The sequence below is a fragment of the Pelophylax lessonae genome (assembly GCF_965119305.1).
Source record: "Pelophylax lessonae genome assembly, chromosome: 5".
Taxonomy (NCBI): Eukaryota; Metazoa; Chordata; class Amphibia; order Anura; family Ranidae; genus Pelophylax; species Pelophylax lessonae.
The window spans coordinates 340,905,114-340,977,202 of NC_138772.1; the positions used below are offsets into that span (position 1 = coordinate 340,905,114).

Genomic DNA, 72,089 nt, shown 5'->3' on the forward strand with positions numbered 1-72,089 from the left:
ATTTTTTTTACCAAACATAGGTAGCAGAAAACAAATTGGCCAAAAATTTTTTAAAAAATTGGTTTTTACATCTTTTTTGGGGGGAATTTCATATAAAAAAATGTTAAAAATAGTGTTATTTTTTCAAAATAAACGCTCTTTTTTTGTTTATAGCGCAAAAAGTAAAAATCGCACAGGTGATCAAATACCACCAAAAAAAAGCTCTGTTTGTGGGGAAAAAAGGACGTAAATTTTGTTTGGGTACGGCGTCGCACGACCGCGCAATTGTCAGTTGAAGTCGCACAGCGCCGAATCGCAAAAAGTGGCCTGGACGGAAGACAGCAAAATCCTCCGGTGGTAAAGTGGTTAAACAAAAAAATGTCATTCAGCTGCAGCACTAATCTGTTTATTCTGACAGCAGCAGGGTATGCTTTCTGAATACATACGTCAGTGACTGCAGTGCTGTAGGAGGAGATTTCTCCACCACAGTTAAAAAAAGAGCGTTTACGCCCAAGCATGAGGGACCTGGGGTGGTCAGACGGTGGTTCGCCCCTATACTACAGCTTATATATATTACTCTTTTTTGGCACACATTGCAATAAAAAAAAGGATGTTGTTTTAATAAGTTAATGCTTTGTTGTTACTGTGTTTTATTGTTAATCGTTGTTTGCTTTGCAGGAACACCATTCAGCTGCAGCACTGATATGTTTATTCTGAGAGCAACAGGGTTTGCTTTCAGAATACATAAATCAGTGATCGCAGTGCTGTAGGAGGAGATTTATCCACCGCAGTTAAAAAAAGAACATATATGCTGAAGCATGGGGGCTGGGGTGAACAGTGGGAGGATCGCCCCTTATGCTTCGTGCAGGCTCCTCCCCCGTCATCACGTTGATTCCCGGAGGTTACAGGCAGTTTCTTTGATGCTTAGAAAGTCCGCACTGCTTCAAGTGCATTAAATTGTAAGTGCATTTTCATCTTTTTCGTAATAAATAATAGCCTTACAAAGCAGAGAGCACTAGATTTCTTTTTATTTCTACACCGGATGTCTTATATACCTGGAGAGATTATCTGGAGGCGGTGATAGGAAGGCGTACCAGGCGACTGTGATTATCCCAGAGTGTATTTTGACTCTCAGGAGTCTGTCTCTAAGATGAGCTGCTAATCTTACACTAGTCACCAGGAGCACTTGGAGTGAAGCATGCAGCACCCTTAAACCCGTTCACGGATGAAGACTGTTTCAGTTAATGCTGTGTCACTTTTTTCACTGTGAATTGGGACTATTATCATCATTATTATCATCACGGTTTAAGTTTTGATTTTATCACCTGGCATCAGGCTCCGTTCACATCTAGGCGTTTTGGGGCGTTTTTGGGGCGTTTTTCTGCTCTAGGATCAGCTCTCAAAACGCCCAACAAGACAAATCCTATTCATTTGAATGGCCCCTGTTCACATCTGAGCGTTTTGAAGCTGTATACAAAACGCCCAACGCTCAAAAAAGTACATGAGCTTCTTTTTGGGCAGATTACAGGCGTTTTCCATTGATCTCTATTCAATCTAAAAACGCCTGCACAAAAATCGCGGTAAAAATCGCGGTAAAATCGCGGTAAAAAACGCCGCAAAAATCGCGGTAAAATCGCGGTAAAAAACGCGCGAAAAACGCTACGCTCAGGTGTGAATGTACTCTCACAGTTTATGGATTGATTTAGATTGATTGAGATAAGATGTAATTATTTTTGTATATGGATTGATTTATTTATTTACTTGGCGCAGCAATATTATTTATTTAGTTATCACAGGTGTTTTGTGTTTGGCACTGATTGTTTGCAGCCTTGTTCACAATACTTTTATTTTCTTGTATTATTTATTTAGGGCTGGCGCTGATTATTTTTATTATATTGGTATTACACTATTATCCTTTTTTCTGTGTTTCTCATGTATTCATGAATTCCGATTGCGGGAAGCCACACATGGTGCGTCAGTGGATTGAGCATTTATCTATATATAAGCTATATAGATCCTGGTGGCCTGATGATGTGCGTTGCGCGAAACGGCCGTTGAGCTTGGATATATGCCTGAGGTCCAGCCGCCATTGTAAGTTTTTAGTGTGGCAGCACCTTACGTGTTTTTTTCACTGTATGCTCCCTATGCACTTTATGAACTTTTACTTCAAATCAAACTGCCAGTTCTCTGCATATAGTCTGGCGATCTGTTGATGTGAGTTAAGGATTTTTAATTTTGTTTACATTTGTTGTTTTATTATCTTTGGTACAACAAATACTACACTATGAGCATTTTTTTCTTGTGTTCGATGATTTATCCTGCCTGTCTGATTGAGAGTTCCCTGACGGTCTCATCTTAAAGCGGAGTTCTGGGCACAAAAACAATTTTTTTTTTTTTGTGCCCCTCCGCTAGGTAGACCTGACCTGAAAAGGAATTGGATAGTTATTTTTATTTTTTTTGTTTACTCACCTTTTTATTGAAGATCGTAAATACTCACCTCTGACTGCTTCCTCCCTCGGAGCCGCGGCTCACCCCATCACTTCCTGCGCTGCGATGATTCCTGGGAGCTAAACGTCATCGCTCCCAGGAATCAATGCGCCGCGCCGGAAGTGACGAGAGGGGCCGGTGCGGCGCATTCTGGGAGAAGAAGACGCGGAAGAAGACGCAGAAGAGGACCGCGCCGGCTTCAGCTGCCCACAAGAGAGATGGAAACGCTGTGGAAGAAATTTTCTAAGTAAGTATTTCTTCTAAAAGGTAAGTGTGAACCGGGACAGATCAGAGGCTAGCCATTGTGGAATGTGCTAGCCCTGACTGTCCCGGGGGTATGTTCATCAAAAAATGACATCTGTGCCCGGAACTCTGCTTTAAAGTGGTTGTTAAGCAACTATGTTATGTTTACACCATCCCCTCTGTTCGATTACAAACTGTATCCTAGTGCCTGTGCTTTATTTTAAAAAAAAGCTGATTTCTATCTGTTTTTACAGCGCCTATCGGTGCTCTCCTCTCTCCTGTCAGTCATCTCCAGCGGGCTGAGCCGAAACCTTCTTCTGATATTACCTGGGGAGGAAAGAGCCGGGAGTCACGTGACGGCCATGTGGCGCTGAGAAAACAGGTAGAAATCGGCTTTTTTTAATGAAGCACAGGCACTAGGATACAGATTGTTATCTAACAGAGGGAATGAAGTAAACACAACACAGTTTTTTTAGCAGCTGGGAGGGGAGCAGAGAGGTGCCAGTGAGAGCTGACAGGCAGGGAGGGGAGTGGGGGGGGGGAGATAGAGGACAGAGCAGGGCTGCAGATGACAGAGACACGTACTCTGACCATGGTGTCAAGGCTCAGCAGCCATGATACACCATGGTCAATATACTGGGGGGAGAGTAGAAACTGGCAGGATCAGCCAGGTTTTTTTAGGTGTTACAGGGGGCCAAATTACACAGCACAAGCACTGTGCTGTATAACATTTTTTTTTTTTTTTGGGGGGTAACAAATGCTTTATGATTGGGAGATCCATTATACCTGACCGTTCGACAGTGATAACCAGAGAGGAAACACACCAGTAGCTGAAGGCGTTATTGCTGTCCTATAATTTAGAGAGCAATTCGTTCTGGTGAGTTTACATTTCAGCTATATGGTGAAGGCAAGACATCATGGGTGACACCTGAAAATAATTTTGCACTTGGAAATTTTGCACTTTAATCCTTTTTTCACTTGGATTTGTTACAAAGCACACTTTTTTGTGATTTAGGACACTTCATTACTTTTGTGTATTTTAAAGTCTTTAATAGAGATTTTATTTTCATACAATTTCACATTTAATTTTGTAACACTTACAGTGCTGCAAAATATATTTTTTATGTTTGATATCTATTTACTCTTCTACTTTAGTGTAAGATCATATTTTATAATTTACCAAACAATTGGGCAATATATTGTGTTTTTGAGCAATAAAATTAAAAAAACTTTATTTTTTCCCCCAAAAAAAAATGCGTTTGGAAAATTGCTGAGCAAATATTGTGTGACAAAAAAAGAAAAAAATGCAACACCCAACATTTTATTCTGTAGGGCCTCTGCTTAAAAAATATAATGTTTTGGGGTTCAAAGTAATTTTCTAGCAAAAAAAAAAGTGTTTGAAAAGGCTTGGTCTTCAAGTGGTTGGAAGAGTGGGTGATGCGTGGCAAAGGCTTCTAATATTGAGCATAAAATGCCAGGACAGTTAAAAAAAACCCAAATTACCCCTTTTTGGAAAGTAGATACCCCAAGTTATTTTCTCAGAGTCATGTTGAGTCCATGGAATATTTGATTTTTTACCACAAGTTTCTTTTTTACACAAAGTTGTCACCTAAATGATATATTGCTCATACATACCCTGAATATATGTGGAATTACACTCCAAAATACATTCTGCTGCTTCTCCTAAGTACAGGGATACCACATGCGTGAGACTTTTTGCTCATTGCTCTTTTCACTTCCTCACTACCTATCACAGTTTCGGAGGCCCTGAGAATGTCAAGATAGCACAAAACCCCCCAAATGACCCCTTTTCGGAAAGTAGACACCCCAAGGTATTTGCAAGGAGGCATGGGGGGTATTTTGCAGATCTCATTTGTTGCTAATATTTTTATGAAAATAAAGAAAGAAAATGACATTTTTTTTTTCTTTTTTCCGTTGCCAAAACCTTGTGACAAAATTTGATCTGCAAAATACTCAACATGCCTCTTATCAAATTTCTCGGGTGCATATTTTCCAAAAAAGGGCCATTTGGGGGGGGGGGGGGGGTTGTGCTATCTTGGAATTTCAGGGCCTCCAAAACTGTGATAGGTAGTGAGGCAGTAATATGAGCCATTTACTGTATTCCCTTTAAAAGCCTAAAGGTGTGTTTTTCAGGGTCCTTTACGTGGCTAAGCTCCCAAAAAAGTCTCACACATGGAGTGTTCCCATACTCAGGAGAAGCAGCAGAATGTATTTGGGGTGTCATTTCACATATAGCCATGGCATGTGTGAGCAATATATCATTTAAGTGACAACTTTGTGTAAAAAAAAAAAAACACTTTTTTTTTTTGTGGCATTTTACAGAAACTTGTGGCAAAATATAAAATATTCCATAGACTCACCATGCTTCTCAGCAAATAGCTTGGGGTGTCTACTTTCCATAAAAGGGGTCATTTGGGGGGATGGGGGGTTGTGCTATCTTGACATTTCAGGGCCTCTCAAACTGTGACAGGTAGTGAGGAAGTAAAATGAGAAATTTATGCCCTTTTAAAACCTGAAGGTGGTGATTGGTTTTCGGGGTCCCGTACACGGCTAGGCTCCCAAAAAGTATTACACATGTGGAATCCCCGTACTCAGGAGAGCAGCAGAATGTATTTCGGGGTGTAATTCCACATTCGCCCATGGCATATGCGCGCAATATATCATTTAAGTGACAACTTTGTGTAAAAATATATATTTTTTAAATTTTTCAATAACTAAAATATTCAATGGGCTCAACATACCTCTCAGCAAATTCCTTGGGTTGTCTACTTTACAAAAAGGTGTAATTTGGGGGTGTGTGTGTGTGTGTGGGGGGGGGGGGGTTGTACTGCCCTGCCATTTTAGCGCCTCAGAAAATGAGATAGGCAGTCAGAAAGTGAAAGCTGCGTAAATTCCAGTATATATCCCATAGTTTGTAGACACTATTTGTGCAAACCATTTAATATACACTTATTGTTTTTTTTTTTTTAATACAAAAGACATGTAGCTGAAAAGATTTTGGTCTAAATGTATGACAATATTTGAGTTTATTGTTTATTGGATATTTTTTTAAACAAAAAGCAGAAAAAATATTTTTTTCCCACAAACAGAGCTTTCTTTTGGTGGTATTTGATCACCTGTGCGATTTTTCGATCATGCGCTATAAACAAAAAAAGAGCGTCAATTTTGCAAAAATAACAATATTTTTCACATTTTTTTATATGAAATTCCCAAAAAAAATGTAAAAATCTAAATTTTTTAACATTTTCGGCCAATTTGTTTTATGCTACATATGTTTGGTAAAACAAAAATCGCAAAAAGCGTATTTTGATTGGTTTGCGCAAAAGTTATCGCGTTTACTAACAAAGGGAAAGATTTTTGTCTTTTTTGGTGTTTTTTTTAATGCGTAATGGCGGCGATCTGCGATTTTTTTTGCGGGACTGCCACATTGCGGCAGACAGATCGGACCCTTGACTGACATTTTTGACACTTTCGGGGTTACCAGTGACATTACTGCAGTAATCAGTGCTATAAATATGCACTGTTACTGTAAAAATTACACTGGCAGGGAAGGGGTTAACTGTATTGGAGAGGGAGGGGTTAAGTGTGTCCCAGGGGCGTGTTTCTAACTGTGATGGGACATGTCTACTAGTGTAAAAACAGAGATCAACGGTCCTACATAGTAGAACCGTCTGATCTCCATTTTTACACAGGGGAGAATGACAGGCGGCTTGTTTACATTAGCCACATGCCTTTCTCCCTTCCCGGCGAACGATCGCGAGTGACCGGCGGACATCGGGTCCGCCGGTCACACGCACTGACTTGTTAGGGAACGAGCCGGGGCGGGCGCGTGCCTCAGCGGGCGCGCGCTCACCCGCTATTGGCTCACATGCCAGTGACAGGCTAGTGACGTACCGGTACGTCACTTTGCCTGGCCGGTGCTGACCGCCGCAGTATATGTACTTGCGGCGGTCGGCAAGTGGTTAACTAGTAATTGCGCGGTCATGCAACGCTGTACCCAAACAAAATGTCTGTCCTTTTCCCCACAAACAGAGCTTTCTTTTTTTGTGGTATTTGATCACCACTGTGATTTTTATTTTTTGCAATATAAGTATAGACTAAACATTTCGAAAAAAAAAGGACGTCAAATTCGTTTAGGTACAGCGTCGCACGACCGCGCAATTGTCCGTTAAAGTCCTGCAGTAAAAAAAATTGCAAAAAAAACCCTGGTCAGGAAGGGGGTAAAATCTTCCGGGGCTTAAGTGGTTAAAGTGTCAAATAGCAAAAAATGTTCTGGTCAGGAAGGGGGTAAAACCTTCCGGAGGTAAAGTGGTTATTATTTCTCTGTCTCAAAGGTGGAACACCAGCGGTCTGTTTAGACCCCTGATATCTTACCAAAGCCCCTCAATGGGGATTCTAAATAAAAAAATATATTTATTTTAAAAAACATTACATAAAATGGTAATAAGTAAAAAATATATATTTCACAGACGTATAGTATGGGCAGGATTTTAACAGAACATTTCTGTGTATTTTCACTTTAACCAGAAACAACCTGTATATAAACATGAGTAAACAATGACCTCCGAGTGTGAAGCCTCATACACACAATGAGATTATCGGACGATCGTCTGCTTTTCTTTGCATGCCAGTCTCATATGGAAAATCTCATAGGATAGAATAAACATTTGGAAGTGATGGATCATATTTTCAGACAAAGACTGAACTGATTAAATCAAGATCTGTCATCACATGCAAAAATGTTCACGTTTGTTCCTTCGGATAATGATCGGCGCTGGAAAGCTGCGTACAGACGATCAGATTATCATACGATCGCTTTTTTCATCTGATTTTCTGATGGTGTGTACTAGGCTTTAGCAATAAAAACCTGACAGGTGACGTCATCACTACCCCATCCAAACTTTGATAAACTTTGCAAACAGCCCAACAACGCTAGAGAAGCCGGTGGCTCTCCCTATCTCAGTGAGCTGGGGGGAATGCAGTCCGGTACACGGGACGTCCTCACACCGCACCGGCTCGGCTGGAAATACCGCTGGAAGGTGAGCAGACGGCTGGCGTCTGCTGGGGGCGGGACCACAGGGACACACTTTCGCATGCCCAGCTGTCAGCGAACCAATGAGCGGGAGAGGGAGTGTATTCGGCTGGTGGGAGGGATCATGTGCAGTGAGAAGGGGGACTGTGTGATTGGCCCCCACCATTCCCTGTGCGGAGGTGGCTGCTCTCAGGCGCCTTCCTGAGCTCTCTCTACATGCTTCTGTCTATAGGGGGGCCACGGCCAGTGACCAGGGCGCTCCAGGATCCAGCGCCTTCTATTAGTGGGCTCAGTAATCACCGGACTGACCGAGACTACACTGGAGGAAGAGACTTCCCTGCTGCTACCATGCTGTGCTATGTGACGAGGCCGGATGCGGTGGTCATGGAGGTGGAGGTTTACCAAGGCGAATGGAGAGGGACTGTCTGACCCAGGTGAGGACCTTCACTGGGTGCTGGACCCGGCTCTTTACTTTACACCCCCCTGAATAATGGAGGACTCAGAGTACAGGACCCCCATACTTCACTAACACCTTCACCTCTCCCCCCCCCCTACTGCTAGAGAGGCTACCCCCCCCAGTACTTCTAGAGAGACCCCATCTCCCCCAAATACTGCCTGAGAGGCTCCCCCCCAAATACTGCCTGAGAGGCTCCCCCCCCCCAAATACTGCCTGAGAGGCTCCCCCCCAAATACTGCCTGAGAGGCTCCCCCCAAATACTGCCTGAGAGGCTCCCCCCCAAATACTGCCTGAGAGCCCCCCCAAAATACTGCCTGAGAGGCTCCCCCCCCAAATACTGCCTGAGAGCCCCCCCTAATACTGCCTGAGAGCCCCCCTAATACTGCCTGAGAGCCCCCCCTAATACTGCCTGAGAGGCTCCCCCCCATAGACTGTCTGAGAGCCCCCCAAATACTGCCTGAGAGGCTCCCCCCCCCAAATACTGCCTGAGAGGCTCCCCCCCTAATACTGCCTGAGAGCCCCCCCTAATACTGCCTGAGAGCCCCCCCTAATACTGCCTGAGAGCCCCCCCTAATACTGCCTGAGAGCCCCCCCTAATACTGCCTGAGAGCCCCCCCTAATACTGCCTGAGAGGCTCCCCCCCATAGACTGTCTGAGAGCCCCCCAAATACTGCCTGAGAGGCTCCCCCCCCAAATACTGCCTGAGAGGCTCCCCCCCCAAATACTGCCTGAGAGGCTCCCCCCCCCCCAAATACTGCCTGAGAGGCTCCCCCCCCCCAAATACTGCCTGAGAGGCTCCCCCCCCCAAATACTGCCTGAGAGGCTCCCCCCCCCCAAATACTGCCTGAGAGGCTCCCCCCCCCAAATACTGCCTGAGAGGCTCCCCCCCCAAATACTGCCTGAGAGGCTCCCCCCCCCCAAATACTGCCTGAGAGGCTCCCCCCCCAAATACTGCCTGAGAGGCTCCCCCCCCCAAATACTGCCTGAGAGGCTCCCCCCCCCAAATACTGCCTGAGAGGCTCCCCCCCCCCCAAATACTGCCTGAGAGGCTCCCCCCCCCCAAATACTGCCTGAGAGGCTCCCCCCCCCCAAATACTGCCTGAGAGGCTCCCCCCCCCCCAAATACTGCCTGAGAGGCTCCCCCCCCCCAAATACTGCCTGAGAGGCTCCCCCCCCCCAAATACTGCCTGAGAGGCTCCCCCCCCCCAAATACTGCCTGAGAGGCTCCCCCCCCCCAAATACTGCCTGAGAGGCTCCCCCCCCCAAATACTGCCTGAGAGGCTCCCCCCCCCCAAATACTGCCTGAGAGGCTCCCCCCCCCAAATACTGCCTGAGAGGCTCCCCCCCCCAAATACTGCCTGAGAGGCTCCCCCCCCCAAATACTGCCTGAGAGGCTCCCCCCCCCCAAATACTGCCTGAGAGGCTCCCCCCCCCAAATACTGCCTGAGAGGCTCCCCCCCAATACTTCTAGAAATACCCCATCCCCCCCCCCAGTACTGCTTGAGAGGCTCCCCCTCCAATACTGCCTGAGAGGCACCCCCCAATACTTCTAGAAATACCCCATCTCCCCCCCCCCAGTACTGCTTGAGAGCCCCCCCCCAGTACTGCTTGAGAGCCCCCCCCCCAATACTGCCTGAGAGTCTCCCCCCAATACTTCTAGAAAGACCCCATCTCTCCCCCTCCCCAGTACTGCTTGAGGCTCCCCCCCCTCCCAATACTGCTTGAGGCTCCCCCCTCCCAATACTGCTTGAGGCTCCCCCCTCCCAATACTGCTTGAGGCTCCCCCCTCCCAATACTGCTTGAGGCTCCCCCCTCCCAATACTGCTTGAGGCTCCCCCCTCCCAATACTGCTTGAGGCTCCCCCCCCCAATACTGCTTGAGGCTCCCCCCCAATACTGCTTGAGGCTCCCCCCCCAATACTGCTTGAGGCTCCCCCCCCAATACTGCTTGAGGCTCCCCCCCCAATACTGCTTGAGGCTCCCCCCCCAATACTGCTTGAGGCTCCCCCCCCAATACTGCTTGAGGCTCCCCCCCCCCCAATACTGCTTGAGAGGCTCCCCCCCAATACTGCTTAAGAGGCTCCCCCCCCATCTTATACATCTTATAGTGTCTAAAGATGTACCAGCATCGACCCCCCCCCCCCCCCCTGCCATATACATGTCTGCCAGGAGTGCCCCCCCCCCCCCCCCCACCAATCCCAAATCTCTGTACACACCATGTCATTTTTACCTGTCTACCAGAAGTAGCCCCCTGGGGTTGATGTGTCTGTACACCTGTATACACCATGTATTGTTTACATATCTGCCAGAGCTGCATCCATCCCACCTGCCTCAGGCTGATGTGTCTGTACACCTCTATACATCTTATAATGTTTAAAGATCTACTGGGTGTGACCCCCCCCCCCCCCCATATGTCTGCACGCATCTATACAAAATGTAATGTATATGTGTCTGAGGAGTAGTAACCCCCTTACCCCGTAGGGCTAGTGTCTGTACACCTGTATAAATCATGTATTGTTTATATATCTGGACACATGTACATTACAGTGTTTACCTGTCTGCCAGGAGTGACCCTCTCAGGGCTGATGTCTGTATACATCATGTAATAGTTTATACATCTGCCAGGAATGACCTGACCCCCCCCCCCCCCCCCCAATGATATGTCTGTACGCCAGTAAAAATCATGTGATGTTTATATCTGCCAGGAATGACCTGACCCCCCCCCCCCAGAAAAAAAAATAGGAATGACCCCCCCCCCCCATGTCTGTACACCTGTAAAAATCATGTGATGTTTATATCTGCCAGGAATGACCTGACCCCCCCCCCCCCGCCCCAGAAAAAAAATAGGAATGACCCCCCCCCATGTCTGTACACCTGTAAAAATCATGTGATGTTTATATCTGCCAGGAATGACCTAAACCCCCCCCCCCCCCTCCCAAAAAAAAAACTGGTGTGTTTGTACAGATTGTATAATTTTATGTATCTTCCAGGAATGACCCCCCCTCCCTCTTCTCCTTCCCCCCCCCCCCTTTAATGTTTGTTTAGTTTACATAATATGATGTTTACATGTCAGCCAGGCAGGGTGGGAGATTAGACCCACCAGATTAGTCCTGGGGTCCCAGTGCTGAGGACAGCTTTGGTTTGTACTTACACGTTGCATACATTGACATGTTACTTTGTTGATGACTGGGCTGGTTTTTGTTGTCAGTATTTGAATGTTGAGTAATTCATCATTACTTTTATTTTTGCATCTTTTGCTTCCACCGTTCCTGGCTGGTATCTCTTACCTGTACTAGTTACTCCATCTGACTACTCATTCATTTTGGTGAAAGGAACCTTGCTTTGGAACAGCAGTCTAACAACCAATTACAGTGTGTGTATATACAATTTGTCAGGAATGTCTAGACTCTAGAGTGTTCTGAGTGGGTCTCATTCTTTTTGTTTTCTATCATCAGCCTTCCATCTCGGGGTCTTCACCAATGTATTTTATATCGTGTGCAAACATTGTACAAACATTCAAAATGTATCTGTCCATTAAAATATGTGGCAACCTGCCCTAAGTGTTTTTTTCCTGTAGTAAAATTGCACAGGGTAAAAGTGGGAGAACGCTTCCCCAGATCACCACTTTTACTTGTATGTCAGTCTATGTAAGAGTAGCATTGTCAACCTAGGACGCGTATTCCCACTATAAAGCTCAATAAGCTTCCTTTAATCACCTATGCCTCATACACGCGATCAGATTATCGTGCGATCAATTCGAAAGCAATTTTTTTCGTACAATAATCTGATCATTAGTACACAGCTTTCAACAGCCGATCACGACATTTCCTCCAACAAAATCCAAAGGGACAAACGCGAAAACTTTGTTGTATGATAGCCTAGCGAACGACAAACATGTAATCAGTACACTATGCATCCGCCAAAAATTGATAGCCAAAGACCTAGCGTGATCAGAAACACTCAACCTGGAAAACACCTGGCTGCCATTGTTTTTATTTTGCACTATCTGATACGTAGCTACGCAACCAGGAAGCTTTTCCAGAACTGTACAAAAAAATCATAGGTTTAGTACGCATTGTTGAATTTGATACTATTATCATGCAACAGAATGTGAACGGTAAGTCGTACGATTATCTGATCATGTGTATGAGGCATACAACTCACAGCTACAGAACAGCCATAGGCACATAATCTAATGGGCCATACACACTATACAATTGTCTTTAGATTTTTTTCCTTTAGATTTACCAAAACCATATAATATGAGGTCAAATCTGAACACTTTCAATGTCTATGCAGTCAGGTAGGCCATTGCACTACATAGCTGAAGGTAAATCAAAAGGAAATCTAACAAAAAAAGTTGTATAGTGTGTATCCAGCTCGCAGGGATCCTCAAACTATGGCCCTCCAGCTGTTGCAGAACTACACATCCCATGAGGCATTGGAAAACTCTGATATTCACAGACATGACTAGGCATGATGGGAATTGTAGTTCCTGAACAACTGGAGAGCCAAAGTTTGAAGACCCCTTGATCTAAGGCCTGATTCACACCCATGTATTTTTACTGCTTTTTTCGGAAATTCGCTACAGTCCATTTAACATGGTTTCCTATGGAACACGTTCTGTAGTCTAAATCTGTAAAATGCAAAAAGCATTAAAAATGCATATGTGTGAATCGGGCCTAAAAGTGGGCACAGAAAGCCTGTGAGATATGCTAAAAACCACAAAAAATGATCCTAAACTTTCATTAATTCCATCTTTTCATACAGGTTTAAATAACACTTAAGACTAGAATGCATGTATTTTATCCTAATGTTTAATTAGACAAAGCGGGGTTTTACAAAAGTTTCTTTTTCACCATAATAAGATTTTAGTGAAGCCTGTCGCAAAATGCAGCAATTTTTCTAGGCCATCTTTCAGCTCATTGCAAACAGATGAGATGAAATGTTTTCTCCTATGCAAATATGCTTCTTCATGTAATGTTTGTTCTTCCCTTGGTTTCTGAAAAAATGTTTTTTTGCAGGAAAAAACAGATGTCCATTTTTTTTGCTTTGTTTTTTTGAAGGGTTAAACCCTTAAAGAGTGAGAGATTTTATTTATATATATATATATATATATATATATATATATATATATATATATATAAAAAAATCTCTATCTATCGCTCTCTAAGTGTGTGTGTGTGTGTGTGATATATATATATTATAAATAACTTTGTCTTCTAAATATAGGCAGTTAAGCTGCAGATTTCCTGCCCACCTAATGCCTACCATACAGACAGAGGGGGCTGTTGGTGTGGCGTTGCTTTGTATTGTGGCAAGTTAAAGTGTGTTCTGTGGGAGACCAGATATAGTGAATGCAGGGTCCTGGGTTTAATAACACTTTAAATACAGCATGTCGTGTTGAGAGGTAAGCACCAGCTGTTAAACTTGACTATACAAGTCAGTGGGACCATATTGCAGCTGGAAGCCGAATGCTTGACTCATGGTTGCAGCACATCAGTCCCATTGAAAATAATAATATTAAAAAAAAAAAAAGTACGATCTCCCTATAAATGGCTGACAGTAGCTGCATTCTAAAAAGTTATCCACTGCAGATTGCTTTTCAGGGACTGTGAAAGTGTGAACCCCGTGTGTGGTGTTTGGGCCATCTGTGTCCCATTGGGGGAATTTCCTGGTTCATCCTGTCCAGTAGACACCACAGGAAGTGAGTAAATATATCCAAGTGAGGAGAAATCACCTCTTAGTTGTCGTCAGTGGCAGTGTATCCATGGGAAGGTTAATCCGGTGTCCTGAAGACAACTCAAGAGTTAGATTTTCACTTCCCTTGACAATCACCGTTAGGACTGAAAGGATGAATCTTACCAGTGGGGTCACGGATGGCAAAGTAAACATGATGGGGCCTCCCACTACTTAGCACTTACCGTACTACTTGACTTGCTTCTTGCAAAATTTGAAGAAAAAGCACTCAAGTCCCCATACTGTTATTGTATAATTCTAACACAGGTGCCCTTTTTGGAATACCATATAAAGAGTTATTCTAATAACCCATAAAAGAAAGAAACTTTATATTGACAGATGTGACATTGAAGCTATATGCTTCTTATCCTTGCTACGTTGTTACATTAGCAGTGTGTATTGCCCAGTCTCACAGGTTGGACCAGTTAGGAAAATGTTGCAGTAAATTCATGTTGCCATTGATCAATCTTCTATTTTAATAGTGGATACCTAAAGCCATGTTTCCTCTTTAGTCATGAAAGCACATTTTCTGTTTTTAACCATATAGAGAAAAATGAGACCATTAAAGCGATATTAAAGTATTTTTTTGTAAATTAAAAGAAACGTCCTACTTACCTGCTATGTGGAATGGTTCTGCAAAGAGCAACCCCGATTCTCCTCTTTTTGGGACCCTGCCAGCGCTCCTGGCCCCTCCCTCCTGCCAAGTGCCCCCCAGAGCAGGCTCGCTCCCGAGCCACAGCTCTTCGTGTCCATTTACACAAGCCCCTCCATTCCCTGATTGGCTTACTGGCTTTGACAGCAGCAGGAGCCAATGAGGAGTGAGAGTTCCTGGAGAGCTGAGACTCTTGTGCACATCACTGGATTGAGATGGGGCTCAGGTAAGTATTTTGGGGGGCTGCTGCACACAGATTTTTCACTATGCATGAAGGTAAAAATAATGGAGCTTTTAGAACCGCTTTATTGTTCAGTTGGTGTGCCTTTTTTGTTCTAAATACATAAACAAGTGAACTTTAATCTCTCTCCAAACTGTTGGCATGCAGTGATCTCACTTTTTCTGGGCAGCCATATATTCTCTTTCCTCAGTGATTCATATGTTTTCAGCTTTATTCGGCTCTTATTGCACTTCTCTGCTGACTATTTGACATTGCAAAGAATCTTGATGGAGCTCTTTCACAAGGTTACTGGAGTTCAGCTTTGTTTCCACACATCCTTGCTGTATCCATTGTTGATATATAATAAGGGTATATAAGTATGTGAACCTTTTAGCTTGTAAAACAACCCATTCAGTTTAAAATAGAAAGGAAAGACATTTGCATGTCTAGATATAGATGGGACATAGATCGATTTATCTTTTTTTAATAGGTATTTACATCTCTTCTTGCCTGCATAAGTGGCTTAGCGATGTAAGGTGGAGAAGAAGTAGTACACTGATCTTCCTAGTGAATGGCTGGGCACAGGGCCGTGTCAGCACAAGTCTTGATTATTGGAGGACAACCAGAAAACTGACCACACTGGGATGGATGTGCTTCTGTGTCTAGTGTGGTCAGTTTGAAATAGGGGGACTGGCGGGATCACCTGGTATTTGCACAAAAGAAGCAATACAAATGCAACAGGATACTTTTTTATTAGAAGTACAATGATACTATAGGCACATATCAGGAAGATGAAATGTTGGGGTAACATTCTTTAATAGCAGAAGACGCCCTTTTTTTTTTTTTTTCTTCTTTTTTTCTCATATTGGTAATAATTAATAGGGAGGAGTTTTCATCATCTCTCATTTTTCTGGTCATACTTGTAACATTGAAGCTATCCATCTGTTCATAGTATGTAGACACTAGAAAACATGGCTGTCCAATCAGAAAATAGGGCTCCTGGTGTCATTGTGTCTATAAGGGTTGTTGAGGACAGCAGACTGATTCATGGTGTTGGCAGGATAAAGTGAACCCGTGGTGGTGATCTTGGGGTAGTGGGATTGTTCAGCTTGTTGTGTTTTTACAGAGATTGCAGGGGGACGTTTCTAAAGCTATTCCTGGTATTGTACTAGGAATATTTGAAATGTTTTGTAAAGGCCCCACCACCGCCATCCCTGATCAGTTATATTGACTTTACAGCCAGCGTCCCTAGATTAGTCTTGTGCTGGATGCCAAGTGGCACAGTGACATCACTTCTGGTTCATGTCATGAATGCGCTCCACTATACACAGAGGCATCTAGTATTGTTACCAGCTGTGACAGAGGTGGGATCAGCCAGAGAGCACTAGAGAGGTGCCTCTAACTAAATGGGACCCTTTACTAGAAAACTGTTGCTTTTGTCCCAAATGGGCAAGATGATGGTATCCGTCTAAAGAATCTATACTCTAACAAGCTATCTTATGTGCATTGAGGAGTGCCTGGTACAAAAGCATCTCCCGCAATGCTTGGCTGTATATGATGCTCTTAACCAATAAATATTTGAAGTCCTTCAAGTGAGATGAACTTTTGTACCAGGTGCTCCTCTGTACACATCCAAAATTGACCACTTGGTGAGCATTTCCTTTGTTGCTATCCAAGAGGTAGCAGCCTAGGACCAGAACAGGGGCCATATACTATATTTTAACTAGGGATGCACCGAAATGAAAATTCTGGGCCGAAACAGAAACCGAAAATTCAGGATGCCCTTGGCCGAAAACCAACAATTACTTTTTTCCCTCACTGTATACAGCCTGTATATAGATGCTACTGGCACTATATACCTGTCCCATAGCTGTATTATACAGGTATAGCGCCAGGGGGTAGCTAAGTATAGGGAAACAATGATGCACATCATAACCCATATGTTGTCACTCAGTGCTCCCCACAGATAGCGGGTTGACTCTGGTCTGCTCCTGTCCTTCCTATCCGCAGAGACCATACAGTAGAAGATGGGAGAGAGGTGGGTGGAGCCAGTGAGTCAGTAATGGGCGCGGAGGAGGACGAGGAAGATCCTCCTCAGGTCTGCATGCTGAGTCATCTTCTCTGCCTCATTTTCCTCTCGGGACTGTGACGTCACTGGTTGCTAGACGCTAGGTGGCTGGCGATTCTAGCAAAGGGCAAGGGCCGCGGCCGGTCATGCACCATATAAGTTAAAGTGAAAGCTGCTGCTGCTGCGGTGGCTATTCATTTTTGGCATATATGACCCATTTTCGCCGAAACTTTTGGTTGCCGATATTTCGGTGCACAACTAATTTTAACCATGGATATACTACTTTGATGGAAAAATCACTTTAAGGTAGCTCCTTCTGAGCTAATTCAACTTCTACTTCATCAGTGCTATAACACGTAGGCATACATATGGGGCGTCTACTGCTAATTACATGTATTGAATGTTCTGTCATCCTGACGGTTACAAGTGCATGGCTAACTGAAACCAAACCAAACACAAAGCACTGCTCCAAGCTCCAGACATTTGAATCCTGTCATTCACTCCCTACTGGGTGCATCTCCCCAAGAGCTCATCTTGCCTGATCGACAGGATAAAATGGAGAGGTGGAAGCTCGCACAACTTCAAATGTGACAGACAGGCTTCAGCTTTGTCCCTTCCCCACACTATGCCCCTCTAACGTCTTTAACCCTCCATGGGCTTAATTGCAGAGGCTTAAGCCAATGATGGGTGAAACCTGTTAGGTGGACATGGATTTGGAGGGGATAGCGCTAAAGCCTTTTGGCGCTTTTCCACTGCATGGAACCGAACGGCTCGGCTCGCTTTTGTGCTTTTCCACTGCTGGTACCGCATGGTACGGTGTAGGAACGGTTTGGTACGGTACGGCGGCGCTTTTCCACTGCATGGAACCGAACGGTACGGCTCTCAAAAAACAGTACCACCTCGATTGTGGTTCCTAGAGGTACCATATCCCACAATCCTTTGCATGCAGTCACTACTAGCCACTGGTTGGTCAGAGAATCGTTGTTATCCCACCCACTTAACGTTAGTACTACTTTAGTGGAAAAGCAAACCATACCGTACCGTACCGAACCGTTCCAACACCATACCATGCGGTACCAGCAGTGGAAAAGCAAACCGGGCCAAGCAGGGCCGAGTAGAGCCGAGCCTGTACTTGCAGTGGAAAAGTGCCATTTCTGTCCCGTTTGAAATGCAGCAGCTTTTAGCATGCACTTCCATCTCCTGTAGGTACATGGCTGACTGTATCATTTCGGCGCCCCCATCCAATGTAGGCTTACTTTTTGCTAGAGATGACTTCGAAAGAATGTTACAATGTTTAGCATCAAGCAGCTGGCTGAGTTGTTGTTGTAACAGAAATTCATGTATTGGAACACACTGAATTCTGTGTCTTGCTATTCATCGCTTTAACACTGTCGATCAGTCTTTACTAGAGTAGCTGAATGTAGTCTAACATGGATAAGTTAAGGATTCTTTATTGAAGAATAAGCACTGGCTCAGGGGCTTTAAAAAGGGGTCAACCCATCTCCAAAGACCTTGACAATCAAGTTGCCAGGCATGCCAACCTAACTATTAGGAGTCTTACAGTGTCTACCTGCTTTTTTCTAAAACGAATAATTCAACAGAATAAGGCTGTTGGATAGGTCCTCCTGCTGGTGCTTCCAAATCCTATACAAAGCCAGTCTGTAATTTTAGCCTAAAAGTGTTTATCCATTAAAACTGTATCCCCTTTTGGGGGAGGTGTGCGCTTTAAAATGCAGTTGTGTGTGGACTTACCCTTTTTTTAAAATCCACTTTTGTTGAAGCAGTGATCTGATAGGTTGCAACTTTCAATTTGGAAGTTATTTATGGCACCCTTTAAACCCTTGCTCAATCCTTCCTAACAAGTTAAAACAAAAATTCTGGTCTCATGCCAGCCTTGCCAAAACCAATTGATCTCCTGAGGTCAATGTGGAAAAATGTCCCTTTAGCCTACCATAGACTGTTTGAATCATCTCGGCTGGTTCAGCAGGAACCAGTCGAGATTCAAACCAAGTATGGGCAGGCTGAATGTAACCAAGTTGATCAATGGATCAATTTTGGTACAACCAGTCTGCCAAATTTTCCACGTGGTTGTTTATTGCCGCTACCAATAATCCCTGTGTTCTTCCAGCAGGCACAGCTTCCCCCATCTCCCTACATCAATCACTCATCTTACATTTACGGTAGTTGGGGTTTGGTGGCATTGCTTCCAGGTTGCACATTTTATTTTTTATTTTTTTTTAAGTAATGGGTAAAGTGTCTCTATCGTCTATGGTTGCACAATAAACCCTGTATCTTAAGGCAAACAATACTGGTCACATTTTGAATCTGTTATCAACATTCCTTTTAAACAAGGTTGTTGGCCTAGGATAGTCTCGTAATTCATACTGTTCGTGTTAACACAGTGCTGCAATGATTTGTTTGTTTGAGGACATATTTGCACTTATGTGCGATAGGTTGAACATGTGCCAGCTTGTCCATTTTTAAGGCTAAGAAATGTTTTTTTCACTGCGATTGCATTAAAGTAGGTTCCTTTTTCGTGCAATGACTCTTTTATACAGTATGTAATCACATGGTGGTCCTCATACCTTGAAAGTCTTTTGCATGTTAGAGCTTGGTAATTCATTTTGTTGTTTGCAATCTGACGTAGTTGGGAAAAAAACCATTGTGCTTTTTCCTTTATGAATGGCGTGTGTATATGGGCAATGCTTTCCTGGGCGTGGATGTGTGTTTAAAGCTGAAATTACTAATTGTAAAGCTTAAGGGTTTTTTCACATGGGCTTTCTGCCCGGTGGACTCCATTTTGCTCAGCGGGGATCAACCTGCTGAGCAGGTGGATGACAGGTCCTTCTCCACTCACTGTGCAGAGACAGAGCTGTCAGATCCCCGCTCTCCTCTATGGGAGATCGGGATGATAACGGACCGCCTGTCCTTTTTTTTTTTTTTTTTTTATCCGATCCTCCCAGGTCAATAAAAAAAGGGTTTCCATATGTCTCTGGATATTACGGATCGGATTGGAGAGCAGCGGGTGTCAACAGACATGTCATCCCTGACATCCGCTGCTCCATAAGGATGCATGGAGCATCCGATCACGTCCGCCTGAAAAACTGACAGGGGGAACTGATCGGAAAGCCTTACTGATTGATGTGAGTCTTCACTTGTACAATATTCTGTTCATCTGATTCTCTGAAAGCTGTAAATCCATTTCAAATGCATTACTAGTTGTCAGTTGGCTAAAGATATTGGTTGCACAGTTTAAATATACAGTAACATAATTGTTGACAGGCCGATTTGTACAGAAGTTGATTGGCAGATCTACTTCTGTACATCCAGGGTGCCCATACAAGCTGCTGAAATGGCCAGATTTTGATCCATGTATGATTTACCATTATGTAAAAGATTTCGCCAAGCTCTGCTAAAAAGTGTAGTGTGTTCATTTACCATGGGTGTCCAACCTTTTGGCTTCTCTGGGCCACATTGAGTGTAGAGAAATTTTCTCGGGCCGCATATAAAATATATACTATAGTTAAGGTATATAAGTAATAAAACGCCACCGTGCCCTTCCCGTGCTAAAGCCCCCCCCCCCCCCGCACTAATTTATCACAACTAGAGGATGATCCTTTCCAAGGCAGCCTCTGCCTACAGTTAGTTGGAAGCCACTGTGGCCATGACCCAACCTGAATTCCTTCTTCCCCATCAAAAAAAAAAAAAAATTGTCAGGGGGCAGTGGGCCGCATTGCCTGGGGCTCTGGGCTGCCTGGGGCTCTGGGCCGCATGCGGCCCCCGGGCCGCAGGTTGGACATGCCTGATTTACAGTATTTCTCATTTCGGTTACTGGTAAATGTACCGTTTCCTGCAGCTCAGTTTCTGGTGCAAGAAGCGCTCACAAGCATCGTGTGATTTTTGAAGGAAGAAAAAAGGTGCAGGGATCTTTTTCCTGCGTTTTTCCATAGGTAACCAAGCCACACCAATTGCATAGATGTGAACCTAGTGTAATGCTCAGCACATACCCTGTGTATTTACAAAATGTGGAGGTATGAGCTGTACTCCATTTTACGGATGTTTGCTTTCTTTCAGGATGTAATGTTTTAGAAAGTGGAAAACGGAGTGTCTCTTTATAACTTTTCCTTTCTTTAATTGTAGGTATGCAAGCGGCTGGGCATTATTGAAGTGGATTACTTTGGCTTACAGTTCAGTGGTAACAAAGGAGAGAATTTATGGCTGAATCTGCGAAATCGAATATCCCAGCAGATGGACGGCTTGGCTCCATTTAGAATGAAGTTAAGGGTCAAGTTCTTTGTTGAGCCCCATCTCCTTCTCCAGGAGCAGACCAGGTAAATACCACTGTGATTAGAGACGTAAAGGCTTGTATGTATCGAAATTTCGGCCGCCAAATATCGGTCGAAAATGGGAATTTCAGCGTTGTGCCAAAAAACGCTTGTGATTTTACTGTGCTTGTGGTGTGTTTTTCATGGCTCATGTGACCAAAAAAAAAAGCATCAAAAACACACCAGTGCATTTTATTTTATTTATTTATTTTTTTTTTAAGCCACCTTGCTGCATTTTCAATGTATTTCATTGGGGAGGTGCTAACCAAAAATGCAGCAAGCAGGATTTTTTAACTCAAGGTGCCAATAATGGCCAACAATAAATTCATGATATTAAAAAGTCAAATATAAAACATTTATAATAGTGGGGTTTTGGGGTGTTTTTTATTTTTTTTCTATTTTAATATTAACCATCCAGTTTTATTAACCAACTGCGTCTTGAATCTTTTTGGTTTCAGCACCAGAATTTTTTTTTCCGGTGCACATATATACACTGTATGTAAATTGTGGCTGGTTAAGTGAGCCACTAAGTAATTTGTGCAAGTGATAAGACATAAAAACGTGACCATGTATGTATGCCTTCTGTTTTGTGTGCTGTAAAATGTTGTAGAATAATGGATCATTTATTGTATCTCATCACGCGTTTATAGAACCAAAGAGTAGAATTTACAAAGCTCTTTGCCGCACCAAATATCTGTCAAAGTTCTTGGAAATGTTCATTAGGACGAACAATGAAATGTACTTTTAACATTGGTACATTTTACATCAAATTGTTTCAAAAAATATTCCAGACTGGTTACAGTAAAGCAGAAAACATTTAGATTTCATTAACTTCATACTAGGTATAGCGGAGCATAAAGTCTGCCCTGTAGTAACCTCGTATACCAGACTGTGTTATTATAGGTCATTCACAACCACAAGTACAGCAGAGCAGGAAACTCCCTCCCTTATGAACCGCTGAGCTATTTTCCAGTGCTGGGTGCCAGATAAGTCTGTTTTTTCAGGAAGTATGTTACATGCACATGCCTGAAACTTTTCTGTCCAGAATGCCTAACTTGGTTTGAGAGAGAAAAGACTGCCTGCCTGTCTGTCGCTTTGTCTCCAACGCATTCTTTTCAGCATGTATATAATACATGTATGTATTCTGGTTTTGAATCTTGAATTATTTATTACTGCTGGAAGCTGATTTTTATATTTCATTGCAAAGGAAAGCAGGAGATGAAGTTTTCATTAGGGCCCTATAAAAACGTAGAAGTTGTTGCTATATACATGATGCAAAGATGAATTTTCGTACCTTTATGAGCGATCAAGACTTCTTGAGCTCTTTGTGTCTTTGGTTATTCTGTACACCTTACAAAAAATCTTTTTATTTTATAGCATTTGTGATTTAAGGTAAATGTCACAAATCTGAGCAAGTCAAGTTGAGCATATGGGGGGAGCGGAAGTTCTTTATCTTCACTAAGGCCTCATTCGCACCAGTGAGACTTCTCCTGTGTGAGTGCTATCAGCGAGACTTCTTCTTCTCCTGTGTGAGTGCTGTCGGTGAGACTCCTCCTCCTGTGTGAGTGCTGTCGGTGAGACTCCTCCTGTGTGAGTGCTGTCGGTGAGACTCCTCCTCCTGTGTGAGTGCTGTCGGTGAGACTCCTCCTCCTGTGTGAGTGCTGTCGGTGAGACTCCTCCTCCTGTGTGAGTGCTGTCGGTGAGACTCCTCCTCCTGTGTGAGTGCTGTCGGTGAGACTCCTCCTCCTGTGTGAGTGCTGTCGGTGAGACTCCTCCTCCTGTGTGAGTGCTGTCGGCGAGACTCCTCCTCCTGTGTGAGTGCTGTCGGCGAGACTCCTCCTCCTGTGTGAGTGCTGTCGGCGAGACTCCTCCTCCTGTGTGAGTGCTGTCGGCGAGACTTCTTCTCCTCCTGTGTGAGTGCTGTCGGTGAGACTCCTCCTGTGTGAGTGCTGTCTTTCTACAAAAGCATAAAAACATAGAAAATTGCACTACTCAAACACCCTGAAAAACACATAATTTTGTAGTAGCACTAGAATGAACCTATGCTAAAAACTGCAAATCCAGGGAAATAAGCAGCTAAAGTTGCCTGCAGATATTGACTTTGCTTCATCCTGTCCTGCTTTTCTATTGGTGATTATGGTTGCCCTCTTTCTTCACTTCATATTCCTGATATGTGCCTGCTGTACCATTTACTTGTATGAGAAAGCGTCCTGTTTGTATTGCTTTCTTTGTGTGATATCCCTGCTGTTCTGGCTAGTTCCTCCCTGCTTTCCTATTAAACACTGACCACACTAAGCAGAAGAGCACATCGTGGTCAGTTCTCTAGCTGTACTGGGAACTCCGTGTGCTCTCCTCTGATCAGACTTGTCCTGATGTGCTGCACAGTCATTCACTGGGAAGCTCAGTGTGCTGCTGCTTCTCCTTCCCCCCCCCCCCCCCCAGCTCTTATGCAGCTAAGAACAGAGGGAATGTGATCACTTATGGGGAAATAAATGTATTTTTTATATCTATTCAGGAAATGTTTTTTGCCTTTCATTTCTATTTTAAAACAAATGGGTTGTTTTACAAGGTGTTTACAAACACTTTAATGTACAGTTAAGAGCCGGTTCACACTCTTGCGGCTGCGGCGATCGCATGTAATATCGGAGCACACTGCTCCTTCATTGCATGCGATCGGCTGTGCTGTGCGAATTCAGCCATACAGTTTGTATGGCTAAATTCCCACTGCACCCGCACCAAAGTCGCACATGACCCTTTTTTTCAGCCGCATCAGGATCGGATCGCACAGTGGTTCACACTTGTGCGATCCGATCCTGTGCGAACTGTAAAGATCGCACTGCGATATGCGATCAAACTGGGGGTGTCGTTAACATTTCATTGACACCCCCAGCGTATCGCATATGGCAGTGTGAACTGCCAGGGGTGCATTTGCGATGCGGGAACAGGCTGCGAATTCGCAGCCTTCCCGCATCGCGTAAGTGTGACCCGACATTTAAGGTAAACCCTGCAATAGTTCCAAATGTCTCTGCTCACTGAACATACTACACTTCCTGTTGAGGAAAGAGTCAAGCTTGGTCCTATCCCTCCCTACTACTGTTGCAGAGAGTTGATATTTTGGCTGGGAAAAGTTCACCTTTCTTAAAATGTTACGCCTGTGACATTGAAAAAAGAAAAAACAAAAAAAAAACGGCATACTGTAAAAGGCAGAACTACAACTGCTGTTGGCCATTGCGACTGGCGTCTTGTAGTTCTCAGTTTACCAGGCCACCGATGGGCGCTTTTTGTCGTTCAGTAATTGGTCATTCAGCAATGCTGCTCGTATGGGGTACGGCCAGACCGCTATACTGAGAGTTTGCAGGAGATTGCAGCCGCGGTCTGCTGATTTGAGGGTGCAATGCTTTACAGGCTAAATAATCATGAAAAAAAAAACAAACGTGTGTGTGTGTGTATAATATTATATTTTGCTTAGATTCTGCCTGAAAATTCTGAATCGTGGGAAAACGCTGGACGTTTTTGCAATGCCATTCTAAATGCAACACAATTTTGCCGTGATTGTCGCACGACAAATTGCGCAAACAATCGTGGGACGTGTTGCCCAAAAGTAGTTTGGTGTGAATGAAGCCTTACTTTCTAACCTTTTTGCTTTAGTTGCATGTGTGGTGTGTTATTTTTTATTTTTTTTTGTTACTTCTGTTCCCTTTTTTTTCTGCGCAGTTCAGCATAAAGTCGCCTAGCTAAATATTTTTCAGTTTGCTTCTTGCAAGCCTTTAGAGGAAGTCATATGACTTCAGTATATGATGACATGGTGTAACTATGGGTCATTGACTCAGAGTAACCTCCTGGAAGAACTTGTTGGAGATGTAGAATATAGATTGCTTTGCTGTAATAGGACACCCTGCCTGCTTGGCCAGCAGTTCTTGTTTCTATGCAGAGACAGCCACACCAACCTCTTCCACTAATGCAAGTTTGCCTTACGAGAGCAAAACTTCAAAAAAATGAAGAGAAACTGTTCTAAGTATCTGTTTAACATTTTTTATGTATGCAAATCGAATAAGATGTTTATATACACGGTTTACCTGTATAGTCTTTGTGTGTAAATGTATATATTAATGCTGCTGTGGGATTTTATTTGTGTGTGTGTGTGTGTGTGTGTGTATATATATATATATATATATATATATATATATATATAGTAAAACCTTGGATTGCGAGCATAATTCGTTCCGGAAGCATGCTTGTAATCCAAAGCACTCTTATATCAAAGCAAATTTCCCCATAAGAAATAATGGAAACTCAGATGATTCGTTCCACAACCATTTATTCATAAGTCCTTCAGTTTATAGTCCATATAAAAAGATTATAGCATTGCGATAGGTTATATAACCATAAAATGTCCATCCACAAATAGCCACTTCCACAATGGGATAAGAAGCAAAATCCAGTAGGAGCTACAGAGTATCAAAGAGAAGAAAGGCGCCTCTAAGTGTAGCAATATGGTTCCATTTAATGAAGGTACAACATTTAGCAACTCACATGGTTGATTAATAAAACAGGCACATCTAAGTATGCAGGCATCCGGGGTAAAGCTGTCCACATGGACTATCTTCTGCACCGCCGGCTGCCAGTCTGTAATCCTGACCGGGAAGACCACCCTGGAGTAAATCGATCTGAAAGCGAGGGGCAGCATGGAAGGGATGACGTAGATGGCGGTGCAGAGGATGGTCTATGTGGACAGCTTTAGCCTGGATGCCTGCATACTTAGATGTGCCTGTTCCAATCATCAACCATGTGAGTTGCTAAATGTTGTACAGTAAACCCCCCTCCATTGCGGGGGTTACGTTCCGGACCCAGCCGCGAAAAGTGAAATTCCGCGAAATAGAAAAACCCTATTAAAATGCATTGTAGGCATGATTTTTTTACTGTCACTGTACGTGTAGAAGCATTTTAAGGTCTTTAAACACACTTTTAAAACAATAGAAACTCATTTAAACACATACAAGATACTTAGAGACAGAGCAAGAGCTATGAAAAACACAAAAATCTTTCATTTTTAATGATTTATATAGTAAAATAACATTACAAAAAAAAACGCGAATTACCGGGACCGCAAAAACTGAACCGCGATGTAGCGGGGGATTACTGTACCTTCATTAAATGTAACCATATTGCTACACTTAGAGGCGCCTCTCTTCTCTTTTTATACTCAGCTGTGACTTGAAGCTACTTGTATATCAAGACATCGCTTGTAAACCAAGTCAAAATTTATTTGAAAATTTTGCTTGTCTTGCAAAGCGCTCTTAAACCAAGTTACTCTCAAACCAAGGTTTTACTGTGTGTGTATGTATGTGTGTATATATATATATATATATATATATATATATATATATATATATATATATATATATATATATATATATATATATATATATATATATATATATATATAAAAACCCAACAACCAGCCTGCCCATAGACGGGTCGAAATTCAGTCGGTTCATGCTAAATCGGCCAACTGCTCCTAAAGTGGTTATAAACCCACTTTTATAACTTTTACCTATGGGTAAGCCTATAATAAGTCTTCCCTATAGTTACTGTAAATATCTCCTAAACTTGCACCTTTTAGGAGGTATTTACATTGCATGCATGATGTGCTGCGCTCTGAAGAAACGGCCGCCCATGCTGTTTCTTCAGAACCCTGTGCTGTGACCAGCGGAGTCCGCAGACCCGGAAGGAAGACTGGTGAAGATGGATGCGGCTGCCAGCGCGGACTTCGTTTGCAGGTAAGTGTCACTAGCACGTTTACTTTGCTTTTTGCAGGGAAAAAAAAAAAAAAAGGAGAGGGAAGAGTTTACTTCCTCTTTAAAGCAAATGTCAAATAGTCTTTGGCTGTGGGGAACATTGTGGTTTCATGTCATCATGTCATAGAAGACCACAATCTAAAAGACCCAGCTTGGCAGGCTTCCCCCTTTTTATGTATGATTAAAACCTAGAGAAGGGTGTGGTTCACCTCCCCCTTACTGAACCTTTACATCGGGCTGTTCTTTCACTTTGTAAACCAATGCACAAGACTCTTGTGAAAGAAGCCTTAGAGGCGGTTCACACTGGTGTGATGCCACACATAGCATATGATTTGCACCCCATTGCTGTGAAGATCGCATGTGATGTCTGCGCAATGCGAATTCAGCCATGCAAACTGTCTGAATTTGCATTGCATTCGGGCCATACTTATGTAGGACCTTCTTTTATTTTATCTTTTTGTTTTTGTCTGCACCAGAATCAGATCGCATGGCCTTTCACACCCATACTATCGGATTCCTGTCCAAATTCATAGTTTGCACTGCGATCTGCGAACCAATCTGGGAATGTCATTAACTTTGTATTGTTACCCTCAGTGGTTTGCAGAGGGCTGTGTGAACTACCAGCGATTTCAGGTGCAATTCGGGAACCCGGATTGGATTTGCCGCCTTTCCCGCATCGCAGCAGTATGAACTGGCCGTTCTGACTTTTTTGGAAATGCGGTTGTATGAAAAGTGTAAAATCTATATAAAAACAGAATGCAATGATTTACAAATCTCATAAACCCATATTTTATTCACATTAGACATAAGAAAATGCGTCACATGTTCAAAGTGAGAAATGTGAAAAATCAGGTAATTTTGAAATTGATGACAGCAACACATCTCCTAGGTTAGGACAGGGCTATGTTTACCACGGTATAGCATCACCCTCTTTTTTTAACACAAAATCTGGAAACTGAGGAGACCAGCTGCTGGAATTTTGGGAGAGGAATGTTGCCCCGTTTTTATGCCTGAGCATATTCTGCTCTAAGGCTGAGTTCACACATATGCAATGCGAGAACCAGCGCAATTCCTGTGAGTTTCTTAATCGCATGTTTTACAGGCAGTTCACACTGCCCTCTGTGAACCACTGCGGCTGTCAATAGAAAGTTTGACACCACCCTGATTGGTTTGCAGTTCGTAGTGTGAACTGTCTAATGATACAGGTGCGGACCAAAAAAGGGTCCCTCACCATTTTGGTGCAAATGCGATTTCAGCCATACAGTATGTATGGCTGGCAAACATTGCATGTGCACAGCAATGTGGTGCAAATCACATGCGATGTGTATGATCGCACTAGTGAGAACCTAGCCTAAAACCTGGATATATCTTTCAGCATTGATGGTGCTTTTTCCAGGTGTGCAAGCTGCCCATTCCATACGCCTTAATGCACCCCCCCCCCCCCCCCCGCCCTCAGAGATGCAGGCTTTTGAACTGAGCACTGATAACAAACCCAATGGTCCCTCACCTCTAGTCCGGAGGATGCGGCACCCATGGTTGCCAAAATTCAAATTTCAATTGGTCTGATCACAGAACTGTTTACACTTTGCAAGAGACTGACTTTAAATGAGCTTTGGCCCAGAGAGCATGCCGACGTTTCTGGATCGTGTTCCGATATGACTTATTTGCATGATAGAGGAAGAACAAAAATTCCCCTGGGGGTGGGACTTTTTGGGCACCAATTTATGAAAAATAACAGATGATGGATATTTAAGAATAAATTTTAATAGATAAATACATCCAAATAGACAATTATATAAATGTATGCGTTAAAAGCACACTGCTGGGAGAAGGCTGTCCATGCAGATCTCTGATCCTCTACAAAGTTCTAACTGTGGATAGGCTTTTGCTTGATCCCTCCAGCTAAGCCAAGCTACAATTGGACTCCAGCTGCCCTGAACTAGGAGATTCTATGCTCTCTCCATCTTATGAAAGCTTTACATAGCTAAAGAAAAGCCTACCAATAAAACATACGGCGGTACCTGCATCGTAGCTCTCTTCCTGTTTTTAATTCGCAAGCTCTGTGCTCATGTGCAAACCAACCATATAGGACACCAGCTTTATCCCTGACAAAGGGGTCATAAGAGCCCCGAAACGCGTCGGATCATCTGGCCCTCTGGTTGAGTTTATTCTGGTTTTTACCGCACATATATCTGCGCTTGCACTTCTTTGCTTTTAACGCATACATTTATATTTATGTAATTGTCTTTTTGGATGTATTTATCTATTAAAATTTATTCTTATCCATCTGTTATTTTTCATAAATTGGTGCCCAAAAGTCCCACCCCCAGGGGAATTTTTGTTCTTCCTATACCTACCGGGATGTGGCACACTCATTAGAGGCTCTCAGCGGGAACACACCCCATATTTGCATGATAGAGCTTTAACTTGCATTTTTTTACATGGCATGGTGAACTGTAGACAGTGATTTTTGGAAGTATTCCTGAGCCCATGCAACAATGTCCAAAGAATCATGCCAATGAGGAACATTAGTCTGAAATTGTTTGTTTTTTTTTTTTAGATGCAGCTTCTCAGACTGGTGAACCTCTGCCCACCATTACACTCTCTCACCAGACACTCTCTGGCTCTCCAAGATTCTCTTTTTATACCCAATTATGTTACTAACCTATTTAGTTGCAAAACTTTCTTCCAGCTCTTCCATGTGGGTAACACTTACTTTTCTAACTTTTTGTTGCTCTGTCCAAACTTTTTTTGAGACTTGTTGCTGCCATCGATTTCAAAATAACTTTTTTTTCTTAAAGTGGTATGGTATTATCAGTTTGATATGTTTTCCATTTTCTTTTCTGAATAAAATGATGGGTTTGAAATTTGCAAATCATTGCGTCTCGACTTTTTTGGGGTTGTATTTAAACGTAGGAAACGTTAATTAGAAACAAACTGTATGCTTCCTAGATCTAAGTTCTTCTGCGTTGTTTTACAGTACTTGCATTTGAAAGCCTTCAAACTATCCAGTCTGCCCCTGGATACAAAGATTTTTATTTTCTCTAAACACCGAAAAACGGAATGCACCTAAAACGCAGACAGTGTGGATTATGGCATTTTAAAACCATTGCATGCATGTGTAAATGTTTAAAAACGTCCATAGGCTTAGTATAGTTCTTTCTGAAAATAGGCCCACTGGTAATAGACCTGTGAGGTTTATTGAACTAGTGTTTTTTTTTTTTTTTTTCCATTTTTAAAGCCGGAGCCCGTAAAATATCTTTATTGAAGCGCTGCCATCTCTTCTTGGTTACTATTTAATCTGTAGCTGGCTGCGGGGTTGATATACTGTAAGAGGCTGTTCAGGGAGTGTGACCTTCCCTCTGTAATGTAGGGGAAAGGTTACTACAGTGCATTCAATAAGATTGTAATTGGAGAGCACCAGGTGCACAGAGCTTCTCTCCTCCCTCTATTGTGGCTGCTGCTCCTCTATCCTCTATGGACAGCATTTCCTTTGTTTGTATTTTCCATATTCAAGCCAATTAAGGGTCGGATCACACTGGTGCGATGCAGGAACCCTGCAAATCCACTGCGGGTTCCTGACTTGTAGGCAGTTCGCACTGTCGTATGCGAACTGCTGGGAGTGTCAATACAAAGTTGATGACACCCCCAGATTAGTTCACATATCGCAGTGCGAACTGTCTATTCAGACAGGAAACGGATTGCATGGGTGTGAAGACCCATGCAATCTGATTCTGGTGCGGACCAAAAAAGGATCCTGCACGATTTTGGTCCAAATGCGATGCAAATTCAGCCATTCAATCTGTATGGCTGCGTTCGCATCGCAAAGACATTGCATGTGATTTGTATAGCAATGTGGTGCGAATTGCATGCAATGTCTTCCATCACACCAGTGTGAACCGGCTCTTAAAGTAGGATTTGCAAATGTCTAAATGGATAGTCACTGAGCTTGTTCAGGTAGTTGAGATTGCTCTTTATTACCCTGTGCAGATCGTTTTTCAAACCCGTTTTCCTTTTTGGTACACATTTATATATCCAAAGGATTATGATTCTGTAACGTTGGAATTCTTGGGCACCAATCTGAAAATCTAAATTTAAATTTGTTTTCTTGCAAGAACTTTTTTTTAGTTTGAAGTTGTTCTAGATATCCTTGTTTAAAAATTGTAAAAGGAACAAATGACCTAGTAAATTTTATACCCAAATCAAAGGTTTCCTACTGGCTGAATTTCTGGAGTTTAAACTTCAGGTTAATGGATATAAAAAGCAGTTGAAATATAGAGAGTTGGTTCTAGTCATTGGAAATATGACATTCAGCTGATCAGTGTATTCTGACAGCGAAGAGTCATCCAAAGGCAGCTACTGAGCTAGATTGGTGGCCAGGTGTTTTTTTTAATTCCCCTTATTTTTTTATTTTATTTTTCCACCAGACTGGCTGAATTTCAACCAGGCAAACCCTTGCATTTTTTAAAAATTAATATACTGTTTTTTTTTTTTTTTTTTTGGAAGGATTGAAAAAGCTAGTGCTTGTGTTAACAAAGCAGTGAAATTTTATCAGTTACATCCTGCTGAGAGCTAAATGTGCTTTTTCTCCTGAGACACTTCTAAGCCATGCAGACATTACGGCAAAAAAAAAAAAAGTTCCATCAAACAAACCTGCTTGCTGGTTAGCAATTCTGAGGCTGTCTCCTTGAACTGCTGATTTTTCTAGAAAGACAATTTGATGTGTGATCAGAGCCTCAGCCACATATTCTATGCTTTCGGGAAGGCAGAAATTCCAGTGTTTCATATGAGACGTGTGTGAACACATTTTGTATGTAGTGATGAATCCCTTTTACAAGTCATTGAAACTGAGACCCATGTTGCAACCTGTAGCACAATCTGAAGAAAGATTTGTTTTGGAGACATGCGAGTGACTTTTCTCAGTAATATATAAAGTGGTCCTCCTTGTTCATGAATGTTTTCTTAATATCTTTTACAATTCCATATTTAGCAAATGTGACAAGGGTTATCTTATTAATAATTGGTATTATTAGTATTCTTATTATTATTTAAATTTGTAAAGTCTTGTTTTTGGTCCTACAAAAATAACATGTTATACTTACCTGCTCTGTTGTAGTGGATTTGCACAGAGCAGCCTGGATCCTCCTCAGGTCCCTCTTCTGCACTCCTGGCCCCTCCCTCCTGTTCAGTGCCCCCTAGAGCAAGCAACTTGCTGTGGGGGCACCTGAGCCGAGTCACAGCTCCCTGTGTCCATTCAGAGCCCCGACCCAGATCAGTGGTGTCGCTGCTGTGTCTCAGCCAATCAGAACGGAGGATCTTGGACAGCTGATGCACTCGTGGACCTCGCTGGACAGAGGGATCTCAGGTAAGTGTTGGGGGGTTGCTGCACACAGGGATTTTTATCTTAATGTATGAAGATAAAAAAACCTTCTGTCTTTACAATTCCTTTAAGGGTAGTTTGGGCAGTCTAGTGCTACCATGAGCATTGCTGGTGTTTCATCTCAGAAACTGGAGTCTCTTAAAGTTTGGTAGTGTATTTTTTTGAGAAATCCTACTTTGGTGAATGCCGCATCAGTCCAATGCTGCTACTGTTCCCCGCCGGCTTTAAGACTCGGAACTGAGACCTCAAAGACCACCAAGTTCTCAGTGCTTTGTGAGCAGATAGATGGTAACTGTCAGTCACCATCTCTCTGCTCTGCCCCTCCATTCTCACTGGGGTTGGGAGCGGCTGAGCCCGGTGCAGGTCCAGGCATCTGGGTGGATCCTAACCACATGGTCTCGATCTTTCTCCCAGCCTAGACCAGCTCTGTTGTGTCAGTGGGCTTCAGCCTGCTGTGTCAGTGGGCTTCAGCCTGCTGTCTGCTAAAAACTGGTCACAGAAGTGCTGAACAAACTGGCTGTACTTCTCTTCCTATGGCTCACAGGAGTGCAAACTAGCTTCTACTTCTCTCCATACTCCTGTCACAGCGAGAGCTTCGATCGCCAAGCTGCTGCAGGAGTGGGTTCCATTCTAAAAATGGGTGGAACATGTTCCCAAACCTTAACTTCTCCTCCTTCAAAATGAATCTGTGTAAATGCCTAACATTTATCAAAAAATTGTATAAATTATGCCAAAAATCAATAAGTGTGACAACATAGTTCAGTAATGTGAGTCCATCCACTTGTTTGGGGCATCCTTGGAGCATTACAGAAGTGTGATAATTTTGTGTTTAAAAAAATAAATTTGTATGTATGTATATTTGGCTTGCCCTTGTTAAATGTTTTTCTACTCCCCTCTCCTTTTTAGGCATATGTTTTTCTTGCACATTAAAGATGACCTCTTGGCGGGCCGTCTCCAGTGTTCTCCAGAGCAGGCGGTAGAACTGAGTGTGCTCCTGGCGCAGCTGGAATATGGCGATTATAATCAGAACACTGCCCAATACTGCTACCAGAGTTTGTGCTCCATGGAGCTTGAAACTGCCACTTTAGACAGGTAAGTCTTAAGGCATTCGAGCTTGGAGTTCCTATATTGTGGCATAATTTGTCTGCACTTTTTTCTGTCTTCTCTACTCTTTAACTACTTGCTTGTTTGGGCTTTTGATTTGCTATTCTAATAAAAAAGGAATGGCTGTAAATTTCTAAGGCAGCCCATAGATGGTGCGAATTTCTTTCCTGCAAGAAAGAAATTGCAAGATTCCCCCATCAACACACAGTGTCAACACGGGAATTTAGACATTGACTGTGTGGTTATTTTGAGGGGACAGCAAGTTTACTCAAACTGTACACTCATGACTTTTACATGGTAGCAAAGTGTCAATTCTTCAGCGTTGTCACATGAAAAGAGAACATATCTACAAATATGTGAGGGGGTGTGCTCACTTTTGTGAGATACTGTGTGTAGATATAGCCCAAGTTGATTGATCAGCTTGATACAGTCAGTATTTGTATGTACACTATATATTACCAAAAGTATTGGGATGCTTACCTCTACACGCACATGATCTTTAAGGGCATCCCAGTTGGAGTCCATAGGGTTTAATATTGAGTTGGCCCACCCTTTGCAACTATAACAGTTTCAACTCTTCTGAGAAACCTGTCCACAAGGTTTAGGAGTGTTTCAATGGGAATGTTTGACCATTCTTCCAGAAGCAAGTTCGTGAGATCAGGCACTAATCTCCTCTAATTCATCCCAAAGATTCACTATCGGGTTGAGGTGAGGACTCCGTGTAGGCCAGTCAGATTCCTCCACCCCAAACTCGCTCATCAATGTCTTTATGGACCTTGCTTTGTGCACTGGTGCTCAGTCATGTTGGAACAGGAAGGGCAAATCCCCAAACTCTTCCCTCAAATTTGGGAGCATGAAATTGTCCAAAATGTCTTGGTATGCTGATGCCTTAAGAGTTCCCTTCACTGGAGCTAAGGGGCCAAGCCCAACCCCTGAAAAGCAATCCCACAGCATAATCCCCCTCCCCTCCATCCACCAATTAATTTGGACCAGAGCACAATGCAAGGTCTATAAAAACATGGATGAGTGAGTTTGGAATGGAGGAACTTGACTGTCCTGCACAGAGTCTTGACCTCCAACCTGATAGAACACCTTTGGAATGAATTGGAACAGAGACTGCGAGCCAGGCCCTCTGGTCCACATCAGTGCCTGACCTCACAAATGCACTTCTTAGAGAATGGTCAAACATTCCCATAGACACACTCTAAAACCTTGTGGGCAACTTTCTCAGAAGAGCTAAAGCTATTATAGCTGCAAAGGGTCGGCCAACTCCATATTGAACCCTACAAACTAAGCAGGGATGCCATTAAAATTCATGTGCGTTTTAAAGGCAGGGGTCCCAATACTTTTGGTGTTTGTAGGCTGGTTGTACCCAAGTTAATCGATCAGCTTGGAACATTCAGCCTGCCCATTAATGGTTTGAATCTTGGTCTGTTCAGCAGGAAGAGTGTATGGCCTGCCTAAGGCTAATTTGAATTTTGCCCTGAAGTGTAGTCTAGAAGGTAAAGTATGTAAACATTCTAAACATAGAACTTCTGTTCTGTCCTAGTACCAATTAACTTCCATGTGCTTTAAGGTTTACCGTGCAGAGCCTGTTCATTTAGGAAAACAATTATCCTGTACAACTATCCAGTGTAAACTTAGGTGTGGTGAGCTGAAAGATGTCTACTTGCTGCACGTAATGTTCTTTTTCTAAAAGGTTTCCTATTTTTCCACGTGGCTTATATCTATATTTGGAGGTACTTGCTTTTGAACATGTAAAATAAACTTTGTCTGTATTAGAATATAATTTTTTAACTCCAAGTAAATGGCAGTCTAGTCCAGCACCGCTTACTATTACTGGTTATGATGGACCTAAACAGCTGTGTGCTGCTACAGGCCAGTCTGATATGTATGAATGGTGAAGTGTTTGTGAGCGTGTGTTCAGCTTGTTGGAATTCTTTCAGCCATAATCCTCAGCAGACACACTGGGTCCCCTCACTTCTAGAATAGGAACAGTCGATCCTGTATTCATTTCCAATTCTTTTTTTCTTCTTTTTTTTTTCTTTTTTTCTTTCTTTTTTCTTTTCTTTTTTCTTTTCTTTTTTTTCTTTTTTCTCTTTCTTTTTTCTCTTCTCTTTTTTTCTCTTCTCTTTTTTTTTTTTTTTTTTTCTTTTTCTCTTTTTTTTTCTCTTTCTCTTTTTTTTTTTTTTTTTTTTTTCTCTTTCTCTATATAGTCTGAGATGACTGACCCATAGAAAACGATGCACTTCCTGTACAACTAATCTCATCTCAACAGTTGTTTGATAAAATATGTAAACCCAATTTGGCAGCACTAGTGTTTCTATTGTAAGAGTTTCCGTCTTACTTTTCTGGAGACAACCCAAAATGTGAGATTTTCTTTTACTTTCACTTTTTATGATAATGGTAAACAGGTCAAATGGGCTGTATCTCCTTAAGGCCCCTTTCACACATACGGTCCGTTTGTCATCCATCCGTTGATGGATGAAAAATGGACGTCAATGCATCTCTATGTAAAAATGGATGACAACGGATGATCATCCGTTAATATCCACTTCCGTCAATGTCAGTTGTTTGCAACGGATGAATGCCCTATTTTTCATCCGTCAAAGAACCGGATCGGATGAAAAACGGATGTAAACGGACAAACGGTCCGTGTTTTTTTTTTTTTTTTTTTTTTTTTTTTTTTTTTTTCATCCGTTTTTGCATTGGTAGTGGTTAAAAAAAAAAAAAAAAGATGAAAAACTGATACATTTTGACGTAACTGAACGGACTGTGTGTGAAAGGGGCCTAACTGGGACGCAGACCGCTATGAAAAAAAACTGACAGGGATTTAATCCCTCTCCACTCTATCTGAAATGTTAACCTAAAAAAGGGAAAACTTTTTTTTTTTTTTTTTTTTTTTTTTTTCTTTCTAAGTTGCAACTCGAGTCACACCGATCAGATCGGTTCCATTGTAGTTAATGGGGTGCGACTTGTCATGTGACCTTGAACGCAAGTCACATGACAGTGTGAACCAGGCTTTAATGTTTTTTAGTTGCTTAACTGTTTAAATTAGGTGTAAATGCTTAGCCATTGTAGCTGCAAATCCACTGCTACTGACTTAAAAAAAAATTGAAGGTGAAGCTAATGAAAGTTACGTAAAAAAAATGACTTGTAGCTACACACTGCAATAACCAAACAGATGTTCATCAAAATACACTGTAGTTTCTCTTTTAAATTTGAACTAGTTTTATATTACTAGATGCTTTTTTCATATTTAAAGTCAAATAAAGGTAAAGCATGAATATCCTTCTATCTGCCTTGCTTACTTGTAGCTTAATGCAATCTCTTGAAATGAGATTATGCTGTAGCAATATGTGCAAGCAGTGGACCATCTTTTTATACCGAATAATAAGATCTTTGAGAATTCATAAGAAGAGATTAGCAGGGAATGTTCAATAAAACATTAACAATAGTCCTAGGCTAGTACAGGTTTTAAATATGTGTTTTAAGTGGATTGTATATATTTGTGTCATGCAAATGTTTTTTCTCCCCCCCCCCCTCACCTTACAGTATTATTGAGAAGCATAAAGGTTTGGAAGGACTAAGCCAAGCATCCGGAGAATACCAGGTTCTTCAGATTGTGTCCTCACTGAAAAACTATGGGGTGGAGTGGCATTCCGCGCGAGATGCTGAGGGACAAAAGCTCATTATTGGAATTGGCCCTGAGGGTGTATCCATTTGCAAAGAAGACTTCAGCTTGATTAACAGGTAGATATTATTATAATTCACTGCAATCCCTCCATTAATATGTCTAACTGCAACACACAAGATGTCATTAAACTGTAAAGGACAGTTAATTACAAAATGCATTTGGTAATCTATTATATGCTTAGCATGTAATGCAGGCTTCTTGCTTGTTACAAGGGGGTCTAGACCCAATCGGAAGGAAACCCATACCACAGGAAGCCTCTTGGGATTCAGCTTCTATGTATTTGTATTTGACTAGATGTTTCCCTGTAGTAGTAATTCTAGTGTATTTGTTATAAATCTACAGTTGAAACTTTATTTTATTTAGCACCAACAAAAAATGTGAATTATAAAGTCTAATATTGTGGATGTGTGTGTGGAGTGTTTTTCTTCCCTATCAGTGTTCTCCAGAGATGTGCATGCACAACACCACAGCCTGCGTTTTATAAATGAATTGTAAAATGCAGGTGTAGTGTGGCGTCAATACTTAAATGTCCTTTTAAGCCCCCATTCACAACGGTGCAACTTGTCATGCGATTTGACTAATCAGTCGCATGACAAGTCACACCCTGTTTCTGGCTATGGAACTGTTCAAATTGGTGCAGCTCCAACTTGCACAAACTTTGAAAAGGTTCCTGCACTATTTTTGTTGCTTCCATGTGCGAATTGCTTTGACATCTGTGCACATAGTTTCACAGATGTCGGCAAGCCACACTTGAAATTGCACTGACTGACTGCTTTGAAATGAGGCTGAAGTAGCATGGATTCAAAGCTGTATTTGGCGTGAACCAGGGCTTAGAGTAAGGGGTATCTACTATGCCTAATACTGCTATCATAGTTTGTGGCTTTCCCTGTAGTAACAAAGCTTTTTAGGCCCCGTTCACATAGGGGCAATCCGACTTGGGGAGGCGACCTCCGAGGTCGCGGTGCGAGCAGCGCGCCGCGACCTCGGAGCGGCCGCCACGGACTTCATAACATTGAAGTCTATGGCGGTCGCCCCAAAGAAGCTCCAGACCCTTTTTCTAAGTCGGAGCGACTTGTGTCGCTCCTATTAGAATGGGTCCGCAGCTTCCCTATGGAAGGCGACCTGTGAGGCGACCAGGTCGCCTCACAGGTCGCCTTAGTGTGAACGGGGACTTATGCAATGGAATAATAGTGGGATTGTAAATATCCTACGGTGATGGCAAACATGAATACTAGAAACCTAAGAAAATATTTGCACTTTCTGCTAGATGCAGCATTAAGATTAATGTTTGTGTTGTTGATGTATAGTCTAGTGAGTAATATTCCTATTATAGAAATTTTTATTTTATTTTTTTTCAAATGTATTTATTTTCCTCCCTTTTTTTTTATAGGATTACATATCCAGTGATCCAAATGGCAACTCAGTCGGGGAAGAATGTATACTTGACGATAACAAAGGAGTCTGGGAACAGTTTGGTTCTTCTTTTTAAAGTGATCAGCACAAGGGCCGCTAGCGGTCTCTACAGAGCGATAACGGAAACCCATGCGTTTTACAGGTGTGTGTGCCATGAAAAAGGAAAATTAAGGACTATTTTAGTGAATTTTAAGTGACTCTTGATTTACATGTTATATGTTCCTAATGTCATTGGATCCCTTGGAGTATCAAATACCTGGTTCTTTAACAAGTTTGATCAGTAATATAGATGATGTTCAGTTCTGGGATAAAGTGCCTGGTCTTGGACATTGCATGCTGTTGATGGCATAGGAAATGCTTCAGGTCTACAATTCATATGTTGGTACTCTCCTTGCTTCTTAGACCTGGTCTGCAATCCTTGCCCCCACCACTCCCCTCCATTTTTTTTTTTTTTCAGCTTTTACCCTTTTACAGCCAGGAGCCAAATCTGGGGTGGTGGGGTTGTGTGTATGGCAATTATCCCAGCCTGTATGGCTGGGGAAGAACCTAATGCAGTTCAGTATGCACTACATTCAATTCATGATTGGAGGTCAGGTGAGATATTAGGGGTGTTTGTCTCGCGTGATGACAAAAATGTTTAGTGTAAAACACAATAGTTGCACCCAAGCACTTCAAATCCGTCCCCTCACCCCCACATACACACGCATGAACGTACGTGTGTGTGTGTAAGGGGGATCTATGCACCAAAACATTTGTGTTGCATATCGTCCTGCACACCAGAGTGGGAGACCTAATTCTAGCACCAGAGCTAATGGGTAACTGAACTGATGACCCGTAGCGACTTTTAAAGCATTGGCTATTGAAAATAGTGACGTTTTTCGTTGTTTTATGGGCGCGCGCAGTTTTAAGATTTGACATGTTGGGTATCGATTTACTCCACCTCCTCCTTTATATTTTAATTAAAGAATTGGGTAAGGAATTTTTTATTTTTTTTTGTGTGTTTTGTGTGCCCTAAAGCTAATTTTAGTGGTATATTTTACAAAAATGTTCCTAAAACATTGCGCTAATATTGTGTAACCTAAAAAAAAAAAATTGGGATGATCACCATTTTTTTTCTCTAGGATAAATGCTTTTAGAAAATATGCAATGTTTTGGGGTTTTTATGCAATCTTCAGGTAAATTTTTCTAATGCAAAAGTGTTCAAAAAATACAAAATTAACGACTCTGGCAAAGAAAAGGGTTAAGTATCCTGTTGGATGTGAATCATTAAAAGTTTTAAATACTCTAAACTGACAGGATGAATGGTTGATTATGCAATTACACATGTTGAGGCCTGCAATAATCTACTAGTAGAACGTGAAGTTTTCAGCCTACAGTAACTGTACTGGGTTCATTTCAATGATTTTCTCCTCTTTATTCAAGATGTGACACAGTTACAAGCGCTGTTATGATGCAGTACAGCAGAGATCTTAAGGGACACTTGGCATCTCTTTTCCTGCATGACAATATCAACGTTGGAAAAAAGTATGTATTTGACATCAAAAGGACATCAAAGGAGGTCTATGACCACGCAAGGAGAGCCTTGTACAATGCTGGCATTATGGACCTGGTGCAAAGGAGTGACCATAGTGAGCCGAGTTCTCCTCTCAAGTCATCTGAAAGTTCTCTGAACTGCAATAGCTGTGAGAGCCTCAGCTGTCAGCAAACAAAAGCCCTGCAGGAAAAACTGAGGAAATTGAAGGAGGCCATGCTGTGCATGGTCTGTTGTGAGGAAGAAATCAATTCTGCCTTTTGCCCATGTGGGCATATGGTTTGCTGTGAGGGATGTGCCAATCAATTGCAGGTAAGAAGTGCTGTTCATGAACATTTCAATAGATTCCTTTGGTTGCTAACTCCTTCTTTTTTTTTTTTTTTTTATTTTAACAAAGGACTTTACAATTACTTAAGGCTATGTTTCCACTAGTGTGACTTGTCATGCGACTTTAGACACATAAAGTCACAGCTCATTGATACTAATGTCACCCGTTCAATCGTTGCGACTTTGAAAAGGTGCCTTCACTACTTTGATGAGACTTTGATCCAGAGAGTGTAAAGTTGGATCAAAGCTGCACTCCGTCACACGCAAAATCGCACGACTTTGGAGTCGCAATAGTGCAAATGTAGCCTTAAACTTTTAGAGTCCTTTCTGTTGCCCAGTAATGCACTTCTAGTTTCTCTACCAAGTTCTTACTTTAAAAGCCACAATGATGGTGTTTCAGCTTGTGGCGTGGCTAATGCACTCCTTTAGGGCGGCTTCACACTGAGCCACTGGGCTTTGGCTACAGCACAGTGTAGCTGTATTTTTGGTGTGGGTTAGCTGTGCTTTGCCATAGACTTTATTACGTCCGACAGGGTTTGTTTTCTGAAAGCGTACCAAAACCATGATTCATAGAAGTCTATAGTAAAGCACAGCTAACCTGCTAAGTGTGATTGCACTGCACCTGTGCTGTGATCAACGCTCAACATGCCAATGTGAATCCACTCTAAGGCCCCTTTCACACAGCCCAGATCCGGTTTTGCTGAGCAAGGGATCTTCCAGTTGACCCCCTGCTGAGCAGAGCTGCTGGATGACCGGTCTGTGACCGCTCTGCTTTTGCAGCTTGCTCTGCTCTATGGGAAGATAATGGAAACGGACCGGTTGTCAGTTTACACCCCACTTCCCTCCAATCCAATCTTGCCAGATGCTTCTCTTTTCTTCTTCCAGATTGGAGGTAGCTGGATGTAAACAGACACAAAGCAGTTTTACATTTGACTGTCCATAGAGGAGAATAAAAAAAAAAAAAACAGATGGGCTGACCTGATCGGACAGCCCATGTCAAAGTGGCCTAAATGTGTTGGGAAATCAATGATTTGTTTGCAGGTGACATGGGTTACAGCCAGATACAAAAGAGTTGTGGAAATCTATGATTGGAGGTAAGCAATTTTTTAGCTGCACAGCCCATACAACTAAATTATAGCTGTGCATAAATTACAGTGGGTACGAAAAGTATTCAGACCCTCTTAAATTTTTCACTCTGTTATATTGCAGCCATTTGCCAAAATCATTTAGGTTCATTCTTCTTCCTCATGAATGTACGCATAGCACCCCATAATGACAGAAAAACACAGAATTGTTGCAGATTTATTAAAAAAAGAAAAACTGAAATATCACATGGTCCTAAGTATTCAGACCCTTTGCTCAGTATTTAGTAGAAGCCCCCTTTTGATCTAATACAGCCAGGAGTCTTTTTGGGAAAGATGCAACAAGTCTTTCACACCTGGATTTGGGGATCCTCTGCCATTCCTCCTTGCAGATCCTCTCCAGTTCTGTCAGGTTGGATGGTAAACGTTGGTGGACAGCCATTTTTAGGTCTCTCCAGAGATGCTCAATTGGGTTTAAGTCAGGGTTCTGGCTGGGCCATTCAAGAACAGTCACAGAGTTGTTGTGAAGCCACTCCTTCGTTATTTTAACTGTGTGCTTAGGGTCATTGTCTTGTTGGAAGGTAAACCTTCGGCCCAGTCTGAGGTCCTGAGCACTCTGGAGAAGGTTTTTGTCCCGGATATCCCTGTACTTGGCCGCATTCATCTTTCCCTCGATTGCAACCGAGGGCGCCAGTGGTGGACCTGCCAATTCATAAGGCCTCCCTTATGAAGTCGGTTTCTGATTGTTTAGTCAGACATTCACACCAGTGGCCTGCTGGAGGTCTTTTCGGACAGCCGTTTCCGTCGTCCTGTCCCTGCAGCTGAAAAACACCCCCACAGCATGATGCTGCCACCATCATGCTTCACTGTTGGGACTGTATTGGACAGGTGATAAGCAGTGCCTGGTTTTCTCCACACATACCGCTTAGAATTAAGGCCACAAAGTTCTATTTTGGTCTCATCGGACCAGAGAATCTTTTTTTCTCACCATCTTGGAGTCCTTCAGGTGTTTTTTAGCAAACTCCATGCGGGCTTTCATGTGTCTTACACTGAGGAGAGGCTTCCGTCGGGCCACTCTGCCATAAAGCCCCGACTGGTGGAGGGCTGCAGTGATGGTTGACTTTCTACAACTTTCTCCCATCTCCTGACTGCATCTCTGGAGCTCAGCCACAGTGATCTTTGGGTTCTTCTTTACCTCTCTCACCAAGGCTCTTCTCCCCCGATAGCTCAGTTTGGCCAGACAGCCAGCTCTAGGAAGGGTTCTAGTCGTCCCAAACGTCTTCCATTTGAGGATTATGGAGGCTACTGTGCTCTTAGGAACCTTAAGTGCAGCAGAAATCTTTTTGTAACCTTGGCCAGATCTGTGCCTTGCCACAATTCTGTCTCTGAGCTCTTTAGGCAGTTCCTTTGACCTCATGATTCTCATTTGCTCTGACATGCATTGTGATCTGGAAGGTCTTATATAGACAGGTGTGTGGCTTTCCTAATCAAGTCCAATCAGTATAATCAAACACAGCTGGACTCAAATGAAGGTGTAGAACCATCTCAAGGATGATCAGAAGAAATGGAAAGCACCGGAGTTAAATATACGAGTGTCACAGCAAAGGGTCTGAATACTTGACCATGTGATATTTCAGTTTTTCTTTTTTATTAAATCTCAACAATTCTGTGTTTTTCGTCAATATGGGGAGCTGTGTGTACATTCATGAGGAAGAAGAAAGAACTTAAATGATTTTAGCAAATGGCTGCAATATAACAAAGAGTGAAAAATTTAAGGGGGTCTGAATACTTTTCGTACCCACTGTAGATTAGTGGTATTTAGTTCTGCTTCTCAAGGGCCTGCTAAGAGCCTAGTTAAATAAGCACTTTCCAACAATTGCTCCACCAAGGTGCTGACATTTCCTACAATGTGTTGTAATTTCTATGTCCTGCCTCATATACAGTACATGGTACAGATTCAGCTCATGCTGTGTTAAGTTTCTGCACAGTACACTGCATGTACAGGTAATTTATTAACCCTCAGGCGTTGTACACATAGCGCTCTTTGAGGCTTATGGGTGACTTTGGCACTATTGTACAGCCGGCCTTAAAACTCCTAACAAGTGTCCATAAATTCAGGCGTTTCAAAGAGGATTTTCTTTTTTACACAAATTGTTTGGTAGTTTGAAACCATGGGTGTAAACTTGCCGTGGACAATTTTTTGTAAAAGATGTTTTTAAAAAAAATTGCTATAATTGTGGTCAGTCCTAGAACTGAATATTATTCACTTAATGACACCAGATTTTAAAATAAGTTTGTCAAATCTAGCTTTGAAATGTCTGTCAGCACCTCCATAATACAAAACACTCCCTGTGTATCATGTTGCGGCACTTTGGGCCAAACAAATGCTTTTAAGCTTGATTTGCAATTTATTTCCCAGTGAATTTATTGCAGAAATAGGAGTTGTGTGTGTGCTGTGTGTGTTTATCAATATCCGGGCTTGACAAATTTGCTTGAGATCTAGGAGCCAGTGTTTTTTTTTTTTTTTTTTTTTTTTTTTTTTTTTTTTGCGCATGCTGAATGTCCGACTTCTGTCGGACCGGCTGCCATACACATGAGCCAAATTGCGGCCAGTTTTTATTGAACCGGCTGATATTGCCCGGGATTTGGCCTGTGTGTACTTGGCTTGATGGTATGATGGGCAGCGGCTCACTAGGGAAGGACAGTGCATCAAGTTGGAGGCAATTGGAGATCCAGTAACTCATGCCACCTTAGGCCCATTTCACACTTGAACCTCCGCTAAGCGGAATCCACTTGCTCAGTGGAGATTTCTCTGCTAATCCCCGCTGAGCCGGTGGATGACCAGTCCTGTCTGCTCCGCTATGCAGAGCGAACATGGACACAGGCCCGCTCTTTATGGGGCAGTCGGATGGAAATGGACTGCCTGTTCATTTCAATCTGATTCGATCCGTCGGACGGATTGAAAGTAGGACCACCATCCGTCTGTTTTTGGCTGATCGGACGGCGGCGGTTGTCAAGGGACATCTGCCACTCCATAGAGGAGACTGGAGGGTCCAATCGGGTCCACCTGAAAAACTGACATGTGGACCTGATCAGGCAGCCCATGTGAAAGGGACCTTTTGGCTGTGTGGCATGACAGGGAGAGAATAATAAATAACATTTTAATGGAAGAATAAGTAAAAAAATTGTTGCCATCTCAGCGCTGCCAGTGACTGCTTGTTGTAGCCCCGGCCACCACAAGAGGCGTCAGTTCCCCGATGAAAGCGTCTGCCTACAGCAGGTCGCAAAGCCACGACCTCAATAAGCGGTGCGGCATTTTAGACCGTGCACCTGCCAGCAGGGGCCGTGGTGTAGCCTAGGCGCCAGGCCGCTAATTCTAGTCGCCGATGCTACCTGGGGTTTGTCGAGCTCTGATGTATAGAACTAGAGTGTAGCATCAAGTCAATGTAACTCCTGGGATTTTGATCTGGTCAGTTAAGTAGTATAGGGGATTGTTAATCAGCTTCAGCTGCTTTGGTGTAAATGAAATTACAGGTGCACTAGATGGGCAACAATGAGATGACCTCCAAAACCGGAATGGTTTTACAGATGGCGGCCAATGACATTTTTTACCCTACTAATATTTTCTGCCTGTTTTGCATTTGGCTAGGGCCAGTGTCACTACTGGTAGCATGAGGCGATACCTGGACCCTATAGAGGTTGCACAGGCAGTCCGCCTCCTCCAGGATAGCACATCAATATGTGCTACTGCCAGAAGATTTGCTGCATCACCCAGCACAGTCTAAAGAGCATGAAGGAGATTCCAGGAGACAGGCAGTTACTCTGAGAGCTGGAGAGGGCCGTAGAAGGTCCTTAACCCATCAGCAGGCTGTTATCTGCTCCTTTGTGATGAGCACTGCCAGAGCCCTATGAAAAGACCTGCAGCAGGCCACTGGTGTGAATGTCTGACTAAACAATCAGAAACCGACTTCATAAGGGAGGCCTTATGAATTGGCAGGTCCACCACTGGCACCCTATGCTTTTTACAGATAACAGCAGGTTCACCCTGAGCACATGTGGCAGACGTGAAAGGGTCTGGAGAAGCTGTGGAGAACGTTATACTGCCTGTAACATCGTTTAGCATGACCGGTTTGTGTGGTGGGCCAGTGATGGTCTGGGGAGGCCATAGCTGGGCTGGGGATATCCATGGAGGGACACACAGACCTCTACAGGTTAGACAATGGCACCCTGACTGCCATTAGGTATCGGGATGAAATCCTTGGACCCATTGTCACTCTACACTGGTGCTGTGTGTCCTGGGTTCCTCTTGGTGCACGACATTGCCCGGCCTCATGTGGCCTGATTATGCAGTCGGCTCCTGGAGGATGAAGGAATGGATACCATTAAATGGCCTCACACTCACTTGACCTAAATCCAATAGAACACCTCTGGGACATTGTGTTTAAGTCCATCTGAGCCCGTAGGTTGTGCCTCAGTCTTTTCGGGAGCTCAGTGATGCCTTGGTCCAGATCTGGGAGGAAATACCCCAGGACACCATCAAACAATGTGGCACCCTTTCATTCCTAACACATTGCCCAGTCCATATCAGTATAGATATCCAGCATATTTTTTCCCCATTGAGATCTGATGTGTTTTCAAAGTGTTCCATAAATTTTTTTCGAGCAGTGGATGGATGGATATAAAAAAATATTCATAACAAATGAGAGAGGATAAAAATTCTTGTGCAGGCACTTGAACATGTTCTGTAAAAGGTGTTTGCCCTTAAGCATAGGCTTCAGTAAAGTTGTTTAAAAACAGGAGTAGGCCACGTGCATTCTACTAACAAAATTCTTCATTCTCTCCACAGTCGTGTCCAGTATGCAGAGCTTCAGTGGATCATGTTCAGCATGTCTATTTACCAACACACACAAGCTTATTAAATCTGACTGTCATTTGAGAGGAGACGCCTAGGACACTTTATAAAAAGAACTGTATCTATGTACATTACAAATGGACTTCACTACAAAGTGCTACAACCATCGAATTTGCTACAACTAAAGATATTGAAGATAAAACGCATCTTTCTGCAGGAAGACTGATGGAGATGTGTTTCTTTTTCTAGTTCATATTGCTATTGTATATTGTCATTTTCTGTTCTTTTACTCCATTTTGTTTTGTTTTTGTTTTTTTAAGCTGAAAAAAAGCACAGAACCGTTCAGAGTATACTCCAAATTCAAGATTTTAGAATAGTGTTTTAAATTGTTGGGTTTTATTTTATTTATTTTTTTCTTGTATACTTGTCATTTTGAAAATCGGAGAGCCATTTTTTTTTTGGTCTGCATCCCTAGAGATTTGATTATCTTTGTCCCTTACTAACTGAGGCTAAAAAATGGCTCATTCCGTGTTAATGCGACATGTACGCTTTAAGGGCTAATTTGTAAAAATAAGGTTTGGGAGGTATTTTTCCAGTTTCCATAAACTCCCATCAAGTCATTGAATACTTTCCCTTTTTTGTTATGCCAATTTTGATTTCTGAGCTATAATGAAAGTGAAAATGCCAAATTCGAAATTTAGACTTTGAGATCCAACACCCATAATTCGCCTTGAACTCTTGTCACCCAATTAATGGTTCTTTTTATGCTAGAATTCTTTTATTTGCATTTTATTTTAGATTTTAAAAGCTTTCAGCAACCGTTTTTATTTGTGTGTGTTTGTTTTTTTTTTTGTTTTTTTTGTTTTTTCTGAATAATACTCACTCTCGGTTCACACTAGGTCGCTCTGACTTCGGGGGCGACCTGTGAAGTCGCGTGCACCGCGACTTTGGCGCGACTTGCACGGACTTCATATAATGAATGTCTATGCAAGTCGCTCCGAGGTCGCCCCGAAGTAGTACAGGACCCTTTTTCTAAGTCGGAGCGACTTGTGTCGCTCCTATTAGAACGGGTCCTGTAGCACTGCATGGACCGTGACGGACTGCGACTTGTCAGGCTGACAAGTCGCAGTAGTGTGAATGGACACTTAACCAGTATTAAAATATACTCCTATACATTAAGTAAAACAATGCCTTTGAGTGTTAGATTTTATTTAATAAATGAATAGCTTTAGGTACTTTTTTTTTTTTTTTTTTTTTTTTTTTTTTTTCCTACATTTTTTTTTTTTTTTTTTTTTTGCCACTATACAGCAAATGTAGAATAGGTCAAACAATAGGATATATAGGAAAGCGGGTGCTGGCTTTAAAAATCTGCAGGGTAAACCTTCGCTTTACTTTTAGAATGCCACTTTGTTGAAACAATAGGGTCATTCAGTATTTGTCCTCCTGCCCATTTTAAATATGTACAGATTTTTAAAGTTCTATACACTAGTGTTCTGAAAACATGTGTGTTTTTTGTGTTCTTAATGCTTTTGTTTTATTGTCTTGTATCCTGTCTAACATCCTGTTCTTTATATTTTGGGCATTATGGTTATCTAGAAGTTCATTATGTGTGCTTTGCAGTCTTCCTTTTGTAAAACTAGAAAGTTATAATGAGCCAGACTCTTGCCACTGCAAAATCATGGAAGCATTTAGCACCAGTATAGTAAACTCTAGATGGCCATTATGGTGCAATACCCAGCTTAATAGGGGAAAAAAGCTGGAAAAAATAATGTCACTTTATTGAAAGATGTTCTTTATACCTTTCTTATTGCCTTAATGTAGCAGTAATTTGTTCCTTATGCATTTGTTTCTTTGCACAGACATTTTGTCAAAAATAATTAGAAGATTGCTCTACTTTTTTTATGGCACATTGATGTACAGCCTCAGTTTCCAAGAGGTATTTATTTTTTCACTTGATCGAGGAAAAATGGATTTTGCTTCCACATTCAGCACTGGGGTAATTTCCTGTATAGTGTGGTAGACAATATTTTGTCTTTTTATATTTGTTAAAATAAAGAATTTCTGAAAAAAAACTACACTGCCTGACTTTTGTTTTTCTGCTTGAAAAGATAAATTTTAGAAAATCCTGAAAATGTTGCATGATTCCTTGTATACAAGCAGGGTAGCCTGCTTGCTGGGGGCTTTGTTTTTCTTTGTGGCATTGCTTCTACTAAACCCTATGATCACTGGTAACCTGATGTTCTGAACATCTAATCCTGAGCCTGCAGGGAGGGATTTCCATTCTTCCCATTGGCATCTTAATATAAATGCACCTACTGCAGCCATAAGGAGTGTAGACTGAAAACAGAAGTGGTTGAAACAAACTGAACTAAAATATATACTGTATAACAGCACGTAGTTTGAGATCCCGGTTTTACCTGGTTTGGGAAATGCCGATAATAGGACATCTGTTTTCCCACCTGTTCTTTCTCATGAGCAAACCTCCATATACCCTCCCCCTGCTACTATTGGCTTACACCTTCCATGCCCCATTGCCTTATCTCCCTGTACTTAATGCAAGATACTTCACTAGCTAAAACAAACGGCTAAAAACATACAGCAAATTCAAAAAAACGATTCAATGTTATAAAATAATCCTAGTGCAATAATGTTACAGAAGTTGTACAAGGAAAGATGTGAACGTTTCTGAAGAGAAATGGTGGTTTGACACTTCCCAGGGTTGACATCCTGGAAACTCGCTGAGATAGAGCAAGCATGCGTAAATCACTGCCAAGAACAGTTACTTTGTCCTTTGCTTGTTGCAGGTCAGAGCGCTCTTCCTTGAGCGATCAGGAAGAGCGCTCTGAATCTTGCATATTTGCAAACTGCAATGGTAGCTTGAGGAACTACAATGCTCAGCATAGTGTCCCCAGGCTCTATAGGGTTATGCTGTAGGGTTCCATGCACTAGGTTTTCTTTATCTATCATTTTTTTTTATGTCTATGTAAAGTGAAGTCCCAACTGACCCCACCCTGCCTCTGTAGAACTATGCATCCCAGCACACACTCTACTTGCATCTCCATGTTCATGGAACTAAAAGTCCTAACAAATTTCTACTTGGATTTCTTAGATCTTCATAGGACTAGAAATCCCAGCACAAAATACTTTAACTTCTTCTTCTCTTATTGTAGAACTACAAGTCACAGTAAACCTCTACTTGTATGTCATTTCACTTCCCTGTAATGATACAAGTAACTACTCAAAGCGGGCAGCAAAGGACAACTTTTTTTTTTGGTAAGCAGCTTGTGCATGTGGGTGTTGGTCACTTCTCTGACTGGAGTTTGGCACATACTTAGTTATTTGCAACTTCCTTTTGGCTATACTCATTTGTATGTCTGGTAAGCAGCTTGTAATATTGGTGGAGGTCACTATCTTTCACTTCAGCACTTTTATTCCTTATTAAGTGGATTGCACTTAAGGTGTAAATTTCACCATTGGGTGTACATTTGTGATATATGCACCCATAACAACTATACAGTGTTACGCTATGGGATCTTGTATCATTTTTTACATGCACGTGGTCCATGTTTGTTGAGCTTTTCCTGTCGTCTGAGGTTGGAATTTATCCAGAGGTCTATCCTATTGAGGATTCTGGGAGCATACACCTTTTGAATCAGGCACTTGATATACCTCAATCTGGTAAGCAGTCTGCGTATCTAGTGGCTGTTCCTTGCAATAGGAGTGATCTAACACTTTGGAATCTCACACGGACTACTGGATTGATCCCCAGGAGTTTTCCAGCAGTTTTTGTGGTCAAGATCATTTTTGACCTTTTTTAGACATTATTTGTCACTGTTGATTTTTTTGGGTCCTTATAGGGACTCTTGAACTTTAATTAACTCTGCACACAACTTGCTTTACACACTTCCGGGTTGGGTGTATGTCACATTCAAGTTATTATTATTATTTTTATTCACTGTATTATTCACTGTATATTTCAAGTATTTAACTTGGTATTTTCACCATATATAATATTTTGTGTGTTTATAGCAGGGCTCAAAATGTAAAGTCCTGAGCTACTAGCCAGGCCTTAAGGGTTACTCGCCACCAGTTGCCCCACCCAACTCCTACCCTGCCCCATCCCTAATTCCGCCCCTAAACACGCCCTCATAAATGATCTCATAAAATTAAACTGTTAAACGTTTTTGCATTAATGCAGAAGTTACAAAAATAAGTATTTAATGGCTGGAGGGGGGGCTGAAGAGCACTGGGAGGGCTGAATAGGGGGGGGGGGGGGGCTGAAGAGCACTAGGGGGCTGGAGAGGGGGGGGGGGCTGTACAGCACTAGGGGAGCCAGCAAAAAAAAAAAAAAAATTTGATGGAGCGGCTGCATATAGAGGAATTGATCTTTGCATATTCCTCTTGCAAGCGCTAAATGCCTGCAGAGAGGAGAATCGGGCATCCAGCCCAGCTGCTGCAGGAGGAATATGCAAAGATCAATTCCTCTATATGCAGCCGCCCCACTGCTCCTTCTATGCAGTCACACAGGGAGGCAGCGGCTGCTCAATCCTCGGGCACTCACCTTCTTCCAGCCCCCGGGAGCAGCGCAGCAAAGACGGAGAAGAGATAATCGGCGCGAGTACCGGTGTAGCATGAAGATAACCCACATTGGTATGCCACTGCTGGCCGGTGTTGTGCCAATATCTGTTTCCCCTTGCTTTCGGCTGTCAGAGCATGGATCATCCAACGTAACCACTTGTAATTGCCGGGCGCTCGGTGACACACACAGTCCGGCCTCCTAGTCCGCCTTCTTTGATAGACATCACACGTCCTGTTTGGCCAGGTGTTCTGTCCATCAAAGAAGCCGGGCTTGGAGGCGGGACTGTGTGCGCCCAGCAATTACAATTAAAGCTGTTACAGTGGGATGATCCGCGCTCTGACGGCTGGCCGGCTTTCATCTCCTCTCGCTCCCGGAGCTCGCCCTACATAATTTTCCACTCGCAAAATGCGAGCAGGCGAGTGGAAAATTTGAGGGCAGTGTTAGAGCACATATTAACTGCTTAGCGTGGCTTACCTTGATATAATAGGTGTAATGTCTGTCTGGGAGTGTCGAGCGGTCTGGGGAGGTGCACCGCCGGCTGCGAAACACGTGGATTTTTGGGGGGATGGTCCTGGTGGGGGCTCCTACCAGGGCCCCTCCTTACTGCCCATACGTTTCTGGGGGTCCTGCGAGACGCGCTGGCCTGCCATTTTTCCGTGGATGGCTGCTGTATATGTCAGTGGCCATTTTCTTGCAGTTTACCTATTGATATAAAGTGGCAGCCATGTTTATGGAGCGGTGATTCAGCAGTAGACCTCTAGTGTTCCTGGATTTCCTCCTTCTCTCTGATCGCCACACGGCGTGCAGGTTGGCGCTCTGTTCTGTACCTGAGTCGGTGGTGGTGAGTCCCTGTGGGTACAAACATCTCTCCCTCTTTCTGCTACAGCAGCAACTTGGTGCACTGGGACTTGTGGTGCCGCTTGTACAGCAGTTGGGGATCGTTTAGCAGTGCCTTTTCCATTTTTGTTAGTGTGGTCCCCGGGTTAACCATGGAGTCCCTGGAGCATGTTTCACCACCTGACTCAGAGGTTACGGGGGCCCAGTCCGCTCTGTATGCTATGACGGGGGTCTTTGAGTCATTAGTGTCCAAGGTAGATATGGTCCTGCAAATAGCAGCCCCCCACCGCGCCTTCAACTGTATCCTCAGATTTTAAGGGTTGATCTGTTCGATGCGGACGTGTTTATCCCTACTGGGTCTGCATCCACGCACCCTAAGTGCTGATAGTGAGGATGATTCCTCTTCCACTTGCATGAAAAGGCGTTAGTGGATGCACTGATTTAATATTGTTATTTAAATCTGGAGGACGCAACTGCTGCTGCGTCAGACGCCGGTATATTTTGATACCTGCAGACTCTGAGGCGACAAAGGTATTCCCCTTTCCCACCTATTTTGACAAAATTGTCAGGAGTCAGTGGGGTTTCCCTAAACGCACTGTCTGGGTGCCTAAGCGTTTCGCTTGGATATATTCCTTTGAAGAGTCCCTGTTGAAAAAGCTGACAGTACCACCTGTGGTGGATTCTCAGGTTTCCAGGTTAAATAAAGCCACTCTTCTCCCACTGGAGGACTCTCCATCTTTTAAAGACCCTTTTGACCGAGCTGAATATCTGGTCCGACATCTTTTTACCATGGCTGCTTCCATCCTTAGACGGGTGTTTTACCATAACTTTGGTTTCCCAGACCTTAACAAATTGGGCAAAACTTTTGTGCTAGGATTTGGATGGGTAACAGATTCCCCCTAACCTCACGGAGCTGGTGGACCATTTGGTTCAGGGGTGCAATTCATCTGTGATGCCTCTCTGGATGCGGCTCCCTTAGTCTGCAGGGTATCTGTAACAGCGGTTATCCTTCGTGCATGATATAGCTCAAGTACTGGTCTGCAGACCAAGCTTCCAAGAAGGTCCTGTCGGATCTCACCTTTTGTAGGAGATCGCCTATTCAGTGCTTCCATGGATGAGATCATTTAAGAGTCTTACAGGGGGGGAAGAGTACACTTCACCCGCAGGCTACCAGGAGCAAGGAGTTTTGTCACAAACGTGGGCCTTTCTTCTCAGCTCACAAGTGGCCTTTTAGTTTCTCAGGACAAGGGATAAAAATCTGTTCGAACCCCCTCCGAAGCTTCCAAGAGGCCCTGGTCTGGTAAGCCGAGAGCTGCTCTCTTAAGACCCGAAATCAAGTCCTCTTCTGCCTGAAGGGGCAGCCTCACCTGTTTTGGGGTGGGGGATGTCTTTGCTTTCTGGCTCCGTGAACCTCCTTGATTCAAGACAGGTAGGTCCACGAGCTGATTAGGTTTGGTTACAAGATCGAGTTTCGGTCTTCACCTCCGGCAAGGTTCTTTCCTTCCAGCCTGCGTTTGTCCCCAGATCGCCTACGAGGCCTCCTCGGGGCGGTGCAAGGTTTCCTCTTACAAGGGGTCATTGTACTGGTTCCGAAATCAGAATGCTTTCAGGGGTTTTATTCAAACCTATTTACTGTTCCAAGGAAGGAATGCAAAATTCACCCAATCCTGGACCTCAAGGCCTTGAACTGCTTTGTGCGTTACAAAAATTCTAGATGAAATCCATTCGCACGGTGGTGGCATTCCCTTCATCATGGGGATCTTCTGGCCTCTATTGATTATCAAGGACACTTACTTTCATATTCCAATGTATGTCGGGGATCAGCATTTTTCTTTGCTTTGCCGTGGGTGAGGAGCATTCGTTTGTGGTGTTACCCTTTGGTCTAGCCTCACAAAAGTTTTGGCACCGGTGTTGCTGTGGCAGCGGAGGATTGCGGTACTGGGGTACCTAGATGATCTCCTTCTGCGAGTCTCCGACTGCCTTGACAGACAAACTGGACATTACTGTACGAACCTTGCAAGAGTTTGGATGGAAACTGAATTTCCAGAAATCTACTCTGGTTCCATCCACCAATGTGGACTACCTGGGCCTGACCCTGGATTTGGCCCTAGCCCAGGTGGTTCTTGCGGGGTAAAAACTCTAGTAGTTGCAGGATGCAATTCGGCTCCTGTTGTCCAACAGGCGGTCATCAACGTGTCTTTTAGCTCAAATGCTGGTCTGCGGACCAGACTTCTAAAAAGGCCTTGACTGATCTTCCCTTTCAAGGAGATTGCCTGTTTGGAGCTACCCTGGGTGTCATTAAGGTCCTCCCAGGGGGAAAGAGCATCTTTCTTCCGCAGGCTACTAAGGGCAAGGAACCTTGTTGTAGACGTGGGCCCTCCTTCTTGGCTCAGCAGTTTGTTTTTTTTTTTTTGTCTCTCAGGGTCGACTGACAAGGGCTCGCAGCCTTTCAGGGCCTCCTCTGGAGGATCCAAACTACCCTGGTCTGGCAAGTCAAGAGCGGGCTTCTCCAGACCCACAGACAAGGCTCCTTCAGCATGAAGGTGTGCCCTCGCCTGTATCGAGGGTGGGGGGATGTCTTTGCTGGTTCCCGGACCCATGGACTTTCCTGGTACAAAACAAGTGGGTCCACAAAGTCATTCAGTCCAGCTACAAGATCGAGTTTTGCATTTGTCCCGGCAAGGTTCTTTCCTTCTAACTGGCGCCTGTCCCTGGAGTGCTTACAGGGTCTGTTTTCGGGCAGTGCTAGACCTGTTGCTTCAAGGGGTGATTTTCCCAGTTCCGACTTTGGAACGTTTTCAGGGTTTTTACTCAAACCTGTTTACATTTCCCAGGAAGGAAGGCAAGGTGCGCTGAATTGCTTTGTGCGTGTGCAGAAGTTCAGAATGGAGTCCATTTGCACGGTGGTGGCATCCCTGCGTCAGGGGGATTTTCTTGCCTCTATCGACGACGAGGATGCTTTCCTTCACATTCCAATATGTGCCAGTCACCAGCGCTTCCTGCGCTTTGCCATGGGAGAGGAGCATTATCAGTTTGTGGCATTACCCCTTGGTCTCGCCTCTCTGCTCCTCGGGTCTTCACAAACGTGTTAGCCCCAGTGCTAGCTTTGTTATGCCAATGGGGGATTGCGCTACTTGGACGACCACCTTCTGTGAGCGGAGTCTCCTACTGCTCTGGTGGACAACCTAAAAAATCACCATAAGAACTCTGAAGGAGTTTGGCTGGGTTCTGAATGTTCAGAGTTCTGCTCTGGTTCCGTCCACAAAGCTGGACTATCTGGATCTGACTCTGGACTCGGCCTTGGCCAGAGTGCTCCTTCCTTTGGACAAACTCCAGAAATTGCAGGCTGCAATTCGTCTCCTGCTTTCCAGCAGATGGTCATCCCTCTGGACTTGCATGCGGGTCCTGGGCCTGATGGTGTCTACCTTCCAGGCGGTTCCGTTTTCACCATTTTATACGAGGTCCCTGCAAAGGGAGATTCTGGCAAAATGGGACAAGACTCCGCAGTCTCTGAATAATCCGATCCTGCTGAGCTGGGAAACGAAGGAGTCCCTGATATTAATTAAAAAATTAAACGAACACTTTGAAAATACATCAGATCTCAATTCAGAAAAAAATAAAATATTGTGCTGGATATCTATACTAATAGGGACTGGGCAATGTGTTAGGAACAAAAGGATGCCACATGGTTTGATGGAAATGGAAAATTATCAACCTCCAAATTTAAGTGAAAAAAATTATGCAGCAGGCTTGTCCATTTTGGTAAAATTTAATTGCAGCAACTCAAAATGGTACTCATTCGTTTTTATGGCCCCCACATGCTTGTATGCATGCCTGACAACATCGGGGCATGCTCCTAATGAGACAACGGATGGTCTCCTGGAGTATTTCCTCTCAGATCTGGACCAGGGAATCACTGAGCTCCTAAACAGACTGAGGTGTAAGCTGGCGGCATCCGATGGACCAAACAATGTCCCAGAGGTACTCTATTGGATTTAGGTCAGGTGAGCATGGGGGGGGGGGGGCATTCAATGTTATCAATTCTTTCATCCTCCTGGAACTGGCTGCATACTCTTGCCACATAAGGCCGGCCATTGTCGTGCACCAGGAGGAACCCAGGACCCACTGCACCAGCGTAGTGTTTGACCACTGGTCTAAGGATTTCATCCCGATTCATGACAGTCAGGGTAGCATTGTCTAGCCTGTTATCGGTCTGTGCATCCCTCCATGGATATGCCCCCCCAGACCATCACTGAGCCACCACCAGACCGATCTTGCTGAATGATGTTACAGCCAGCATAACATTCTCCACGGCCTCTACAGACTCTTTCATGTCTGTCACATGTACTCAGGGTGAACCTGCTCTCGTCTGTGAAAAGCACAGGGCACCAGTGGTGGACTTGCCAATTCAGGTGTTCATTGGCAAATGTCAATCAAGCTCCACGGTGCCAGGCACAGGTCCCACTAGAGGATGTCAGGCCATCCTCATGAAGTTTGTTTCTGATTGTTTGGTCAGAGACATTTACACCAGTGGCCTGTTGAAGGTCATTCTCTAGGGCTCTGGCAGTGCTCATCCTGTTCCTCCTTGCACAAAGAGAGCAGATACGGGTCCTGCTGATGGGTTAAGGACCTTCTATGGCCCTGTCCAGCTCTCCTAGAGTAACTGGCCGTCTCCTGGAATCTCATCCATGCTCTTGAGACTGTGCTGGGTGACACAGCAAACCTTTTGGCAATGGTATGTATTGATGTGCTATCCTGGAGGGGTTGAACTGCCTGTGCAACCTCTATAGGGTCCAGGTATTGCCTCATGCTATCAGTAGCGACACTGACCCTAGCCAAATGCAAAACTAGTGAAAAACAGTCAGAAAAATGAGTAGGGGAAAAATGTCAGTGGCCTCCACCTGTAAAACCATTCCTGTTTTGGGGGTTGTCTCATTGTTGCCCATCTAGTGCACCTGTTAATGTCATTAAAACCAAAGCAGCTGAAACTGATTAACAACCCCCTCCGCTACTTAACCAGATCAATATTTCAGGAGTTTGACTTGAACTCAAACTGTTAACATGCTATCCAAAGCATTGGTTAAAGACCTGCATTAGGTACTGAGAGTATACTTATGTGTAATCTGTTTCCATAAACTTCTTACAGAGCTGTTATTTTGATTTGTTCAATAACACAAATCTCTATAAAAAAAATGTGGTTAAAGTGTTATTAAACCCAGGACCCTACATTCACAAAATCTGGTCTCCCACAGTGCACAGAACATGGAAATGCAATTGTTTTAGTAAATATAAACTGCTAAGTTGGTTAGAGCAGTTTAACCAGTGTCCAGCAGAGCACTGGTTAAAGCTTGTAGGAGGAGTTTTCATTCTCTGATTTTCCTAAGAGGCTGCAGGACCAATGACCCTCTGTCTGGACAGTGCTGATTGGCCCTGTGTTGATCATATGCTCTCAAGAAAAAAAAAAAACTCTAGCAATACTTAACTGAGCATGTGCAGCTTGCCCCCCAAGGCTCTGTCCTATCAGGAGATGATTTGGGGACTGTAGAAGAAGGGGAGGATTAAAGAAGACCGGATCAAACAGCCTTTTTATATAATGCAGAGGATTAATGCCTTAGGTTCCACAGTGAGTATAACCAGCATGCTTTACAGTACACACTTGTTTTACCATTGTTGGTTTAGCCACACAACTAAACAGCAGAAATTGTGCTGTGCATTCTATGCAGTCCTATAGTAAGAGTGCACACAATTTTTCAAAAGAACATTTTTTTAAAACTTGATATTCATTCTAGAACTCCCTTTTAATTGGCAATACATTTTATCTGTGTGTAAGCTCCACATATCTGTTGCTGGCATTTACAGTGGGAGCCACGTTAGAACAGTGGCTGACAGACACCAGTTCTGATGTTGTGTTTGCCCCTTCCCTCTGCTGTGCCATCTACAAGTGCAGCCTGTGATGATTCGGTGCCTGTTCTTTATGAATGGCAAGGCAGAGGGAGGGGTAGCGAAAGCACAACATCCAAACTAGTGTCTGTGTTCGACTCCACCGTACTGATGTCTCTGAAAGCAGAGATGTATAGTAACTAAGTAGAACTACTTCACTACTGTACTTAAGTACCGAAAGGCGGTATCTGTACTTTCCTAGAGTAGAATTTTTTTCTCCTACTTCCACTTTTACTTCACCACATTTTTTCAATGATTTCAATACTTCTACTCCGATATTTTTTTTTTTGTGCTGCATAGTTACTCGTTACAATTATAAAAATTACCAATGCCAGAACAGTAGATGGCAGGTTTCATGAAGCTCAAAACGTGTGTATTATCAGCGCAAATGAAAATAAATGCTACTGTATGTATAAATAAAAGCTGCATTTGAAATAATAAAAAACAATATGATGTTCAAACTTTTGACTTCTTTCTTTAATAGCTACATAATACAGTACTTGTACTTTTACTTTCAGTACTTGAGTAGCAATTTCTTTTTCAAAACTACTGGTACTTTTACTTTCAGTACTTGAGTAGCAAAATTAAAAAAAATAACTACTTGCAATACTTAAGTACAAAAAATGTTGAATACTTTAGTACTTCTACTCAAGTCACTTTTTGATAGAGCACTTCCACTTCTACTCAAGTCACTTTTTGATCAAGCACTTGTACTTTTACTCAAGCATGGGTTTCGAGTACTTTATACAAATCTGTCTGAAAGTCTAAAGTACGGCTCCCTCTACATTCTGACAGCAGCTAGGTGGAACATACACTGTGCTATTTAGGTAACGGTCATTACTTATACAGGAGTTATACAAAATATTAAATATTACTGCGCTGGGAGTTGGGCATCAAAGGGGGGCAGTACATGACATAATTGTGCTTCTACCAATTCATATAGTATTTCCATGCATGGGAAATGTGCCAATGTCTACAGCCAACTCTGGTTAGGGTACACAGGTGGTATACTGGTGATTTGACACTGCCCAAGTCTCATCTGTAATCAGCCAAGAAGAAAGACGCAAGCGCCTTCTAAGTGCAGCATGCAGGAAATTTTAATCGAGTACAAGTAAAATTCTTACAAAGGCAAGTGTGTATCAGGCATATAACGCTATATAGGTGGTCATCAACTTCACAGTCCTAGGGGTCCTCGGTGGCGGTGTAGGCACTGTTCCTGTGGTTGGGGGCTGCCTTCCTGCATGCTAAACTTAGAAGACCCTTGTGTCTTTCTCCTTGTCCTTTCCAGAGTTGCTTCTCACTCCTACACCAGCTGCCACTACAGTGAGCATTCTATATGTATGGACTTTGACAACTTGCTTTTGCTATTGCCAATGAGCATGGCCTTTAAAGAAACTGTTGGGGTCACACATTGAACCCTTACTTGTGCCAAAATTATTGTTGTTTCATCTGTAATTGACAGTGGACATTCCTCTTACCTATTTGCACTTTTATAAAAAGGCATGAAAGTACATTCTTAAATTAGACTAAAAGCTTAAACATACACTATGTGATCTTTTAGTTGCTATGGTGATGTTATTTTAGCCAAGTTAAGGCTGCAGGATGTTGTCAAATCACAGGGGAGCTCAGATTTGCATAAATACCTTTGTCGTTACTTAACCACTTTAAGACCGGAGGATTTTCCTGCTTAATGACCAGGCCACTTTTTTCAACTTGGCACTGCGTGACTTTAACTGACAATTGCGCGGTCATGCAATGCTATACCCAAACAAAATTTACGTCCTTTTTTTCCCCACAAACAGAGCTTTCTTTTGGTGGTATTTGATCACCTCTGCGCTTTTTATATTTTGCTATATTAATAAAAAATTAGCGAAAATGTTGCAAAAAATTGTCATTTTCTACTTTGACGGTTTAAAAATATCCAATATATTAAATTTTTGTCATATATTTAGCCCAAAATGTATTTAGCTACATGTCTTTGACAATAAAAATTCTCAATGTATTTTTAACCACTTTAAGACCGGAAGATTTTACCCCCTTCCTGACCAGGCCATATTTTGGGATTCAGCACTGCGTTACTTTACTTTAACTTTTTGTTAAACAGAAGAACATAGACTGAAAGGCGGCCAGCTTCTGCTGAAGCAGCTAACTTTCAGTATACGTGTACAAGGCTTTAGGGTGGGTAGGCCCTAACTTTTGTGGGTCTGGTGGCTGTGAAAATTTGGTGGATCAAGGCCCGTTCCATGCACCTCTAGGTCAGGAATAGGGTTATTGAGGAAAGCTTTGTAGGGATTTTTCTAGAAAATTGTGTGGAGCAGTATGCAAATGAGTTTATAGACCTATATCTAGTGTCTGCTCACTATTGAACAAGTCCATTAAATGTGAGTTCTACCTTCATGGTAACAGCCACAGATGAAAGTGGGTGGTTGGGGGGGCATGTCTATTTAAAATGATCCAGGAGGGCCAGAGTGTAATACCATCTATACAGTATTTTATAGGGGATTTGCAAGAATTGGCAAATTTCAAGAGCTTTTGGCAATGGCTTGTTAGATACTTTTAAAGGAAATGTTAAATTCAGTTTCCCACTGAGTTTGGTATGCTCTAGTAATAGTTTGTTTAGACGACACATAGTTTAAGGAGATTAGTTCCAGGGTGTGTGGGTTGGATTAGCATTTACTTTCAAAGAGAGTAAAAACAAAAGCAGAATGAAGGCGGAGAAGGGAAAGTATAAAGTGCCTAAATTAGGTTTAGTGGAATATCATGGAAAGTCTAAAGATGCTGGAAGGTCATGACTCCCATCAGGAAAATTACGGAGTAAATTTTAAAAAAATGCTATGATCATGCCACCATTGGAACTGGACAGGACCTTGGTGGAAAAAGGGGACAGCGAAGATGTCTAAGCAAAGAGAGGTATGGGAATATGAGGTCTCAAGAGCAAAGTGAGAGTTACAATGGGGTTTAAAAGCTTCGAACGGTATAACAGGAAAAACTAGGGTAGAGAAACTAAGTAAACTGGATGGCAGTTGATTGTGTCAAGCGTCACCCAGAGGGGATGATCATTGATTAAATAAGAAAGTAACGTTTGCTGCATAGAATATGAGGTCAAACCTAAACACCTTCAATTTGTATACAGTCAAGCAGACCCTTGCACTACATAGTTGAAGGTAAATCTAAAGGAAATCGAAAAAGAAAATTGTATAATGTATGGCCAACATAGTAGAATTGCTGAATAATGGGTACTGCTGGGCCTCCCACAGACTTTGGTGTAAGTATAATTTCTTTATTAACTCAGGACTTTGAAGAGTTGACATTGTTTAATCTGAAAGTATGTGGGTAGGGATAAGAACTGGGAGAACCCTGAAGGCATATACTATACCAATTGGGACAGATAGGTTCCGTGAATCTTACCGAACCACGATATAGGGATTGTTACCTGATTCCAAGAAGGGAGTTCAATTGTCTAAATAGAGGTGGAAACTAAGCTTGAGAAAAGGGAGAGGGGGATAAAGTTATACATAAATAAGACAAGGTACTTGACCACTTAAATTCAAAAGCTTTGTATGGTAGCGAACATCGGGGGTAGTAAAATGCAGACATAATTTTGATTTAGTTGGGTTAACATGCAGACCCAAAAGGGTGGAGATTTTTTTTAAGGACTGATTTATATCTTCCTCCAAGATTTGGAGGGAGATATGTGGAGTAGTTAGAGACATCAATATTTTTTTCCACAAATAACGTGAGCTTGTGCTTACCCAGGCTGTCTTAATTTATTTTCTATCGGTATGTATGTGTATCAGTTCTGTTAAGGCTTTAAAAGCTAAAATGAATAGTATAGGCGAGAGCGAACAATCCTGTTGGGTCCCTCTCTGGATGGGAAACAAGGGGGATTCAAATCCATTGTATTTTCATTTGGCTTAGGGGATGCAGTTCAGAGCAGTAATCCATGTGACAAATTGAAGGCCAAAAGCCCAAGTGACAATGTGTAGCTTCAAGATAGGACTAGGATATTGTGTCAAAAACTTTGTATAGTGAAAGTAATATCTCTTGCGAGCATGAAGGATCTATATGACACAATATGCTGTGAAAGCCCCCTCCTGCCTCTCGCTTAGGGACAAATCCCACTTTGTCTTTCCTAATCAATTGGGTAAGAAATAGTGATGTCGCGAACATAAAATTTAATGTTCGCGAACGCGAACATCGGCACATGTTCGCGAGCCGGCGAACATTGCGAACCGCCATAGACTTCAATAGGCAGGCGAATTTTAAAACCCACAGGGACTCTTTCTGGCCACAATAGTGATGGAAAAGTTGTTTCAAGGGGACTAACGCCTGGACTGTGGCATGCCGGAGGGGGATCCATGGCAAAAATCCCATGGAAAATTAGGCAGAGTCGGGTTTTAATCCATAAAGGGCATAAATCACCTAACATTCCTAAATTGTTTGGAATAACGTGCTTTAAAACATCCAGTGTGTGTATACGATCAGGTATGATGTTGTATCGATCAGGTAGTGTAAGGGTTACGCCCACTTCACAGTGACAGACCAAACTCCCCGTTTAACGCACCGCAAACATCCGCAAACAGACCACAACCGACCAAAATGGGACAGGAACTGGGCTTTAAGGGTTAGGTTTAGTGTTAGGGGATAGGGTTAGGGTTATGGTGAGATACTTGGGGTTAGAGTTAGTAACCCTACCCCTACGCCTCTAACCCTAACCGTCTAACCCTAAGCACTAAAAATAACCCTAACCCTAGCCCTAACCCTAATTCAAATTTTTTTTCTGGTTCTGGACATGCTACAGAGCTGAAACTTCACAGGTACACTTTTTAGACCCCCCAGACACCAAATCACACAAAAAAAGTTCTTAAAAATTGTCATTTTTGATAGAGAGCCAATTATTGGAAAAATAAAAAAAATAAATTTCTTTGGATTTAGGGTTAGGGCTAGGGTTAGGGGGTTAAGTTTAAGGTTAGAGGGTTAGGATTAGGGCTAGGGTTAGGTTTAGGGTTAGGGTTATTTTTATGGCTAGGTTTAGAGGGTTAGGGTTAAGGTTAGAGGGTTATGGTTAGAGGGTTAGGGTTAGGTTTAGTGTTAGGGGATAGGGTTAGGGTTACGGTGAGATACTTAGGGTTAGAGTTTGTAACCCTACCCCTACCCCTCTAACCCTAACCCTCTAACCCTAAGCACTAAAAATATCCCTAACCTTAGCCCTGACCCTAACCCTAACCCTAATTCTAATTTGTTTTCTGGTTCTGGACATGCTACAGAGCTGAAACTTCACAGATACACTTTTTAGACCCCCCAGACAATAAATCCAAAGAATTTTTTTTTTTTTTTTTTTTTTTAATTTTTCCAATAATTGGCTCTCTATCAAAAATGACAATTTTTAAGAACTTTATTTTGTGAGATTTAGTGTCTGGGGGGTCTAAAAAGTGTACGTGTGAAGTTTCAGCTCTGTAGCATGTCCAGAACCAGAAAAAAAGATAATTTTTCCGTAGAGCAGGGATGGTGGGAACCCTCCCTTTACACCTATATGATCTTTTTGTTCTGGTTCTGGGCATGCTACAGAGCTGAAACTTCACAGGTACACTTTTTAGACCCCCCCGACACTAATCCCAAAAAAAGTCATGCCTGCCTCCAAAAATGCCTGATAAATATATAGAAAAAAATACTCAAATACCAGCCCTAAAAAGGGCTTTTGGGGACAATATATATATATATATATATATATATATATATATATATATATATATCAAAAAAAATTACACAAATACCAGCCCTAAAAAGGGCTTTTTGGGGACAATATATATATATATATATATATATATATATATATATATATATATATATATATCCAAAAAAAAAAAAAAAAACTCAAATACCAGCCCTAAGAAGGGCTTTTTGGGGTGCTGTCCTTACAGCAGGAGTGTACCAAGAACACTGACTAACAACTGTCCCTAGCTATTAACAGCAGCAGCAGCACTCTCCCTGCTCTCACTACACACTGCTTCAGAAATGATCTAAGATGGATGCTGCCCTTGCTTATTTATAGGAGGTGGGAGGGTGTGGGAGGGAGGTATACTGATTGGTTGGAATGTGTCTGCTGACTGTGAGGTTCAGGGTCAAAGTTTGCCTCAATGATGATGTATAGGAGGCGGACCAAACATCGCATATGTTCACCCACGGAGGCGAACGCGAACATGCGAAGTTCGCCGGCGAACAGTTCGGGACATCTCTAGTAAGAAAGACATTGAAGCTATTAGCTAAGATTATACGAGTAATGTCTATATTAGAGCATACCTTTAGTGCCACTCTGTTTCATCTCTGCCCCCCTTCCTCAGCGCCACCATTTAGGGCATGCACAGATGTACCTGGCCTTTGGGCTCTGGCAAAGCCCTTGGCACAGCTGCACGTGCACGGGTGATTTCCAACACATGCACAGGGGTGTGCATGAGTGCACTAATGTATTGCAGGGCTCTGTCGGGGCCCGAGGCCCTGTGGCACATCTGTGCAAATGTAAGGGGGGATTTGGGGAAAAAACCCTAAGTGCTAAAGGAGGAAGTGCTGCTTATCAGCACATGTAAATGTCACCAGTTGAAAAAAAAAAAAAACATGTCCAACCGTAAGAAAGGAATGGGGGGGGGGGGGATATCAGGGCAACAAGACGTATACTTTAGGGTGAAGGTATAACAAAAATCGGTCCAGAAGTGGTTAAGTATTGAGAAAGGTATTGGGGAATAAATGGTCCCATATCAGTAACTGAAAAACTGCCCTGGTCCATAGGAAGGGTGTAATGGAGAGAGTTGAGCTGGATAAGGACAGCATTGTGACTCTGTTGCAGCCCCAGCTTTTCTTAACAACATTGTTTACAGTGAAGTATCATAAAACTCTAATACTAATAAAACATCAAATAACTAACGACACATATGTCAATATGTTGAACTCTTCTCGATTTCTACTGAAAATGAATACAAAAAGGTTTTGTGTAGAGACACTTTAAAACCACTTGCTGACCGCCTAACTGGGAATGTACGTCACAATTTCGATGTTACAGTGCATCCGGAAAGTATTCACAGCGCTTCACTTTTTACACATTTTATGCTACAGCCTTATTCCAAAATGGATTCAATTCATTATTTTCCTCAAAATTCTCCAAACACTACCCCATAATGACAGCGTGAAAGAAGTCCTCACTGACTGTGGAAACTTCACACTGGACCTTATGCCACTTGGATTCTGTGCCTCTTCACTCTTGCTCAAAAGTCTGGGACCTTGATTTCCAAATAAAATGCAAAATTTTAAACAGTCCGTGATGATTTGGGTAGCCATGTCATCTGCTGGTGTTGGTCCACTGTGTTTTATCAAGTCCAAAGTCAGCGCAGCTCTACCAGGAAATTCTAGAGCACTTCAATCTTCCCTCTGCTGACTGACCAGCTTTATGGAGATGCTGATTTCATTTTCCAGCAGGACTTGGCACCTTCCCACACTGCCAAAAGTGCTAATACCTGATTTATTGATCATGGTATCACTGTGATTGATTGGAGAACAAACTCGCCTGACCTAAACCCCATAGAGAATCTGTGGGGTATTGTCAAGAGGAAGATGAGAGACACCAGACCCAACAATGCAGACGAGCTGAAGGCCGCTATCAAAGCAACCTGGGCTTCTATAACACCTCCGCAGTGCCACAGGCTGATCGCCTCCATGCCACGCCACATTGATGCAGTAATTCATGCAAAAGGAGCCCCGACCAAGTATTGAGTGTGTACCATACTGTACATGGGCATCTTTTTCAGTAAGCCAACATTTCTGTATTAAGAAAATCCAGATACTGAATTTTAGGTTTTCACTAGCTGTAAGCCATAACCATCAAAATTAAAAGAAAGAAATTCTTGAAATATATCACTCTGTGTGTAATGCATCTTTATAAAATATATTACTTTTTTTAATTGAATTACTGAAATAAATTAACTTTATATACATTAGATATTATACATCATTATACATCAAGATGATACACATTAACTACTTCTGGACCAGAAGATTTCCCCCTTAACCACTTCCATACAGAGCAGTTAGACCCCCTTCCTTCCCAGACCAATTTTCAGCTTTCAGCACTCTCACAATTTGAATGACAATTGCTCAGTCATGCTACACTGTAACCAAACAAAATTTTTATAATTTTTTTCACACAAATAGAGCTTTCTTTTGGTGGTATTTGATTACAACTGGGGTTTTTTTTTCTTCGTGATATAAGCAAAAAAAGAGCAAAAATTTTGAATAAAAAACACTTTTTTTTAGTTTCTATTATACAATTTTGCAAAAAATTAATTTTTCTTCATACATTTAGGCCAAAAATTATACTGCTACATATCTCTGGTAAAATTAACCCAAATTAGTGTATATTATTTAGTCTGTGTGAAAGTTATTGAGTCTAGAAGCTATGGTACCAATTACTGAAAATTGATCACACCAGATGTACTGATGGCCTATCTCCTTTCTTGAGGCCCTGAAATGTCAGGACAGTACAAATACCCCCAAAATGACCCCTTTTTGTAAAGTAGACAGTCCAAGGTATTTAGTGAGAGGCATGGTGAGTTTTTTGAAGTTATAATTTTTTCCCACAATTCTTGGGAAAATTAAGAAAACATTTTTTTTTCTTTTTTTTCCTAAAACGTTGTCAATTTATAAGCTATTTCTAACACATAGCATGTACACAGCAAAAATGACACCCCAAAATTCATTCTGCTACTCCTTCTGAGTATGGTGATACCACACGTGTGAGACTGTTACACAGCCTGGCCACAAAAAGAGACTCTACGTCCAAGTAGCACCATAAGGCATTTTAGGAGCATAAATACACATAAAACTTTCTTACTACCTATCACACTTTTCAAGGCCCTAGAGCACCAATACAATGGAAAAGTCCACAAAATGACCCCATTTTGGAAAGCAAACACTCCAACGTATATTCTATGAGGCATTATGGGTCCTTTGAACATGTCATTTTTTTCCACAAGTTTTTGGAAAATGTGGGAAAAAAATAAAAACTTTTTTTTTTTACACAAAGTTGTCAATTTATAGGATATTCATAACACATAGCATGTACACAGCAAAAATGACACCCCAAAATACATTCTGCCACTCCTCCTGAGTATGGCAATACCACATGTGTGAGACTTTTTCACAGCCTAGCCATATAGAGGGGCCCAACATCCAAGGAGCATCATCATGCATCCTAGCCACTTGCCTAGGCCTATTTTTGACATTTGGTGTTTACAAGCTAAAATCAGTTGTTTTGCTAGAAAACTGCTTAGAACCCCCAAACATTATATATTTTTTTTTAGCAGAGACCCTAGAGATTAAAATGGAGATTATTGCAATATTTTTTATCACACCGTATTTGCGCAGCGGTCTTCCAAACGCAATTTTTTTGGAAAAAATTCACTTATTTTAATTAAAAAATAAGAAACCAGTAAAGTTAGCCCAATTTTTTTCCATAATGTGAAAGATAATGTTACGCCGAGTAAATAGATACCCAACATGTCATGTTTCAAAATTGCGCACGCTCACGGAATGGCGACAAACTTTGGTACTTAAAAATCCCCATAGGCGACAATTTAAAAATTTCTACAGGTTGCCATCTTTGAGTTACAGAGGAGGTCTAGGGCTCAAATTATTCCCCTTGCTCTAACGATCGCGGCGATACCTCACATGTGTGGTTTGAACACCGTTTACATATGTGGGCGGGGTTTCCGTATGCGTCGGTTCTGCGCGCTAGCTAACGGGGACAGGGCGCTTTAATTTTTTTTTTTTTACTATTTATTTTATTTATTATTTTTTATTTTTACACCGTTTAACAAAAAAAAAAAAAATTGATCATTACTTGTAATAGAAAAAGGCACGACAGGACCTCTTTTTTGTGAGATCTGGGGTCAAAAAGTCCTCAGATCTCACAAGTACACTAAAAGATAGAAAAAAAAAAAAAAGGACCTTTAAACCGGTTGCTAGGCAATAACATTTTCCATAGCTCCGGTCCTCCAAGACCATAGAGTCAAGTGAGGGCAAGCTTACCCTGTCTGTGAGGATCCGAGACCGGATCGTTTTCCCCGCTGTCGGCGGGTCCGGTAAGCGGGGGAAAAGGACCGGACGCGGCCGGAGGGGGGGGGCACCTCTTCCGCCATCCCGGAAGGGTGATCCCACAGCGAATCCGCCGCTGGGACCACCCTTATCGGAAAGCCAACCGTCCACCGTTTAAAAAAATACCAGGGTTATGGCAGCTATCTGCTTCCATAACACCGGTATTTAGGTTTAAACGGAGGACGTATATAAACCTTTTTGGACCTGGACATGGTGGCTGTATAAAGGGTGACAGGTACTCGGGTACTTTGTTGGGCAGGTGACAGGCAGGTGACAGGTACTCTGGTACTGATGAGCAGGTGGCAGGTACTCGGGTACTCTGATGGGCAGGTGACAGGCAGGTGATAGGTACTGATGAGTAGTACTGATACTGATAGGTGATACTGTACTGATGGGTACTGATGATCAGTACTGATACGTGATAGGTACTGATAAGTAGTGATGGGTACTGATGAGCAGGCGGCAAGTACTCGGGTACTTCAGGCGTCAGGTACTCTGATGAGCAGGTGGAAGGTACTCGGGTACTCTGATGGGTAGGTGACAGGTACTCGGGTACTCTGATGGGTAGGTGACAGGTACTCAGGTACTCTGATGACGGGTACTCCGTTGACAGGTACTCAAAGTACCCGAGTACCTGTCATCAGAGTACCCGAGTACCTGTCATCAGAGTACCCGAGTACCTGTCATCAGAGTACCCGAGTATCCGTCATCAGAGTACCCGAGTACCTGTCATCAGAGTACCCGAGTACCCGTCATCAGAGTCCCCGAGTACCCGTCATCAGAGTACCTGCGTACCCGTCATCAGAGTACCCGAGTACCCGTCATCAGAGTACCCGAGTACCTGTCATCAGAGTACCCGAGTACCCGTCATCAGAGTACCCGAGTACCTGTCATCAGAGTACCCGTCATCAGAGTACCCGAGTACCTGTTATCAGAGTACCCGAGTACCTGTCATCAGAGTACCCGAGTACCTGTCATCAGAGTACCCGTCATCAGAGTACCCGAGTACCTGTCATCAGCCCATCAGAGTACCCGAGTACCTGTCATCAGAGTACCTGATGGGCTGGTGACAGGTACTCGGGTACTTTGATGGGCTAGTGACAGGTGCTCTTTATTGGGGGGGGGGCAATCAGTGTGTTTGGGGTGCACTGTATTTGGTAACTAGCTATTACCACACTCTCTTCCTCACACAGGATCAGTGTGTGAGGAGGAGAACACGGTGACAGCTAGTTACCGTGTTCTCTGTTGACATTTGTGATCGGCTGTGATTGGACACAGCCGGTCACGTGGTAAAGAGCCAATTTCATTGGCTCTTTAACTAGATCGGGGATCGACTCTGTCCGAGGGACGAGCCTCGTCCCCAATCGCTGCTCTGCGCGCCCCCGGGGGCGCGCATTGCAGAGAGAATGAGCGGCTCGTGCTGGAGCCGCTCATGTGATCGGCTGTGATTGACACAGCCGATCACATGGTAAACAGCCAATTTCTATTGGCTGTTTACCTTGATCAGGGATGGGCTATGTCCGAGGGACGAGCCTCATCCCTGATCGCTGCGATGCGCGCCCCCGGGGGCGCGCAGTAGCAGCTAGAGCGGGCGGACGTCATATGACGTCCGCCCGGAACGGTAAAGCCATCCTGCCGGCGTCATATTACTATGCGCCGGTATGGATGTGGTTAATGACCAGGCCATTTTTTGCGATTCAGCACTGCGTTATTTTAATGGACAATTGCGCGATCGTTCAACGCTGTACCCAAATAATCCTCCTTTGTTCCCCCATAAATAGAGCTTTCTTTTGGTGGTATTTAATCACCTCTGTGATTTTAATTTTTTGCGCTATAAACAAAAAAAAGAGCGACAATTTTGAAAAAAAAAAAAAAACAATATTTTTCACTTTCTGCTATATAACATTCCCAATAAAAAAAAATGCAAAAATCTATTTTTTTCATAATTTTAGGCCAATTTGTATTCTGCTACATATTTTTGGTAAAACAAAATCCCAATAAGCGTATTTTGATTGGTTTGCGCAAAAGTTATCGCGTCTACAATCTAGGGGAAAGATTTGTCATTTTTATTTATTTTTATTTTTTTTACTAGTAATGTCGGCGATTAGCAATTTTTAGTGGGACTGCGACATTGCGGTGGACAGATTGGACCCCTAACTGACATTTTTGACACTTTTGGGGGGGGGGGGGGGGACCAGTGACATTACTACAGTAATCAGTGCTAAAAATATGCAATTCCTTCTGTAATGTTGACACTGGTAAAGAAGGGGTTAACCCAGGGGCGATCAAAGGGTTAAGTGTGAGCCTAGGGGGTGTTTTCTAACTGTGGGGGGGGGGGCTTGTGAAATCAATACAGAGACATGTGTTCCTAAATAGGAGGAACACAGGTGCCCTGTATTGATTCCTGAGAGAACAACGGTCTGCTGTGTTTACATCAGACCACCGTTCTCTCTTCAAGGGGAGCGAAGAAGGTGCCTGTCGGCAAGCGTGGCCGCTGACCCTGTGGATCGGCTCCCCCGCAGGCCAGTAGGCGCGTGCGCACCCCCAGGGTCGCTCCCGCGGACTGCCATACAGGTTACGGCAATTTGCGGGAACCTGACGACCTGCTACCATTTAATTGCGGTGACTTGTCGGCATATGGTTAAACAATTTATCTATTTGAAACCGGATTTGTATGGAAATAAAGCAGAATAAAATGATTCCTATCTCAGAAAGTTGGGAGGTATGCCTATACTTTTCATGGAATGGGAGTGCAGCACAATTCACAGATACACTAAAATAATTTATATCTGACCCTATGTCTACAGTAAATTATGCTGATCTACAAAGCTTACGTAATGCAGTAAGCAGAAAGATCCTATAGCATGAGAGGAGCAGAGTGTGTTCCCGGGTTAAACATGCTATATCATGACAAGCAAAGAAGTGGGCTTACATAGATTCTCATTTGTAAACACCTTAGGGGTTATTTGTGGCAAATTATAAAAAAAGAGCAGTTGGCTGTCTGGGGCGCCAAGATCCAGGCGACCTACGGGTTGACTAAACATAGTTCTGTACTTCATTTTTGTACATAGCAGGCAATTTGAGCTTCAAAAGATTTATTTCACAAAAAGGTGGTCAGCAATTGCAGCCTTCTTTTCCTCTCCTAAAAGATTTTATCTAAAGCTTAAAGCGTTTGTTACACCAATACTTCATATTCCTGATATGTGCCTGCTGTACCATGCACTTGTATGAGAAAGTATCCTGTTCTCTTTGTATTGCTTCCTTTATGTGAAATCCCTGGTGTTCCTGTCAGTACCTCTGCTTTCCTATTAAAAACTGACCACACTAAGCAAAACACACGGTGGTCAGTTCTCTAGCTATGCTTGGAACTCCGTGTGCTCTCCTCCAATGATCAGACTTGTCCTGACACGCCCCCACTGCACAGCTATTCACTGGCAAGCTCAGTGTTCTGCTGCTTCTCCTTCCCCTCTTATGCAGCTGAGAGCAAAGGGAATGTGATCACTTATAAAAAAAAGGTATTTATAATATTTTTTTTATATCTATACAAAAATGTTTTGCCTTTCATTTCTATTTTAAACTGAATGTGTTGTTTTACAAGGAGATTGTTTACAATCACTTTAATGTTAGTATTTTTTTTTTAATCTGCACAAGGGATGGTACTTATATTGAACAAGAAGTGTCCCTTGTGCTGTTGGCTGCTCTGTTTGTTGAAATGTTCAATACTCTCTCATATCCCACCCCTGCAGCCTGGGTTTTCTGTGCTGCAGGGGTTAAAACAAGTCGACAACAGTCAACAGTGCCGACAGGTCTCGTCCTTTCCGCTTCCCGGCTCCACTCATGGAAGCTATACTATCACTATCAATGAAAAGCTGTCTATAAATGGAGGAGAGGCAGATGAATGAAAGGTGCACCTCTAACTGATTAGTTTCTATAGGCAAAGACACCAGCTGCAATACAACTTGTCTCAGATACGTTTCGTCCATTTGCTGCAATATGTATGCACACTCCCTGCACTCGGAAATATTATTTTGGTATTATCTGCCACTATCTTATGTAATATTCAGAAAATACCACTACATTTGATCCAATTCAAAATTTTAACACTTTGTTCAAGATTGTTCCAAATCATTCAGAAATGCTTTACATGTCGATGTACAGAGACCCCTATGCATGACCCCATTAAATGG

At 42.8% G+C, this 72,089-nt stretch overlaps 1 protein-coding gene across 1 annotated transcript; it reads left to right on the forward strand.

Moving 5' to 3' along the window:
• Positions 1–7,905: 7,905 nt before the first annotated feature.
• Positions 7,906–46,522, forward strand: MYLIP (myosin regulatory light chain interacting protein). Its single transcript, XM_082259315.1, is given in 9 exon segments — positions 7,906–8,160; positions 8,162–8,180; positions 8,182–8,196; positions 21,038–21,228; positions 33,307–33,492; positions 37,060–37,257; positions 38,592–38,756; positions 40,037–40,457; positions 46,401–46,522. Coding segments are annotated over 9 exon segments (1,467 nt in total). The 5' UTR covers positions 7,906–7,978; the 3' UTR covers positions 46,491–46,522.
• Positions 46,523–72,089: the final 25,567 nt, after the last annotated feature.